The sequence below is a fragment of the Carettochelys insculpta genome, chromosome 5, assembly GCF_033958435.1.
Source record: "Carettochelys insculpta isolate YL-2023 chromosome 5, ASM3395843v1, whole genome shotgun sequence".
Lineage (NCBI taxonomy): Eukaryota > Metazoa > Chordata > Testudines > Carettochelyidae > Carettochelys > Carettochelys insculpta.
This window is the reverse complement of record NC_134141.1, coordinates 48926636-48998724: the sequence shown is the minus strand read 5'-3', so window position 1 is coordinate 48998724 and position 72089 is coordinate 48926636. Positions and strand designations below refer to the sequence as shown.

General features: G+C 44.6%; 1 protein-coding gene across 1 annotated transcript; it reads right to left on the bottom strand.

Annotated features, from left to right (window-relative positions):
- Positions 1–14551: 14551 nt before the first annotated feature.
- Positions 14552–61513, bottom strand: SPTLC1 (serine palmitoyltransferase long chain base subunit 1). The gene is made up of 15 exons (XM_074994154.1): positions 61399–61513; positions 58315–58422; positions 55177–55271; positions 49309–49402; positions 47410–47482; positions 44982–45114; positions 39773–39902; positions 34178–34267; positions 33387–33494; positions 31276–31371; positions 30874–30970; positions 30035–30089; positions 20604–20721; positions 17615–17688; positions 14552–15928 (listed from the first exon to the last, which is right to left on the bottom strand). The coding sequence occupies exons 1-15, from the start codon at positions 61456–61458 to the stop codon at positions 15835–15837; spliced, it is 1425 nt and encodes a 474-aa protein (XP_074850255.1). The 5' UTR covers positions 61459–61513; the 3' UTR covers positions 14552–15834.
- Positions 61514–72089: the final 10576 nt, after the last annotated feature.

Below are 72089 nucleotides of genomic sequence, written 5' to 3'. Positions count from 1 at the left end.
AGAACCTGTGGCTGTGTCCCTTCTATTGGGGAAGCCCTACCAAGGAGGTCAAGGCCAGGAGGCGGTGGGAGCCTGAACTGCTTCCTTGCTTTTTGTGGCACGCACAGGTCCAGCAGGTGGAGGGTGGCTCGATTGTTCTTGAGTCTGTGCTGCCTCACATTCGTCTGCACAGAAAAGAGTCTGCTCTCATCAAACAGGTCTTGGCTGGCGGACTGCATCTCCTGGGACAGCCCCACAGTCTCAAGCCAGGAACTGTGCCTCATTACACAACTGAAGCCAGAACCCTGGCTGCCAAATTATCTGCATGCCAGCCTATTTGGAGGGAGCTCCTGTCTGCTGCTGTACCCTCCTTTGTGATGGGGGTGAACTCTGGGCTAAATCCTGGGGTACAGAGTGTTTGACCCTCCTGAGGGAGTCCCACAGATCAAAGATATATATCCTCAATGGTTCTGGAACAGAGGGTAGAAGATAGGCATCCCCAATAAAGCTTGGTGCTCCACTACCCTAAAGGCAGGCTGTTCAATAAGATCTCTTCCCCAAAACATCCAGCCTCTTGGCATCTTTACTCTTAGGAATAGAAGTCACTTCCCCATGTCTGTCTCTCTTGTTGGCTGTAGATATGGCCAACATCCTTGAGGGCGGATGGGTATATAGCTATTCAAACATTTTAGCAGGGACAAAATATAGAAGCCAGGGTTTACCAGACGTTAATTATTTTTAGAATCCCATTGTGCATAGGTAATGCGATCATTAGCACACATTTCAAATAAAGTTCCAATTGTTGCATCATTTCTTTCAACTCCAGCACGAGTTTTCAGCCAACCCTTGGACCAGGGCTTGGTGCTCCTTAAACTCATCAAGTGGGCTGGCATGATGGGGGTCCCACTTCTGCCTTGTTTGACAATGAGGATGAGGATTGGACCACAAGGAAGGGCCTGGGATGTCGTCCTTAGTGGGGGAAGATTCTTCTGGGCATCCACACCTCTACCCCAGAGTGCAATTCTGCTACACAGAGTTTGACCACATTGGCTGCTTCTCTGAGGCAGAATCAGAGTGGTGGTGCAAGAACGGCATTGGGATATCTGACATGTCCCATGCATTCTGATATGGCCACGGCACTGGCCATTGGCCTTGCTGTCAGGTGGCACACTGGGGAAGCAGAGGTAGTTTCAGGCTCCCACAAGGGCTGTTGTTGTCAAGACAAGGGACTGAAGTCCCATTCAATCCAAACAAGTCCCTTTCCAGTGAGGAGGATACGCCTATCAATGCTTGCGTCTGGTAGCTTCTCAAATTTTTCCAAAGATTGGTGCTGAAAGCAGCGATTTCAGAACCATGCCCCTAGTCAAGGGGAATGATGCACTGATGGAGACCTACACTGAAGAGTCAGTTGGCAGGCAGACACATATCTCCCTATAGATGAGCTGTGTGGTACTGTGCTGATGGTGGTCACGAAAACAATGTCAGTATCCTGGGTTGTTTAAAGGGAGACCTAAGCTGTAGAGTGGGGAATGTCAGCTGTGGAGACAAGGAACATTTCCCCAGAGAGCAGTTGAAGGCCATCAGTCCCCAGAGAAATGACAATATCACAGCTGACTAACCCTTATAGGGAGCCTTAGCATGACTCAACACTATGAGTGAGGGTGGGCAATAAGCAGCCCATGAACTGAACACAGTTTGCCAGGGATAGCACCTAGCAGGTTGCCAGATGCTAATCCCAGCAAATTCTGTCCAGACCATGGGTTGCTTGTTGCCCAGCCCTGCTGTGAGTGGTACTAGCAGCACCAGGAAAGCTCTCTGAGCTCTGGCTCCTCAGAGAGCCATAGGTCCTATCAAATGTCAGGGTCCCCTACTGCTCCCAGGAGTTGAAGGCAAATCTCTAGGGAAGCCAGCCAGTGAGATGCCCACCTTGTGGCTCCAGAATAGATGCTTTGCCCAATGCCCTTTGATCTTTCTTGTGTGGTGTCAGGGAATCTCACTTTTTCACCTACTTCTTGGGCACCAGCAAAGTGGAATGGTGGTGGGTGATGGCAGTGCACAGTGCACTGAGGCAAAGGTGCTGGGCATGGAGTCAAAAAAGGAAGGCTCCAATGCCGAGTGAAATGCAGCCTCCATGAGGAGGGCACTGAGACAAATGCTGCACTTCGTGTGAGTTCTGGGATGAAAATTCTTGCAAAGACCACACTTATCCTTCATGTGGGACTCCCCCAATTATTTTAGACAGCTGCTATGGGAGCTGTTAATGGGCAGAGGTCTAGTGTAGGCAGAACAAGTGTTAAAATTCAGAAACAGAATCCTGGACTTTAGTTTACTAACTAATGCTATTTAACACCTACTGCAAGCAAACTACATACAAGCTAAAAACGATGAGCATGAACATTAGAGAGATAACAGCTATCCAAGACAAGGGGAAGGCACTTCCCCTGTTATGGGAAGAAAGAAGAAAATGAGAGGACATAGGGAGGAGGCGCCACTGCCAACCCTACAGATACTGCTAAAGCAAAAATCTGCAATGGTACATGCACCTAGAATTGAATTGAGATAAGAAAGCACTCAAAGATGTCCCATCATTACTGCACAAAGTGAGTAACTCCTCCTTTCCCTCACACATAGGAGGGGAACCCTCTTCACTTTTTGCTTCCCATTCTGGGGATAAGCACTCTAACTTCTGGACCATTGGGGGCTCCTATACCATCACCATCTTTCACGAGTGCTATGCCTACTCAGAGCATGCCTATGGACTGAGGCTATGTCTACACTAGCGTGGAAGATCAACCAGTTCAGGGTTGATCTTATGGAGTTCGATTTTGTGCATCTGGTAGGGACACACAATATTGACCTCTCACTGTACTCCTTGTGAGACACAAGGAGTATGGGAGATCAATGGGAGATTTTCTCCTGACCTTCTTCAGTAAGAATGGCCAAGTATGCCAAGACAGATACATTGGTTCTAGCTATGCAATTGCCATAGCTAGAATTGTGTATCTGCAGTCAACTTACTTTGCCGAGTATGGACAGCCTGAGACAGGTGGGGAAATGCCTAGCTGCTTAATCCCACATGAGCTAACATGACCATAGGTGGATTTGTATATGCCCATTACATTCGAAGTAGGTGCCTATGGGATTAGATGGCAGCTGAGCCGTGATTCTGTGAATGCCAGTGGCACCTAAGTCCTGGACTTAGATGCATAAAGGGGGAGTTAGGCACCTAAAGTTCGCTTTGTGAATCTAGCCCATATTGCTTTTTAATAAACAAATAAAACTAAAATGCAGCAGGCCAGACCTGCCTACATTGGCACAGGAACATCTCTCGGTGCCCGCTAGGCCTGCTGTACCGCAGGGATAGAGAGGGCTGACTGGGGAGAGGGTGGGGCCAAGGAGTTGGGGAAACCCCTCCCAGTGTCCCAGGTGCAGGGCCCTGGGAAATGCCCTGAGACTGCTTTTGGTAGGCCTTGCCCTTTCCCCACTCCACCCCCCACCCTGATTCTGGGGCAGGAATGACCTGGGACAGGGGGCAGACAGCAGCGGTGGCTGCTGGAAGTAGTCTGTCTCCTGGCCTCCCTCCTGTCCCCCCCACACTAACCACATGGTATAATGCTGTGACCTCCTGGCCGGTTACGCCTCACTTCTCTGTGGGTGGCTGGAGGCTCCCAGCTGCCCACAGAGAAGTGGGGCTCAGTAGGATGCCACATGGTGAGTGCTAGAGAGGGGCAGCAAGCTGTGGGGAGGTGACAGCCTGCTGCTGCCACAACCACCACTTCTCCCACTCCCCATGCCCTGTCCCAGATAACAACCTCCATCCCTAGGACGGATGGCGCATTCACTGCAGGGATCCCAAAAGTGCAGAGCCTGTGGCAGCTGCCTCACCTCAACCTACGGATGGGAAGGCTCTTCACAGAGAAAAACTTACTTGAAAGAGAAGTTGCTTTGTAGCCTCTCTGTTGTTAACAGTCAATACCAAAGACCTCAGTTAGTGTTAGCTGTAACAATTCTCCTTTACATCAGGTAAACACAGGTTAACTATTTCCTTTCTAAGGACTATCAGTATTGCCTGATTATCTCAAAAACAGTAATGTTAGGTTTCCAGGGGAGGAGAAAAATTTTAAATAGCATGTAGAAGTTAACAAAATGGGCCAGACTATAATGCACTTTAAAAAGAGGGGGAAATAACCCATGATTAAGTCCAGGTGTATTCCTGGACTTAGAATTTGTGGTGGAAATCCATCACTTACTACCAAAGGATGCTTCAGCATCTGAGCTTTAATTACAGTTTTAAAAAATGTTCCTACCCCTCTAATTGTAGGGAAAAACCCTTCCAAAGGCATAAATCAATACATAGTAACCTCTGAGTGTGAAGATAACCTGATATAAAAGGTGTGAGATGTGAAATGAGGAATTGACTCTGATACCGAATATTTCAACATTGGTCCGCATTATACCTACATGCTAATGTTTACTCTGAGCGCCCAAACCATTTCCTATGCTGCTTTGGGTGTCAAATGCCTCACTTGTGCTCCACCTACTCTCTAATACTTAACTTCACCCGAGACCAAGTTAACAATTCAGTAAGGCACACTGAAAACTGAGAACCTAGTGGCAGGATAAAATTAAAGAACACTAGGTGCTTATTTATTTGCACATTTAACTCAGGAATGTGTTCCCAGAATGGTACAGAATTTAGGTGCAGCTTGTTACACAGTAGAAGAGCCTTTTATTCTGGTCTTCTGCCAGAGGGATTTGGGATGTAGGATGCTCATGTGACTTGGAGGATGTCTAAGAGCTGGTTTCTACTCCAAGCATTTTCTATGCAAATCTGGATGGGCAGAATTGGTCTGTGCCTCAGCTACAATCTTGAAAGTGGGGATGATACCCCCTTTCCTCACAGTCAGGCCCATTGAGCGTTTCAGTCTTTAAGGTCTGGCCAACACTAGGAGAATAAGTTGAATTTAAGGGTCTACAGTAGATTTTATAAACTATCCATCTACACCCCAGCACTCAATAGGTCTATTTTAAAAGGGCTCTAACACCAACTTTTGCACTGATGACTTCCTCCCAGAGCAACGTGAGAAGTTGAATTAGCAATGTCAAACTACACAAATGGAGATGGCAGCATTATTAAAATCACTTTTATTAGTCTTCAAAACTGTCCCATAACACCCCTCGAGGTGTCCTTTCTGGTCATCACTCCACCTCCGCTGCTCTCTAGAGCTACGTCTACACGTGAATGCTACATCGAAATAAGCTATTTTGATGAATAGCGTCTACACGTCCTCCAGGGCTGGTGCCGTCAACGTTGAACGGCAACGTTGGGCAGCACCACATCGAAGTAGGCGCTGCAGGGGAGTGTCTACATGCCAAAGCAGCACACATCGAAATAAGGGTGCCAGGAACAGCTGCAGACAGGGTCACAGGGCGCACTAGCACTTCCGGGGAAACAGCTAGCCGCAATCTTAAAGGGCCCCTCCCAGACACAGCCTGCACAGCACGCGGTCTGCAGAGCCATAGGCATGCACACCTCGGTGAAGCAGTTATGGACCCCCAGCAGCAGCAGCAGCCGCCAGAGGTCGACCCAGCCGCCCTTGCAGGAGCAGTGCTCGCCCTGCTCAATGCCATGCAGAAGGCAGCTGATCACCTTTTATTCGTGGAAGAGGAGCTGCCCCCAGGGGAGGAGGAAGCAACCCCAGACCCTGCTGTCCCCTGCCCTCCCCCCCGCCCCCCGCCGCACACGCCACCGGCTGTGGAGCTACCCCACCAGCACCGACTGGTGGGAGTGGCTGGTGCTCGGCGAGTGGGACGACGACTGCTGGCTCCAGAACTTTCGTATGAGCCAGCAGACATTCCTGGAGCTCTGCCAGTGGCTCACCCCCGCACTGAGGCACCAGGACACCACCATGCGGCGTGCCCTCAGTGTGGAGAAACGGGTCAGCATCGCTGTCTGGAAGCTGGCCACTCCAGACAGCTACCGATCTGTGGGGCAGCAGTTTGGCGTTGGCAAGGCCACCGTCGGGGCTGTCCTCATGGAGGTAAGAGGACCCACGGGGAGGGGGAGGCAGCCCTGGGGGGGGAGAGGAGCCCTGGGTGGGGAGGGCCAGACACCCCCTGCACACCCCTCATTGGTGCTCTCTCATGTCCTTCCCCTGCAGGTCGTCCGCGTCATCAATGCCCTGCTCCTCCACAGGCTCGTGCGGCTTGGGGACCCGGATGCCGCCATCGCGAGGTTTGCCACCCTGGGCTTCCCAAATTGCTTCGGGGCTCTGGATGGGACCCATATCCCCATCCGAGCTCCGGAGCACAACGGAGGACGCTTCCTCAACAGGAAGGGCTACCATTCGGTGGTCCTCCAGGCCTTGGTGGACAGCCGGGGCCACTTCCTGGACATTTATGTTGGCTGGCCTGGCAGCACCCACGACGACCGGGTATTCAGGAATTCGGGCCTGTGCCGCCAGCTGGAGGCGGGGACCTACATCCCCCAGCGGGAGATCCCTGTGGGGGACACCACGATGCCCCTCTGTGTCGTCGCAGACGTGGCGTACCCCCTCCAGCCTTGGCTCATGCACCCTTACGCGGGCCATCTCACAGCCAGCCAGAAGCGCTTCAACACACGCCTGAACCATGCGCGCCAGGTGGTTGAGTGCACCTTAGGCCGCCTCAAAGGGCGCTGGAGGTGTTTCCTCACCCGCCTTGATACGGGCCCCACCAACATCCCCCAGATTGTGGGCGCGTGCAGCGCACTCCACAACCTGGTGGAGAGCAAGGGGGAGGCATTCTTTCAGGGCTGGGCTGTGGAGGTTGGCAGGGCTGACGTGCAGCCACCCGCTGCCCCCAGTCGCTAGGTGAACCCCGAGGGGACCCGGGTCCGGGAGGCCCTGCGGGCCCATTTTGACCAGGCTTCGGGGTGAACGCTGGCAGGCCCCCCACTGCACCCCCCCATCCTCCACAACACTCCCTGCCCCTATGCCCACACCGCAGAGCACCCAAGAGCACACCCCCGCCCCTTTTCTTGCTAATAAAAATAGACCTGTTGTTCTTGAAACCACAAAACGGTGAATTCTCTTATTATTACTACAAATATATATATATTATATGATAAATAGTGGAACACAAGGAAGGGGAGAACTATTTACATGGGGGGCAGGTATCATAAAATAACAGGGGTCTAATACAAACTATATACAAAATAATGGGGATATGTACATAGGGGGAGGGGAGGGGGCCACGTCCTGGGCCCCGCACCCCCTACTGTCCAGCGCTTGGGGTTGGCGGGTGCGACCCTCGCCTCGGCCTCAGCCCTGGCCAAGGCTGGCTGGGGGCCAGGCGAACCGGCAGATACGGCCGGCGGGCATCAGCAGGCCCCAGGTCCCCCTTGGCAGCAGACGGCAGTGGGACGGCGGGTGGAGCGGGCAGGGCAGGCCAGGTAGTCTGCTATGCACTCAAAAGTGCGTATAAAGGCCCCCCATGCCTCCTGGCGCCAGGCCAGCGCCCGCTCCTGCAGTTGCAGGCGCCGCTTGTCCACCCACAGGCGCTGCTCCGATATGTCCAGCTGTCGCCGGAGGGTCGCCAGCAGCTGGAGGTCCGTCGCCATCTGGTGGTGGTGCTGGGTCCGCTGTCGGCCCCACCCTGGGGCCGGTCGGTGCTCCGCTGAGGGGCTGGCCTGCAGCGATGGCCCCAGTGGGCTCTCTGGGACCACTGACACCTCGCCAGTGCTCTCTGAGGGTGCAGCTGCAGAACACAGTGGGGGAAGAAGAGCGGAGACAGCCGTTAGTGTGGCCCCGAGCTGTGGCTCTTGTCCCCCCACCCCTCTGCTGCTGGTTCCCCATCCCCGTCCCCGGGAGATGCTGCTGCTGCTGATGGGTGTCCCACCCCCTCCCCCACTGGGGGACCCTAGGTTCCACTCCACCTATCCCCAGGGATGGGGCATGGCACTGTCCTGCTGGGGGGCAGGGGCTGATGCACTCTTCTGAAGGACATGCCACTGCTGTCCTTGGGGCCATGGTCATCTGGGCATGTGGAGGGCAGACTCCGCCACCGGGGCCTGCTGAGGCTCGTCGGCCAAGGTGTCAAGAGTGGCCGGCGGGGAGGTGGTGTGCTGGGGGCCCAGGATTTCCCTGAGCTCCCTGTAAAAGGGGCAAGTGGCGGGGGCGGCCCCAGATCGGCTGGCCTCATCCCGGGCCTGGGCGTAACCCTGGCGCAGCAACTTTACCTGACTCCTGATGTGGTCAGGAGTGCGGGCAGGGTGACCCCAGGTGGCCAGGCCCTCGGCCAGCCGAGTGAATGCATCCGTGTTCCGCCTCTTGCTCCCCATTACCTGGAGCACCTCCTCCTCACTCCAGAGCCCCAGCAGGTCCCAGATCTCGGCCTCCGTCCAGGAGGGGCCCTGCTGCCTCTTCCAGGGCTGGCTGCCAGGCTGGGAGCCCTGGCTCCCCTTGGGTGGGGTGCCCTGGGGGCGCTTGGGGGGCTGGCGGGCGGCCATCGCAGCGGGGGGGGGGGCGTGTCTTTCGGCTGCAGGGAGGCGTGCAGGCTGGCCGCATGTTATTGCTGCCGCCTGCACACTCTCTCAGCTTCCTGCACAGGAAGGCAGGGGGCGGGGAGCTTTAAGGGGCTGCTGCACATGGCGACCATAGAGCTCAGGGGCTGGAGAGAGTGTCTCTCAACCCCTCAGCTGATGGCCGTCATGGCGGACCCTGCTATTTCGATGTTGCGGGACGCGGATCGTCATGGCCGTCATGGCGGACCCTGCTGTTTCGATGTTGCGGGACGCAGATCGGCTACACGTGCCCTACATTGAAGTAGGGCGCTATTCCCATCTCTTGATGGGGATAGCAACTTCGTCTCGCCGCCTTATGATGTCAACTTCAAAATAGCGCTCGCCACATGTAGACGTGGCAGGTGCTATTTCGAAGTTGGCGCAGCTACTTCGAAGTAGCCGGCATGTGTAGACGCAGCTTAGGTGAGTTGAAAGTATGTGACAGGAAGTGATGGTCATCAGCCCGGGAATTTTTATTAGATTTCCTTTCTGGCCAGAATGGCGAGTAGACATGTGGATCACATCTCTGTAGCACACCTAGCACAGCTTGTAGCCATGACTTCCCAGGATCACACAAGGGCCCCAGGATGGAGCCATTAGGAGATCTTGGACCTCATTTGAGTGTGGAGGGGAGAAGTTAATTTTCCAACAGCTCAAAGCCAGCAAAAGGAATGCTGATAGTTATGCTAAAATGTCTCAAGGCACAATTGAGAAAGGGTGCATCAGGAATGCTCAGCTGAGGCAGAGCTACCAGAAATGCAAGCAAGCCAACAGTCAGTCTGGGATATCTCCCCAGAAATGCCAATATTACGATGAGCTTCACGCTATTCTAGCGGCAGACACAACCTCTTCCCCCAGAAGACGGATAGATACCTCCATGCACAGTGTTCCTTGGGACGATGATGAACAGTGTCCTGATGGGGAACGGTTGGTCGACAATGGGGTCTATTCCAGCGTAGAAGTAGACTCAAAGCCAGGAACTGTTTGTCGAGCTGGAGCCCATCTTCTTAACTCACAAGGTGGCTTTGGAGACAAACCCAGATCCTGGAGAGGGCACTTCTGGTAAGCATGCTTTTTTCTACTGATAATTGTTTGGTGCAATCATGGGGTGGAGTGTCTATGCCCCTTTCCCTTAGAACAGCTTGTTAATATGTCCGGGGGTGGAGCACTGACCCTGTTTGGACATATCAGGGAAGGTCTTAGACAGGCACTTTTGGATTCTCCTCATGAGATTTTTGGGGAGACCTGACTTGTTCCTGCTTCCACGGTAAGACACCTTACCGCACCAAGCCAGCAGTAAGTTACCTGGAAGAATGGTCCCACAGAGCATACTTGCAAATATTCCAACATGGCACCTGGACAGAATAAGCAATCTTTCATTATTCCTTTTTTGTCAGTGTGATGAAGCTGATGTCTCGTTTGGCCACATAGAATGCATTGGAAGTTTTGAGAGTCACTAATGATTTTTTGCCTGTGACCTAACTACTGCAGGATAGAACACATGCATCTCCTGGAGTAGCCACTTTAAAATCTAAGCACTGCTTTAAGCAGCAACTGCCCCAGGCAAGCACCCTCCCAAGCTGGCAGGGAATAGCACATGCAGCACCCGCTGCCACCGGCCATCACCGCAGGGCCAATGGTGATTGGATCCTACCATGGTTCACATGCGTGCCCCCCGTGACTTTTAATGATTTTTTAAACTCCTGGAGCAGCTGCTTTAAAATCCAGGTGCTGTTTTAAGCAGCACACTCTCCAGACAACGCCTATTGCCTCCCAGGCCGGCATGCTTAAAAAATGCCACAATGCAGCCAGCCACTCCTCCAAGGGCCAGTATTCTTGGGACACACCCCACCCATTGCTTTAAGAAATCCCCCCCCACCCCATGAATCAAGGATAGCTTACCATACTGTTGAGGGTAAACCTCTGCCGCAGAAGAGTTTAAGTTGTTCCGCTTGGAATCATGCATTCATGCATTCTTCAGTCTTAAGAGTAACCAGAGTGACCTTAGAACTGCAATATGTTCTTCCATACAGACAGACAGACATTCTTTCTTTCTGCCACTATTGTCATTGTTCTGAGTAAAGATAAAAATGTTGCTATTTCTAATGACATTAATATTTCTAAATTTATTTTATCAGCAAACAACCCTGCTAAAAACAAAGGGGGCCCACTCCAGCAGATAAGAGTCTGCATCAAATGTGGAAGAAGAAAAAGACCCAGAATGAACTGTTGGAAAATTATTTTCATGTCGTCACAAAGAAGAAAACAGAGCTCTGTGACTGGAGGAAAAAACGGACTCTCAAGACTGAATACATGACTCAGTTATGTCCTTTATGGGCAAGCAGACGGAATTAATTCTGTGATAGAGAAATCACAAATTGGCGACCTCTGCATTAATTGAAGCTGTGCTTGATAAAAAGTCAACGAACCAGACACCCACTCCCCCTCCTCATGCCCCATTGCATGCCACCATCCTTACACATAACCTTCCCCTTTTAGAGGGGCAGCATTCCCAGGCCACTCCAGGCACCACCGCTACATGCCACCCTTACCTCCCCTGGACAGAGCACTGCATCCCCCAGCTATCATCATTTTAGACTACCCTCAACCCAGTCAGCCCACTCCTGTGCTCCTGGCTCTGCATCCCCTGTTCAATCAATGCCCCACCCCCATATCTCATCCCTCTACATATTTGGCACCCTCCTTCTTCAGGAACCCAGAACAAGGGTCGGGGGGTGGGGAGACCATGGCGAGCCTCGCTTTGTAGCCCCACAAAAACAACACCCACCAGAAGGCTAACCTTTGACAAATTAACAGGACCTTATTATCTCCCTGCCCCCATACCCTTCACTCTTCCATTAGTGCCCCCTAAATAAAAACATTTAGTGGAAAAAAGTTTTGTTTATTGGTCGACATGCTTGGGGTTGGGTCAGTGGTGATGTTTGTCTCGTGGCTGATGACAGGGAGAGGGGTTCATAAAGGGCGAGGAAACAACATGGTTGGGGCGGGGGCGAGGATGCCAGTTAACACCCTTCAAGATCATTCACAAAATTGGTTTTCAAGGCATCCCTGATTTTCAGGGCCTCTTTCTGGGCTTTCCTGTTTTCCTTTGGGATCAATAACTGATAATTTCTTGCCAGGATCTCTGCCTCAACTCCCCAAAACAGGCATGAAACTCATCTCCATCCCTTGCCTCACCAATGTTATGAAGAATACAACAGTCCCAATGACAAAGGTAGCATATTCTTCACTGAGGACTAAGCAGGTCAGAAGGTACGTGAACATGGCTTTTAAAACAGCCAAAAGCACATTCTACCACCACCATTTTGCACCTACTCAGCCTATAGTTAAAGAGCTCCTTGCTGGAGTCCAGGAAGCCTGTGTAGGGCTTCATGAGCCAAGAGAACAAGGCATAAGCAGGGTCACTTCAAAATCCCTATCACCATTTCCATTCCCTCAATGTTAATTTTCTGGTCTGGGAAGAAAGTACCCCTCTGGAGCCTGTAAACAGACCAGAATTCCTAAAATTCAGTGAAATGACCTTTGTGATGCACCAACACTTGCATCACCATAGAAAAGGACCCTTTGTGGTTAGTGTACTGAGGCCTGGTGGTCCCATGCCAGGATGGGGATGTGCGTTCTGTCTATGGTCCCACCACAGTTAGAGAATCCCATGGCACCAATTCCGTCCACTATGTCCTGCACATTCCCAGAGTCACTGTCTTCTGCAGGAGAAGGATACTCATTGCCTTGGCTACCTATATGGCAACAGCCCCATCCCGCCATAGATTTACCCACTCCAAAATTGATTTCTCACTGACTGACACCTGCCTGGTTTTGTAAACTTCCAAAGAGAAACTGCCACATGCTTCTTGACTGTTAAATCAGCTCTCATTTGGGTAGCACTGCACTTCAAGGTTGCAGAGCACAGTTCACAAAGTTCCCTCAAAGTGGCCTTACACATGTGGAATTTTCACAGCCACTGCTGGTTGTCCCATGACTGCAAAACAATGCGACCCCACTAGCCTGTGCGGGTTTTGTGGCTCCAGAACCTGCGCTCCATGCTGTACAGTGACTCCAGTGCTGCCAGAAACTCCACAGTTCTTCTCTCCAGAGATTCATGTCAGTCATGCTACATGGGCATTATGTTCGGAAGATACTGCATCACAGACTGGGAACTCAGCTCAAAACACTGCAAACTTTGAAGCCTATTAGGATCCACGTTAGCGTCTGTAATGGCGGTGGGCAGTCCAGACTAAAACTGCATGAAAACACCACTTTTTTACATCTGGAAAGAGGAGATGAGGAAAATGCATTCAAGGATGATGACGACATCAGAAACCTGGAACCACTGCAGTGACTTTTGTTTCCCCTATAAGACACTGACATAAAATCCCAAAAATGGAACAGGGCTGCAGGAGCTGTGGGATAGATGCCCACAAAGCAATGCTACTGCAGTTGGATTCAGGGAACCATGGGGGACACACTTAAGTGACTTTCAAAGCTGGTCAGGAAACAACCTCGACTTCATAAAATCCAGTGTTTTTAAAAAGACAAAGAGACTAACAAATTCAACTTCATTCCTAAGTGTAGACACACCCTTGGTGTTTGTCCAGTGCTTACCACAATGGGGTCTGCAGTAAGTTTCAGATTCTTATGTGCTACTATAATGCAAATACCAAAGTCATCCCTTCACATTTCAGCGAGGGCCTCTGGCTACTACTCTGATTGCCAGTGGTGAATAATGTCAGTCACAAAGATGTGCCAAACCATACAGCACTGTGCTAAAATGCTTTTTTAAAAATGGATTTCTCTTGTCAAATTCAACATAGAGTACTCACCCTCTTCTGGGCCAATGATTTTCTTTGAAAAGGTTGCAGAGATGTATGTTAATCTAGCTACATACGTGCAGAAACATTCTCCAGCAGTGTGACTGCACAAAAGAAGATAAAGCACATGCACTAAGAGGGAGCAAGTAAGGGATAGTGAAGTTATAAGTTTGCTTCCCACTGGATGGACATTTCTGTTATATAATGGAAGCACATAACCTGAATGATGCAGTGATACCTTAAAGAAAGCTTACTTGTGAGAAGAGGGGCAGGGAAATGATTGTGATAATAAGAGCTAAAAGCAGGAGTCCTGGCTTGTATACGTATGTTAATGCTAGCTCAAATATAAATAGCAGTGTAGCCACAGAAGCATCGGTAGCAGCAACACTTCCTAGGCATGTCCGTGACAAGCCTGTCTGAAAGGTGAGGGTACCAACTTGGCATAGCTAAGCTATGCCACTGCTCACATCACCTTTGCTCCAACAGCTACACAGGTATTTATACTTGTGCTAGGTCAACAAGAACTAGCATATGCATGCATGAGCAAGGGAATCATAGCCTGAGCTCACAGTATAGACAGTGATCATCTCAAACTCAAATTTAACACCTGCACACAAATTGCTCCTATGGCCACACCAAATGACAAATGAACTGCATAAGCACAAATTCTCTAATCAGTTATACCCGGCTTATCTGCCACTCTCCCATACTAAGTCTGTCTGGCATTAAAAAAAATAGGATGCAGGACTCGTATCAAAGATTTAGGGGTCAAATGCTGTAGAGTAACGGACAAACAGCATGTTTGGATTAATGTTGTTGAGGTCTTTAATACAGTGCTTGCACCCTGTGAGAGTTTATTGTTGGGAGTGCACAGTGTTCTAAGAGCATGCTCCACTTACATTCTTAAAAGTGTATTATACTGATACAGAAAGGAGATGTCATCACATTTTGCTGTAATCAAAGGCGTGTAGTCAAAGGTGAGAATTTGACCTTGTTCTGAATCAGGATTTTGGCAACAACTGCTGATAAAATATACTGTGAACAACTGCAGAAGTTGGTTTCTGAATGACTAAAATATTCCAAGCAGAACATGCACCAGAGTTGTGTGCTGGTTATCTGAGTACAAATATCTTGATGGACTTAGAAAAGCAGCACACAGACCACCTCAATAAGTACTGAGTAATTTAACTGATACATGAAATTTTGAATCAAATATGTTTAGCTTTATTTAAACAAAAGTTATTTTCCAAATATAGCACTGTTAAGTCTTTGTAGCAGCAACCAAAAAAAGATATTATAAAACAACCCAGATTACACAACAGGCAGATACAAAGGAAGTATTTTCAAACACAATTAGCCTTTATAAGAAGTCCTGCAGTACACAGTAATGGCTCATATGTTGTAAAAGGTTACAATAAATTATGTCACCCTCTCTTAGTTGCTGTTTTCCAAGTGATTGGCAATATGTTTGAACCCTCATCTGTGTATACGGCAAACCTGCACGGGACCTTAAGGTACAGATTCTCAAAACTCATAAGAGAATTTAAGTAGATAAATTCAGTTAATGGGACTTGTACACCTAAAATTGAGATATCGTGCTTCAGAACTTTCATGTTGTTATTGGTACCTTGTGGGCATGGAGTGGTCACAATGTTGGTTACTTTTTTCCAGCTTGCCATTAAAAATCTCTTCTAGAGCTCTCCATATTCCTCTTTAGCTTACTGACAGCACACAGGGAAAAGGCCAGTAAATTGTAGTGCGAAAAAACTACATCCATAAGAATCGAACCAACATAGACTTAACAGATCAAATGCATTACTCAAACAGTATTTGATGTGAATCTCTCTTTTTGGAAAATGGACTTTTATATAGGTGCAACAATTAAGAACTGGTTTCAAGGAATAGTAAACTAAAGAAAGTTTAAGTATATAAATATAGGATGTACTTTATTTTAATAAAATACTGCAGTACTCAGTATAGTTCAAAACAAGAATTCCTTAATACATTAACTATATAGCTTTTAAATATATTAGAAATATCTTGAAAGAGGTGATATTTTAAGCAAAATTAAATTTCCTTTATTGAGATTATATTAAAAATTCCTGCACTCTCATAATACTCCAATCTTTTAAGGAAAATGGACTGTTCAAGTTTTCAGGGGACTGAGAAAAGTTTAAGGCCTGTATGAAAAGGGGGGGAATCAATATAAAATACTGCTGTGCAATGAGATCCAATTTAAAAACAGTACTATAAGTAGTGTTTGTACTTTTTACATATGGTGTATTCTATTTAGTAATTTTAAAGTTCATCATTCTTCCCCTCACCAGATCTACATGATTCTGGAATGACCCTGTTAATCAAGCTTTCAATTGCACCAGTGGATGAACCATAAATAGCTGGACTCTTTGGAGTGGAAGCCAGGACACCATACAATGAAAAAACATTTTTTCATAATGTCAGGATAGAAGTATCCAAATAAGCAGTTTAATTCAGTATAGACTGTGCAGCTTCCCTGATAATCGATGCAGCTTTTTCTAATTCCTCTTCTGTTTGTTCCACTGTTACCACTACTCGAATACTGGAAAAAAGAAAACCAGAAGAGTAAGCTCTTGTAATGTATTAGTTTTAATGTAGATCAGACTTACTGGGTGAAAAACTTGGTTCAGAACAATTTAACAAGCATAATAAATGTAAAATTTCACTACTTAATATTTAAATTAATTTTAAATCTCATTTTATTGTGAGAATTTCAGAATATGCCACCACCTTAACACAATATAAATGCCTGCATAAAAACTAGCAGCAATTAGTTACCCGATTATGTGGGTGCAGAAAGGCTGTTTCTTTCATTACTAGGTCCATACTGGTTTGAAGTTGAGATGGGGATGGAAGAGCATGTCTCCTGCATTGCTTTATTTTTAGCACTTATATACCCTGCACGTTTATGCACTCTCTTAACTAATAATTTCCATTGTCATATTTGTTGTATTTCATGCTATATATATATATCACACTTTTAGATTAAAAGCCTTCTAAATGGTTCCATCAATACTGATTACCTGCAGATTATGCATAAAAACAGGGTCATTTTGCCCATTCTCCTTATTCAGATGTTTTCTATTTTTGCTCAACTTATCTGTTTTGCTGTCTGGAACGCTTGTAGGTGATGTTTGGGATATAAGGTATTCTTCTCAAACAACTTGTTTAACTTGTAGCAAGCATCTGTTTTTAAACATTTAGTTAAATCACAATTGGCCAATTTAGAAAATTTGGTTTAAGGAACAAGATTTATGTTAAACTAAGCAATTATATCTTCCATTCTTAGTAAATGCTACAGATTATTAAAGCTTGCCAAGGGTTTTGGTTCATTTAATAGTCTTAGTTTAACAGGCTCTACATCCTAATAATCTAACCTTAATTGATACTCACTTTACATGACAAATTTAAGGTGACCAGATGTTCTGATTTTATAGGAACAGTCCCAGTATTTAAACTTTTTCCTATGGGGTGACAGTATACACACGTCCAACCCTATTTTTTAAACATGCTTTCTGCTCACCCTAAACTCAAATGACTCTCACTCAATATTTTGATTCTCCAGCAGACTGAAGGAATGGCTCTCTCACTCAAAGACAATGTTTGGGCCATTAACTCGGTCACAAATGATGAGCAAGGCACGTGACCACAATGGTTCTGTGGCAAAGCAAACAGTCATACTATATCTTTCCAAATAGGCACTGAGCACACAATCTTATTCCCATATTTAGAAGTACTTTCAGGTTCAATGGGCCTCTTACTAAAACATGCTTGATAAGCAGCCAGGTAGTAGTGAAAACAATACAATGCTAATATTGAAGATTTAGTTTATTTTGACACAATGGTTACTTTTGCAAGACAATGCAATATGTCATACTATCCATTTAAAGTGTTTGGTAAGCAGCATATTTCCATTTCCTCACCTGTCAACCACCTCCTCACCCCACTGCTGGCTTCTGTGCTCTCCCCAGGGACTGCCAGCCTCCTGTCCAGGCTCACCTCATGTGCACCCTGGCCCTCCATCTGCAGGACCAGCTCCCTGCTCAGGCTCCCTGAAGGCCCCCCATGGCTCTCTGGTCCAGCAACATCTGGGGTGTTGCCAGATCACAGAGGTTCAGTCTGTATTAAAAAGGTCTAAAGCAGATAGCTTGTTTTTATAGAGGTCAAGAGGTTTTCCCTCATGCAGCAAGAGGGATAAAAACCCAGAGATTTCTTAATTTCTACTCACCTAGGTGGTGGAAGACATTTCTCTTCCTTCTCCAGATAACGGGCCTGAGTTAATGCAATACCTCTGTCCATACACTGCAGACCATATAAACAAGCAGTTATGTAACTGTTATGCTACTGTTACAATCTATGAGACTAGATCATTAAATGTCTGGATGACAAACATGGCAGAATCTTATACTACACAGAGAGTGAAGTATACATCAAAACCAATATCAAGTCCAGTATCAAAAGAGAATTACTAGCATTACCGTAATTAGTTATTAAAAAACACCTTGACACATAAGGCATCTTTTAAAAATTTAAAATGTTAGGACTTAATTTGAGGTTTTTAAAAATGTAGGTGGTTGCATTACCCTAGAAGAACAGAGATAACAGGACAGATTTGACATTTCCTTCCGCAGCTTGTAACCAGCTTTTGGGAGAAGGAGGCTGGAAATGGCTGGAAATGGAGTAAGAGGACTGCTCTCCTAGGTGTTTCATAAGTTAAGTCAGTAAGAGTTCTTGAAGACGACTAGGGATAGGCGTCTTTAATTTCACATCTATCTGTAAGTTCAGAAAAAATAGTTACACTCATCCCTCGCTATATGAGCGCAACTGGCTCCCAAATTTCTGCTTATAAGCAAAAACTCATAAAAGTGACACTAAATTCCCACTAAAACACATGTAAAAGTCTCTGATTTGTTGCAAGTGCTTGTAACTTGACATAAACCAGTTGAGTTTAGGTACTTTTCTGATGTATTTGAATAGTCTGGCACCAGAAATAGGATGTAGTATATGTATGTGGAGCAGGGATTCCCAACCTAAGGGTTGGGACCCAAACATGGGTCACCATTAGATTTGTTAACGGTCACCAGCTGGGCACTTCGAAGCTGCATGTGGCTGTTAAAGAAGCCATTTGCAGTTTAACACCATTGCCCCAGGCAAATATGTAGAGATAGTGATTACCTTATGCCTACGTGCTGAAAGCTTAACACTTGAGTTAATTGATTTTAATGACTGTTACTTGCTGGAGGCAGGAGGGCTGGGGGAGCCACCCAGCCTAGTAGCCCCAGTGAACAGGCTGCAGGAGGAGGAGTGTCTAAGGCTGGGGCTGTTTAGGACTGTGGTGGGGCAGGGGGGAGGATTGAAGGCTGGGGGCAGTTTGGCACTGCTGGACGGGGAGAATGCGAGTCTCCCAGCTTCCCAGCCAGGGACACTGTGGCTTGCTCATATTAGTGGGAGAAGTTCACTCATTTAGTGAACACAGGTGGGTATACATGTCCCTCATTTTAGCAAGTACTCATAAGTAGAAGTACTCTTTAAATGAGGGATGGGTGAAATAGGATTACATCAGGTATTTACAGAATAGTGATATTTAGAATAAAAAAAGGAAAAAAGGAGTCCAGCTAAGTCATTGTCCAACTTTTCTATGGATGGTTCACAAATTGTTGGCCTTAATATACACTGGCCACATAACAGTATCTAGTCACCCTGTCTGTAGAAGTCATTGCTGCTGCAAGTCAGTACAGTTACTATGGCTAGATTTAAAAGTAACTTACTTAACATAGCTATGCTGTGCGGGCAGAGAATAAGGTAATGGCAATCTTTAAGGAAGAAAATGTTATTGAAGGTTACATACTATGAGCATTATCTTATCTTTTACTCAGAAGAGTCCCATGTAAAAGATATTCAACTTGTACAAAAACTCAACAGTGCAAGCAGTTAATGGGCATGGAGAGAATGATTTAATATGAATGCTGACATTTAAAATATTTCTTACAACTCAAGAGCACCTTCTTCAAAGAGTTGCATTCTTCAAATTTACATGAGTTAGATGAACTCAAGTACAAAACCAGTACTGTCATGCCCCCACACTGAAAGATACACAGGATGCATCATTTAACATACTCATGCATTTCTCACATACGATATCTTGAGAATTAGTGTATAGCAATGGTTCTTCACTTGCAGCCCCATAGCATGTAGCTGTGGCCTATGTGATATTCTTAGGGCCATACAAGTAGTATACATACACATAAGCAGGCCTACAATGGAAAACAGGTTGAAAACCACTGGTGTACACTGATGATGGAAAGTGCTTGAAATGCTAAATGCTACAGCCTGCAAAAAATGCTCATGTACTTTAATGTAAAAACAAACATGTTATGAAAAAACCAAACACGTTATGAATCAATACAGCAGCTGAAGCTCAAGTGTTTGCATACAGCAAGAGACGTTTGCTCATGAAGAATAAATTAAGTTTCTATAAAACTCAAAAGTTCTCTCTAATCCCTTTGTATATATCGCGGTGGACAATAATTTTCAACAAGGAAGCCACTTCAAGAATTTGTTAAGTGGGAAAGTCCACACTCTTCTACGATGTAAATGAATGTTGTGTGTGGTCTGGGATAGAGGTTTGGTGCAGAAGAAGGCTCAAGTATAGGGGGTCTGGGAGAGGACATGAGTGCTAGAAAGGATTCTGACCGGAGGGAGGGCTTTAGGAGGAAGTGCAGGGTTTGGGAGAGAATTACTAGGGGCATGGGTGTAGGAGGGAAATACAGAGGTTTTGGGTTGTCATCTGTGATAGGGAGATGGGATGCCAGATGCAGGCTCTGGCTGGGAGGAGTTTACCCCAGCTGGCTCTCAGCCAGAAGACCAGCAGGACTCTTGGGTAGGCTCCCTGCCTGTTGCACATCCGTATGCTGCTTGGGCCCCACGTGTTGGTACTGCATGTCCCTTGGGTGGGGATAAGGGGTCTCTGAGTTGCTTGTGTCCACAAGCACGTGGAAAAGGCAGCTCTCGTGGGCTGGTTTCTGTCCAATCAGAGCTGCAATGATTTCAAAAAGTGAATACAGGCCCCTGCTGTTTCTTATTCAATTGCAATTTCCCAAACAAGAAACTCCAGGTCGTACAATAATTAAACCAACTACCATGCCATGGCTTTGCACAGACTAATTGCTTTAATAATTAAAAGTTGGATATGCTTTAATTGCAAAAGGGACACTTACATAATCTACAATTCTCTTGAGTAACTTCATATCATTCGCACGAGATCCACTGGTCTCTTCCAATCGAAGGTGTAATGCTGGAGAAAATGACTCTCCCACAACTATCAGACCAGAGATCCTGAAACAATTCAAATAGGTTCTGTATACATCTGATCAGAATAACAAAGCAAAGCAGACTGACATCGAGAAGATGCTATTTAAAAGCTTGCTCATTTTTGGGTGTTACTTCAGAAAAACACTTTCTAAATTGCTTTGTATTGGAAGTATTTGTTACAAAACACATTTCAACACAAATGAAGCTTTATAACCTTTGAACTTCTGTATACCAGCAACCACAATACAAAGTTTAAAAACTATGTAGCCATGAAATACTCATGGGAACATCTAAATTAGTGACCAAATCAAACAACCCTCTTCATATGGTTTCCATCACAAAGAATCTGAGCAAATTAAAGTATCTATTTTAACTGAATTTTATTGTTTTGTACAATTCCTACCCTGTACATCCTTCATTTGCCTGCCTCCAATTTCCCCCCACCATCTCTAATTTAACCTTAGTTTGTTCTGCTCCAACAGAGTATTTACAAAACAATGGGGAATCAACTGTCTGCCACAGACAATGTTAATTTTTAAATATGGTATTATGACAATTTTAAACATAGTATTATGACAATGTTCTTCCTTAAGAGCTTAAAACATGGGCTTAAAACCTAACACAATCTATTCCTTAATTTGTAAGACTGTGATCCTTTCAAATCTTTAAAACGCAAACCTTGTGGCAAGATGTGTAAGTGCAATGCATTCTATCAATAAAAACATGGACACCCTATATCATAGTTTAGAATTACTAGCACGAGGCAGGGGAACTCAACTTCTCACATGCAGGACGTCTACATTCATATAAAAAAAGGTGATCACTATTGAGACAGGATGAAAAAAGCCAATCTTCTGCTTCCAAGTATTAACAGTATATCACACTAACGCACTATGCTGCCAGCGTCAGCCTTAACTTAGATTTCCCAATTTTGTATACAAGCTGACCAATCAATGTGTTGTAAATACAAAGGCTTTGTGTTTTAATTCCCACATTAGTTCCACGCAAAAAGGAAGCAAAAAATTAGGCTCTCCTCAGAAAACACAAGGGCCTCATCTACACAAGCAGGTACATTCAAAAATGACACCGAAAGAAGCCCATCTTTTGAAATTCCCCACAGAGCACCTACACACAAACTCAGATCTTTCCAAATTAACTTGGAAAGAACGGGGCCGTTCCATGAATGTCGGGTCTCTGTTCCCATGGTGGGAAGAGCGCTCCCTTTTGAAAGGCAGCAAGCACAGACACTCCGCAGTCAGCTCTTTCAAAAGATGGAGTCCTCATGGTGCCGCTCACAACACAAGCAGAGCTCTATGGCTCCTGCGTCCACCCACATTTAAAGAAACAGGCTCCCACAAACTCCCAGGCAGGAAGCTGAGAGCCCACACTGCTCTCCAGCCTTCTGCCTGCCGCAACACCCGACAGCCCACTGCATTCCCTGGCCAGTGAGGGAGACCCCCCGCTCTCCCTGGGGGCTCCCCAAGGAGAGAGGGTAGCCCTCCCAGGAGGCGAGCCAGGCTCCAAAGCGCCAGTCCCCCTCCTGGATGGAGGCCGAACTCTGGGACCTCCTCTCCCTATGGGAGGATGAGGAGGTCCTCCACCAAATGGCTGTCCAGATGATTGGGGGCAGCACCCACCAGCTGCCCCTACTATAAAGAACTTGACCACCTCCTTGGGCCCAAGGAAGCAGAACTCCCAGCTGTCATCCTTGACACCACAGAGCCCAAGACGAAGATGGGGCCAGGGATGGAGGGTGAGCACCACCCAGGACCCGCAGCCAGCACCAGGCGCCTGGCAGATGGCACAGACACTGGAGACCACCAGTGATGACGAGGGCTCAAGTCAGGGAGGTGTTGTCGTCGACTTCCCGTCTGGGTTGTTCAGCTGTGCCTCACAAGAGTTTTTGGAGGGACTCTCAGGTAGGTGTCATGCATGCCAGCTGCCCCGGGGCCCAGTCCCCAGGGAGCTTGGTCCTGCCCAGGGTGGCCACAGCCTACCCACGTGGCTGCTGGTCCCCATCTATGTGGAACCTGAACAGACACACTCCACGGGCTGCATGGTCGTGGAGGGACAGGGGGCAGCCCGTGCCACCCATGCAGGGAACCCCGTGATCCAACCCCCGCAGGGCCCCCGAAACAGGGAGGGGAGTGGAGGGGCGGGGACGCAAGGCCATACCATGGGACTAATGGCCCATTCTTCTGTCCCCTTCTGTCTCCACAGCTCCAGGGGTCGGCAGCCAGAGGAGACCCATCCACAGGCGAAGGAGCCCAAGCACGGAGGGCAAAGGGGAGTGGCCCGGACCCTGACTGGGGACAACATGGGACTGCTGATGGGCCATCTGCCAGTGCCACCAGGGCAGAGACGAGGCAGTGGGTGACCCTGCCCACACTGCAGCCCTGCACGACCTCATGGGCTTGCGATGGAGCGACAGGCCTGGGACAGGGTGGCGGCCAGCCTGGACACCCTGACCCAGGCCGTGATCACCCACCTGGCGCCGTCTGCTGCCCCCCCATGAGCCACTCCCACACCCACCCCTCCCACTCCTGCCCCACCCCACCCCACCCATCACCCAGCCCCCCAAGCCCTCACCACATCCCTCCCCCCACGAGCCCAAACTCACTACACTGGTCCCAACTCACCTCCCACCAGCCCACCTCCTCCAGCTGGTCTGAATGCTCCTGGCCAGGGCCAGCCATGCAAGGGCAGTTTCCCCAACACTCTGCTCCTCCTGTACTACCCTGGTTAGGCTGCAGAGGATGCAGCCCAGCTGTGCCCCTACCTCCCTGTGCTCCCAGCCCCAGCCTAGCCCCACCCCGCCCCAACGGGGCCCCTAGACATGGGGGGGTAGGGGTAGGTGAAGGGGATCCCGTCCCTCAACCTTCATCAAAGAGTAGGGGCCCCCATCCCAACATCCTGCTCTCCTAGGGCATTGGTGTCTGCTCACCCTGGCCTGTACCACCCCTGTAAAAAGCTCCCCCAGCCCCCCCGAGTTCCTGGTTCCCCCAAAACCTCCAGGTCATGGTTCCCCTCTATACATAGCTCCCAAGGTTATGAAGAGGCACAGACTGCTATGAATAAACCTTTTACTGAACATGTTATGTTTAACCCTGTGTACATGGGGATGGTGGGGAAAGCGTATGCTTGTGGGCAGGGGGGGCGTCAATGTGGCTCCTGGGTGAAGGGCCTCCCCCACCTGCACCCGATCCTGCTAGGCCTGGTGGTACGGGGTGGTAGGCAGCTGCTCATACCTGCACCCTGCCTCGGTAGCCCACCCTTGCATAAACAGCTCTTGCTTAGCCTCCACCAGGTTGTGGAGGGTGCAGTGCACCCCAACCACCGCCAGCCTGGTGAGGAGGCACCAGAAGCGCCTCTACAGGTGGCCAAATGCCTGCCCTACAGTGATCTGGGCCTGGTTGAGCCACTCATTAAAAACATCCTGGGTAGGCTGGGCGTGACCCACGTATGGCCTCATAAGCCAGGCTTGCAAAGGGCAGGCCGCATCCACCACAATGCAGGGTTGCATTGTGGTGTCCCTGATGAAGAGCTTCCGCAGGGGATGTAGGTTCCCTTGGCCATCCAGTGGACGAGCCTCAAGTTCCGAAAGCCCAACTCATTGAACCCCTGTGGTAGGAGTGTGATCCAGGCATTGCTTACCTTGTTCAGGATGGCCCCGATGGTGGCCCTGGTAGCCGACAGATGGGTGACTGGCGTCATGCAGGTGTTGTGGTGCTGGAGGGCTGGGGCAAGCCAGTGGCACAGCTCCAGGAATGTCCCCTTGGTCATACTGAAGTTCTGCAGCCACTGGTCGTTGCCCCAGTCCTCCAGCACCACCTGGTCCCACCAGTTGCTGCTTGTGGGGAAGCCCCACAAGTGGCAGATGGCTCGTGCCCTGAGGATGGCCTCCAGGAGGGTGGCCACCAAGGCCTTTTGAAGCAGCAAGTCGGTTCTTTGGTCCCCATTTGCCCATGTGGACGTGGCTTTTCTAAAGGCTGTCTTTTGACGTTTATTTTCTAAAGCCATCCTTTAGAAAGAGTGCTGTAGTGTAGACATGGCCAAGATGGCAAATCCACTGGAGTGCCACAGATACAAAAAGTAATGGAAAGATGTTTTAGGTCCAAAATGTGCCTTATTTTCACGAAGGTCTATTGATTCAGAGCCCCATTTTGAAAGGGAAATTAAATGAAAGGTTGGTTGTGCTTTTCTTGCAAGCTTTAGTTGAGTGAAATAACATTTGAGAGTTCCCAGCCTGCACAAAATACTATCGTTCCATTCCCCCACTCCCCAGCCTACCTCTCCTCTTCACTTTTCCAGTGAAGCACATACATTATGTTAACTTGCGTAAAAGTATTTTCTACCTCTCACTGCGGGTCACCTATGTTTTAATTAAAATAAAAATTCATACTACAATAGACCCCCCCGATTTGCGCAGAGGTTGCATTCTTGGCAACCTCGTTGTAAGTTGAATTTTCTTTGCATCAACAGGTGTGTTGTGAACAAGACACGAAAAGTCATTCTTCCGCTCTACTCTGTGCTGGTTAGGCCTCAGCTGGAGTATTGTGTCCAGTTCTGGGCACCGCACTTCAAGAAAGATGTGGAGAAATTAGAGAGGGTCCGGAAAAGAGTGACAAGAATGATTAAAGGTCTAGAGAATGTGACCTATGAAGAAAGGCTGAAAGAATTGGGCTTGTTCAGTTGGGAAAAGAGAAGATTGAGGGGAGACATGATGGCGGTTTTCAGGTATCTAACAGGGTGTCATAAGGAGGAGGGAGAAAACTTGTTCTTCTTGGCCTCTGAGGATAGAGCAAGAGGCAATGGGCTTAAACTGCAGCAAGGGAGGTTTAGGTTAGACATTAGGAAAAAGTTCCTAACTGTCAGGGTGGTCAAACAGTGGAATAAATTGCCAAGGGAGGTTGTGGAATCTCCATCACTGGAGCTATTTAAGAACAGGTTAGAGGATGGTTTAGACAGTACTTGGTCCTGACATTGGGGCAGGGGGCTGGACTCGATGGCCTCTCAAGGTCCCTTCCCGTCCTAGTATTCTATGATTCTATGATTCATCTTGGGAACGAGGAAACTGGCCAGTGCAGCAGTGTTGGTCAGTTTCCAGTCTCCTGTGAGCATCAGGGAGCTGGGAGCCAGACTCCAGCTTCTGCTGCTCACAGGAGACAAGAAACTGACCACTGCTTGTATAGTTTCCTGGCTCCCACAGTGAGGTAGGGAGCCAGGAAACTAACCAGCAATGTGCTGGTCAGTTTCCTGGCTCCTCCCTGGTTCCCAGCTCCCCACCACTCTGGGAGCCAGGTATGGCTTCTCCCTGGCTTCCTGCAGCTGGAGAAAGCCAGGGAGAAGCAGTGCCACTGCAGCTACCCATGCAGCAGTGTGGCTGTCTGCCCACCCAGCTCCCATGAGCTAGGGGAGCTGGGTGGGCAGACAGGCACCAAGTGACTTTGCGTTGTGCTTAATTCACATTAACGCATGTTAAGCGCAACTCAAAATTGTGCATTTCAGGGGTTTATTGTATTTAAAGACAATATTGCACTGGTATTTCGTCCAATGTCTCATCTGTTACCTCACGGAAAGGTAAAGAACTTTGGGCCAGAAATTAATGGAATAATTTCCTTACTGGGTTTAGGAAGAATTACATCCTCCATACTCATTTAATGGTTTGGTTATGCTCTGAAGCATGAGGCCTCATTAGTTACATCCTTATTTTATCATCTAAGGTTAAATGTAGATTTTCTCATTATCTTTAGGAATATCTAAACATATTCTGAGTTCTATTAAGCACTCGTTCTCAGTAGTATCTTGTCACACTGAATGGTCACCCGAAATGCCTACTTTTCTATGTTTATAGATCTATATCTATCTATTGCATTGGCGTGTGCACGCACACACACACACTCTTTTATATATCCTACTTTCTTGGGGGTGGGGAATGGCTACACAGCAGCCTTATTCCAAAACAAACCATTCCAGAATAGCTTATTTCAACTCAATGCAGGCATACACAGGCAAATACAGCTGATCTGCATGGGTTTGCACATCACATGCCTCATTTGCATAATGGCAGCCATTCCCTGTCCCAGACGTGCTGTTTTAGGAAAACCAACAAGCAGTTCATTCGAAAGGAAACCTCGCTTTTGAAAACATCCTTCTTCCTCATATTTTTCAGTAAGAAGGTTTCTTTCAAAAACAGAGTTTTTCCCCCTAAAACAGCACTTCTGGAACAGCCAGTGGCTGCCATTATGCAAATGAGGCACACAATACATAAATCAGAACCTCATTTGCATTTCCAATTGGCAGTATTTGCATTCCCCTTCTGACAGGGGAATGTAGCACAGACAGTGAAAAATGCATTTCAAAATAACATTTATGTATTTCAAACAGTGCCTACACACATGGAGTCTATTTTGAACAAGTGTCATTGGACGTATTATGGCTCATTTCAAAAGAGACTATTCCCTGTATTAACAGTCCCAATTTTGAAATTGGTAAACCTCATTGCATGAGGAATAGTACCTATTTTGAAATATGTCAACCGCTATTTCTAAATTATTTCAAAATAGCAGTTGCTTTGTATACATACCAGGATAGTTATTTTGAAATAAGGACTGCTATTTTGAAATTATTATGCTGTGTAGACTTACCCTTGCATTACTTGTGCAGTCATTGCACAATTTCTAAAGTGATTAAAGTGATTATTAATTTTAAATCCAGAAATATGGAAGAGTAGTTCAAAGTATTCCTTCTACAGTCCCTTTACATTTGTCAGGGGATTTTATTATGGAGTTGCCCATAACTAGCTTAAGTCTTTTGGTCCTCTCTGGGACTGCCAAACTTAAATTATTGTCCTGTACAAGTTTTGCTATTAGACATTTAATCAAGTGCTAATCAGAATAAGAACGTAAGAAAGGACATACTGGTTCAGACAAATGACCCGCCTAGCCCTGTATCTGGCCTTCCATAAATGGCATGTGACAGACCTTTCAGATGGACTGAATAAAACAAGAATCACTTCAAATTTCCATTATCTGTCATCCAGATCCAACTTCTAGCAGTTAGTTACACCCAGAGCATGGGATTGAGTCCTTGACGAGGCTACGTCTAGATTGCCAGGAACAGCTGGCAAAAGGTATGCAAATTGCACAACATATTTGCGTATCTTTTGTTGACAGTGCTGTCGGGAAATGCTTTTTACAGTATTTGGCCTGTCCACGTGGGGCCAAATGTTGGAAACTCCCCTCCCCCACCCCTCTGTTGAGGCATCCCTTCTTCCTCATGGAACAAGGTATACAGGGATGTTGACTGAACATTCCAGACCATCAAATCTCTGCTGACAGATACGCAGCCTGGACACATGTTCTGTCGACAGAAGCCTGCAACCTAAACAGCATAAGAGCAGCACTTTTCTCCCCTAGAAAATAAGGTGCAGCCCCAAACCACCCTCAAGCTTAACCTCCTCGCAGCCCCAAATTGCCCCTCCTGCCCCCAGGCTTAACCCCCCACAGCCCTAAACTGCCCCCAGCCTTAACCCCCCCACCCACCAGTCCTGAACTGCACCCCTGCCCTATGGCCTAACCCCCTCACAGCCCCAAACCACACGGCCTGCCCCAGGACCTAACCCTCCACAGTCCCCAACCATCCCCAAGCTCAACCCCTTGTAACCATAAGCCACACACCCGCCAACCCAGGATTCACTTACTTAGCCAGGAGTTCCATGTGCTGCTGGCCATCATCTCTTCTTCACTGCAGCTGCACGGCTCTCCCCAGCCCTCCGACTCCCTCCACTCACAGCGCAGCAGGGGCAGCTCCCAGCACCCTGCCATGTTGAAAGAGTAGAACTCTAATTGGTTTAATGGCTGCATCCCCCCCTCCTTGCCATTAAACCAATTAAATCGAGTCCTACACTTTCAGCATGGCAGGCAGGGAGCTGGAGGAGTGAGTGGCCACAGCAATGGGAGCCACATGTGGCTCAGAGCCACCCAGCTGGCTTCCAAAATGGTGGTGCCAGGAAAAAAGTGCCTCAACTCCATTCCAGTGCATTCCACTAGAAATAAAGCCTTGCCTAAGAGAAACAGTCCCAATCATTTAAAACTTTTCATATGGAAACTGTTCTACTCCCCTAATCGCATTTGTTGCCATACTCTGTACCTTTGAGATTGGGCAACTGGAATTGCACATGGTATCTAAGGTGTGGATGATTTATATAGGGATTGAACTGGTGGATTTATTTGCCAAAGGATGTTGTGAAGACCAAGACTATAACAGGGTTCAGAGAAGATCTAGTTCAATTCATGGAGGTTAGGTCCATCAGTTGCTGTTAGCCAGGATGAGCAGGGATTGTGTCCCTAGCATTTCTTTGTCAGCACTTGGGAATGAATGAATGACACGGAATTGATCACTTGATGATAACCTGTTCTCTTCATTCCTTCCTGATGTCTGGCATTAGCCTCTGTTGGAAGACAGGATACTGGGCTACAGATGAACCTTTGACTCTGACCCAGTATGGCTGTTCTTTTAAAATGCGATTTTGTTACTGACAGTCCATCTATGTTACAGTAAAAACTTCCAGTAGGTTCAGAAAGAACCCATCTGTAGTCCACTGTTCTTTTACCTACATGCCAAATTCCTAAAAGAGAAAAAGTTTTATGGACCCTACAGTTATACCTAAAAACATAAAGCTATAGAACAGTAGCACATCTGTTACAGCCACTTTTCCTCAGTTAAAGGTTTCAATAATTTTTAGTGCCATTTCCTATTAGTTTTAAGAAAATTTAAGCATATTAAGCAATTAGGCAGCGAGACCTCAAACTCTTATTGGCAAAGAATGAACAACTCAAGGAGACTAGACTGTTCTGGATTACTTACATCATCTTACAACAAAAGTCTTAAGGAACTGACCATTTCTTCATCAGACCCCTTAGAAAAACACCTCTTCCTAGATTAACAGGCTAACCACTAAAGGCTGTCAGAAAGAATACAGATACAGCAAATACTGTTGTGAAATAGAAAGTAGAAAGATGGAATTGCTTGACTCTTGATGAAAATCAGTTTTCATTAAATCTTCATTATAAAATTCAGTCAGGTATTGCAATAACTTAAGAGACCTTAATCTGATATGGAAATTTAATTGGAATGATAGCAGCAGGTATGTATTTACCTGAAAGTTAATCAATTGCCTATAATACATGAAGTATTGAATCTAGAACACATTATTATCAAAAAACTGTTACCAGAATATTTATATTAAAACCATGTCATTACAGAATATATTATATTCATGATATTTTGTGAATTCTTAGCAAGTTGATACTAATCAAAAAATCAAATAGTTTACCTTTGTAAAGCCTTGTGAATCCGTTTGCATTTCTCTCGTAAAACTTGAAAAATGTCTATGCAAAAAGAAAAAGCGCATCAGTCTCTTGCTCTGTATTTCTGTAAGTCCCAAAATAAATATTTAAAATATTTATAAGTTTAGTAAACAAAATAACAATAAAAACAAAAACTGTGTGCCTTTTCATATCTCCTAACAATGATCCTTATCCCTAAGGAATACCATTTCCATCATCAAATGACAGGACAAATGACAAGAGCTGAGAAATGTGTTCCTGCCCCACAGTCTACTATTCCAGTGAAGTATTTTCTGTTTAAAAACACTTTGTGTTAGCCAGTTAAAAGACAACATGAAGCATCAAGAAACTATAGCTGCAACCTTTGGTAGCTAAATACCCCGTCTCCCCTTAACTTACCTTGAAAATAACTTAATACATTCTGGTCAAACAGGAGGAACAAAATGAGTAGGCCAAGTGTTTGAACTATAACAGATTTTTAATGAGGTGTTCAGTGGTTCCCTTGTCTGGGTCTTTCCATCTCCACTTCTCTTTTTCACCTTGTGTGAAAAAAGGAAGGGAGGAGGGGAAAGATGTATTAGGAGAAGAGGGAGTGGGAGGAAAAGCCAAAGAGAGAATGAGAGAAAAGGAGATAATGAATGCAAGATGCAGAAAGAGAGCAGAGAGAATGAAAGGGTAAAGTGAGGAAGCACTAGACTAAGAGGGTGAGGAATGGAAGTGAGGGAAATTATTTCCACAAACATTAATCTTGAGCTCATTCAGTTTTCCCTCTGAGCAGAGCTAATCTGTCATATTACAAACTATTCAATTTTTCAGAATAAAATACCTGGATTCTCCTCCATGATATTGAGGGCTTCAATAGCAGCAGCAGCCAGTAGGGGAGGCAGAGAGGCTGAAAAGCAGTAACCCTGACCTGACAATCTCTAAAGAAAATGAAAAAAAAAAAATCAAAGCTGAAAATATTTTAACAGTTTTTCTTGTTTACAACACCATAGAAAAATCTTCGAAGTCCTTGGTTTTAATTAAGGAAAAATTGTCACTCAATGGATAACTTTCCAGTTTGACAAAAGTAGTCAGTGGTTGAAGTCCTCCATACAATCTTATTGAAATAATACTCGTCTAAACTGCTATATAAATATTTTGTATCAAGATGCAGCTTGTAAATAGAAGTCAGTCATTCCTTTGAAATAGCAGGCTGAATCAATTTGAAAATTAATACATGGCATACCTGATGGTCAACAACAAAAGATCTTCCACAGCAAAATCCTCCAATAGATGCCAAGGAATTCTCCATGTTCGCACTAATCAGATCTATATCATCAATCTGCCATTCAGTTAAACATGAAACATTACAAGAGAGGAATGTGGTAGATGGAGATGCAGTGATATTTGATCAACTCAAGATAATTTATGATACATCAATTATTATGAAAATGAACATGGTTACTAAGGCAAAATAGAGCAGGCAAAATACACATATACACCTCCCCAAAAACTTCACATTAAAATGGAGACAGCTCAGTCACAACTGAGTTAAAGTGACACAAACAAGGAGCTTTAAAACTGTGTTTATAAGGATCCATATATATTTCACGTAAATCTTTTCATGTATTGCAATATATGTAGCATGTACAAGCAAATGATGCATGTGTAGGCCCCAATCCAGTAAAGTTCTTTTGTATGCATACACAATCTATTTTAGGCAAGTCAGTTGTCCCAATGAAAGTCAATGGGCCTGAATGTGATTTAAGTACATGCTCAACTGGAATAAGCTTTGGACCCTAGAAATACCTAACTGTTCCATAACTCACTGGTTTCAATAAAGTTGCCTTTTTGTGAGGTGTGCAATGCAGCACCTAGAAAGTGCGGGAAATAAAGGCTGGAGAAGTGAAGATGAGATGGGAGCACAGAAGGCAATACTGGCAGAGGAAGGAAAGAACAGTAGAGAAGAAAGGATGCTGAGCTCAGACAGAATGCAGGAGAACTTAATATTATTGATGTTCAGAAGGTTGTGAAAGTCGCTTCTGCTGAAAAAGCACCGCCTCTCACGTACACGTCTCCTTCCTCAGTCTATGGCTAAGGAGACGAAGGCCCCCTTGTGGCCGCACTATACAGGTCATGCCAAACCAGTGTTCCCAAGCATAAGAAACCTGATGAATTTGCAAGCATCAGGCAACCCCACCACAATGAGGAGAGCTATGGTAGAATGTATGACTCCTTATTGCCAAACATCTTGTGTCCCACTGAAGGACAGGGGGAGGACTGGGGGGGCACAGCATATGGAGAGGGACTTGTGATCTTCCCAACCAGAATATTCTTGTGTTGATGTAAAACTGAGTTTGTGGTAGTATAGGTACAGGAAATACAAAAGTGCCTTGGCCTAATTTATAAATAGAATGACTTAGTTTATCTTGGAAAAAACGGCAAATATTTTTGGAATTCAAACACAGCAAACTGTGAAACAGAATTACGCTTTCAGTAACAAGCAGACTCCAACCTTAACCGAGGAGACATTCGATTTTAGCTTTAAGATGCCCCCTTTCTAGTTCAGATCTTTGAATTCTGACATGTGCTGTGCCAGAGTATACACTAACACACATAGATAATGGCATTTAAATTATGATACAAATATCCATGAGAAGTTACAATATGTTGTGCACATCTATAGCATGGTAATACTTAATACTCATGTACTAGAGTATTCCTTCATGTAAGCAGGATTTATTTTTTAAATGTGTTTTCCACTGAACATTTTGTTTCGGAACAAAAATATTCTACCACATTTAAAATTAAGTAATCTCTGATCACACATGCAGGTTAATATTACTACGTTAACTGAAGACTCTGCCCAAACATGTGGTAGCAGAGTAAACCTCAAGTACACTGTCCCAGTAAGACAAAAGATAGCAGATCACCTTCTCTCAATTTCTCTATCCTTCCCCTTCGCTCCCCATTCTAAACAAGAGTTAAAACGTATTTACTAAAGCTTTTCTAAAAGCAGTTCACTCTTCAGAGAATTCTGCAAAATTCAAATCCAGAGTGAACAGTAGTGGCAGATTACAGAAGAGGTCTTATAAAGGGTAACAGTGCCAACACCACTAATCCTCAAAGCTGCTATTTAAAAAATAAGTGTCAGTATCTTCTATTAAACAAAAAAGTTCAGTATAATAATTGGATAGACAGATAGACTTACAATTCCTACCATACAAAGATGAATACTTTTAAAGATTTGTAGTACTGCTATTGCCGAAAACATACCCAGGAAAACAAGCACCAGACCTTGCCCAAGAAGAAAGAGTGTACGTGCATACACACACACACACAAAGCCTGGCACTTACATTTATTCCAAAGTGTTCTGTAACACCTCGTCCATGTTCTCCGAGGACCCCAAAGGAAAGACTTTCCTCCAAAAAAATCCTCACTTTATATTTATACTTCAATTTTATCTGCAATGACACAGAGCAGTCATTACTGACATTTCTTTGCCAAGTAATTACAAGCCACGTGTACAAAAGATGAACAGTTCCATTAAAGATCTTATAGAGCAGTTCACCAACATAAAACTGTCAATCCCACTCAGCTATTTTGTGTATTTTAGATCTAGATCATGTATGAGATCTAGCTTGTATTTTCTTTTTAACAAGTTAAAATACTTTAAAATATTATGCAAAAATATTCATAGCACTCTCTCTTTTATCACCAGAAACAGATGTGTACACAATTTAATTAGGTTATGCTCCCTGGAGACAAGCATACTGATTTCAATATTTCTAGCCTCAATTTTTAAACTAAAAACACTTTAGTGTAAACTTAGTAAGTAGGTATGGTCTACAAAAACATTTGATTGCTTATAACTCGGATACTTATTACAGAACTGCAAAATTTTGAACCAGCAAAACTCTAAACCTGCTAGTTGGAACTGACATCTGTGCAGTATTCATAATCCACTTTGTAGCTAACAGAAAGTGATATAATATTCCATTATGCTTTAGAAATATGATCATGAATGAAGAGAAAGCAACAGGTTACACACAAAGCATTGCTTCTGGCATTTCCTCACTTTCAAGGACTCAACCATGTAATATTAATGTGTGTACATAAAGCACATAACAAAACTCAAACCACTTACCAATTCTGGAAGAGGACACACATCTCCAGTATTCATATATAACCCTTCCACCAGAATAAACCTTCGAGTTACACAGGCCTTGCGAGGATTCTTCAGAGAAAAATGTATGTTTCAGTACACGTAAATAGTTTGACCAAAACAAAAAACCAAAAACCACAAACTTCTATTAAGATAATTTGATTAAGAAAAAACCTTTTATATCCCAGCTAGAAGTTAGTATTTTGGCTCTTATAACCATATTAAATGTCTTTTAATTGGCTATGTAGCTTCAATTTTTTTTAAGTTGCCGTCTCGTATGATAGTTAAGATTCTATGTTACTGTTTAAACAAATCAGGGATTGAATACTATCCAGCTAAAACGCACACCTATGTTAAGGGAATAAAATTCAGCAGTGTGTACTTTGAGAGGGCTCTATCGCAGAGAGTAGAAATGCTCCCTTAGCTGTCAGCAGCGTTCAGGGCATACTTCCTCTTTGTTACAACTATGTAAGTGGAAACAGTGTAGTTTAAAGACTTTATGGCTTTTCAACGTAGCATTACTGCAGCCAGTTTCAACTCAGAATCCTATTACAAGGGCCCTTTTGCTACATCCCTCATTTTTTTATAGGATACAAGGCCAGAAGGGACTTCTATGATCATCTAGTCTGACCTCCTGCATAACACAGGTGCTAGGATGTCTCTTCATCATTGGCAATTTGTAAATCAAGAATGACTCCATTACAATGCTCAGTAGATTGCTACAATGGTATATGTATGCTCACTGTTACTAACATGCACCTTACATCAAGACAGGATTTGTATACTTTTTTCTGACGACTGAAGAACCCTCCTATTGAAATTCTGTTCCCTGTATAGTTACTTATTGGCTGATCAAGTTACCCTTTAAATTTCCTCTTTGATAAGCTAAACGGGTCAAACTGCTCAAGTCTTGTCTATAAGGCATGTTTTCCAATTCTTCAAATAATTTTCCTGGCCCTTTTCTGAATCCTTTACAAGTTATCACATCCTCCTGGAATTGCATAAATCAAAACTGGATAGCATTCCAGCTGTGGTCATACCCATGCTAAGAGTCAGCCTATATATCCTCTATTCCAGTGGTTCCCAATCTTTTCAGAAACAGCACAGTTCAATGAGAAACAATTTCACAGCACACCCACTTTTTTCAGCTCAATCGATTGCTCATAAACACCTGATTTACTTACATTTACTATGGTTACAGTCTTAAGAGAGGTTTGCAACATAGCTAACTATAGAACAAGCTAAACAAGAATCAAATGCATGACTGTTTCATTCTTCGTGGTTTCTCGATAACAAGTAGGTCTTCATGTCACTCTCCTATTTGTGAGTTTGTTGATGGTTGATCAACCCAATGCTGGAGCCACAGATCTTATCACAGAAGAGGCAGGTATTAATAGCTGTTGGAGGGACGCAGGACAGTTTTTGACACTCTTCTTCTCCTCGTCTGCACTGCAGCAGGACCCCTCAAAATTGCACCACCCCCTCATGGATTACCATTCTCTACTGGACACAGTCTTGGGCAAGGTTCTCCCAAGTGCTGATGCTGATGCTGCACTTTTTCATGTGGGCCTTCAAGCATGTCCTTTATCGCTTCTGCTAGCCCCCAACACCCCTCTGTCTCTCCTCTAATTGGGAGGACAGAATCTGTTTTGTGAGGTGCTGCTCAGACATCCAAACCACACGATCAGTCCAATAAAGTTGTTGCTGAATGATAATGACTTCAATGCTGGCCATGTTTGACTCTTCCAGGACACTACTGGTCGTGTCCCTATTCTCCCCAGAGATAGTTAGGATTCTCCTGAGGCAGCATTGATATTGTTCAAGTGCCTTCAAACGACATTTGTATGTTGTCCAGGATTCACATGCATATAGTAGTGTTGAAACAACCACTGCACAGTGTACAAGGAGCTTCGTCTTGGGGCAGATGCTCTGGTTCTCAAAGACCCTTTGTCTCAGGCGGGCAAAAGCAGAGCTTGTACAGGTCAGATGATGCTGGATTTCTGTATCAATGTTAACTTTAGTGGAAAGATGACTTCCAAGGCACGAGAAGTGCTCCACATTTTCCAGCAGCTCTCCACTGACTTCAATAGAAGGTGCATGATGCTGTTCAGTTAGTGAAGGCTGCTGGAGCACCTTGGTCTTTTTGATGTTCAGTGTGAGGCAGAGAGTCAGATATGCTTCAGCAAAGGCACTTAAGATGGTCCAAAGGGCTGTGGCAGAAAGAGCAAGCTATCATATTGTGAGCCACATACTGAAGCTCCATGATTGAGACTGTGGAAGTCCTGCTTCTAGCTTTCAGTCTCCTGAGATTGAAAAGCTTCCCATTCATTCTATAGACAATCTTTACACCATCGAGAAACTTGCCATCAAATGAGACAAAGCGTCATGACAATGAAGATGCAGAACAGCGATGGGGCAAAGATGCAACCTTGCTCGACTCCTGTTTTGACCTCAAAGGGGTCGCTTTGGGATCTGTTGTTGCTCAATACTGTAGCAGTCATGCTGTCGTGAAGCAGCCTTAAAGTGCTAATACGTGTTTTGGGGCAGCCAGTTGTTGAGAGAATGTTCCACAGGGCGCTACAATAGACGGAGTCAAATGTTTAGGTCAGGTCGATGAAATTCATAAGGATTGGTTGTGTTCACAACATTTTTCTTGCAGTTGCTGGGCAGAGAAGATCATATCCGCTGTTCCTTGGGATGATCGGAAGCCACACTGGGATTCTGGGAGAATTTCTTCTGAGGGTGGCAGGAGTTGGTTTGCAAGAATTCAAGCTAAGGTCTTCCCTGCCTTTGCCAGGAGGAAGGTGCCATGATAATTTCCACATTCCAACTTCTAGCTCATCTTGAAAAGACTGACTATTAGTGTCTCTCTGAAATCTGGTGGCATCTACTCCCTAACCCCAGATCTTGAGAATCAGAAAGTGGAGCTGTTTGTGGAGCTCTGGCCCACCTTCTTTGAAGACTTTGGTGAGGATTCCATCTAGTCCGGTTGCCTTGTTGCACTTCATTGCTTTAAGAGCAGCTTGGACCTCACTCAAAGTAGGAAGTGTTGCAAGATGATATTTAAGTAGTTCCGAGAGATTTGGTCAAGGGATTCTAGAACCATGGTAGAGAGGTGGTTCAAGAGCTCATTATAGTGTTCCCTCCAGTGAGAAGTAATGGCTTCATTGTCTTTCAAGAGTTGGGTACCATCCTTTGATCTCAGGGGATTGATTCCAGGGTTTCTCAGTCCATAAATGGCTTTGGTATCACTGAAGAAAATCTCTTGTATCATTGATGCCTGTGAGATGCTGGATGTGATGCCTTCTCAGTCCACTACTGGTTTCTCTAAGTACTTGTTTAACCTTGCACTTCTGCCTTGGCACGTACTTCTCTCTTCATCGTGAAATTCATGATGCTTTACCAGGCCCTAAAGTCTTTCCTTTTTGCCTCAATCAAGGATTCAATTTCCCCATCCTTCTCAAATCAGTCCTGATGCTTCCTGGTTTGGTAACCAATGGTTTCCCCACAAGCTCCAACGATAGCATTTGTCAATTGACATCAGTGTTCTTCCACATCTTCGGTGTGTATTGTCAGCAGCTTCCTTTTGAGTGCCATCTGGAAGTCACGTTGTCTGATGGGGTCCTTCAAGCCTTGTACATTGATCTTTTGTCAGATCAGCTTCCTCTGACTTCTCCACTTGGTGACAACACAAATTGCCATTGTGGACTGAATAAGACAATGATCAGTCCAGCAGTCATCAGCACTAGTCATTGCACATGAGGACATCATGTTGACCCTGGGTGCACACGATGTCAGTCTATGAGGTGCCAAGGATGTTGCCATGAGGTCTTAAATTTGTATTTCAGGCGGAACAGGGTGTTCATGATGACAAGCTCATGATCCGCACATTCTGTAAGGAGGACAACTCCACTGGAGTTGCTTTTGCCGACTCCTTTCCCAATGGTAGTCTGCCAGGGATCCACACCTCGTCCAACCCTGGCACTGAAATCCCCCAAGAGAATCATCTTTTCTTTGGGTATGTCTTTCAGGACTGTGTCCAGTTGGGTGTAGAACTTCTCCTTCACATCATTACACATTTTCAAAATCTGCTAAATACCATGCTACATATGTTGACTAAATGAGTAACCCCTGAATCCAGGCTCCCCTCCCTGTCAGCTGGTTGAAGCCAGGATGCAGCATTTAGCTGCCTCCCAGTGCGAACTGGGTACTGCGAGATCAGCATTTGCCCTTATGGTGACTCTGTGAAGAGCCACAGCAAGGGGAAACTGACAAAATTTTACTGCATGCTTAGTTCTCATGGCATACAGGTTGAAAACCCCAGCTCTATTCTCCTACTCATGATCTCTCCATTTATACAGCCTAGGATTGCATTAGCTCTAAGTCACAGAATCACACAGGAAACTAACGTTCAGCTGAATATCCACAAGGAGTCTCTGTCTCTTTCATTGTCTCGGCGTCTCAGCGTGGAGTCGCTCATCCCGTAAGCACAGACTGCATTCTTTCTTCATGGATACAGGACATTATATTTGATTGTGTTGAAATGCACTGTTTGCCTGGCTCCAGCTTCCCAAGCAATCCATGTTGCTTTTTTATCATTTATGTGTCCTCTTCATTATTTACTACTCTCCCAATCTAGGTATCATCTGCAAACTTTGTTATATATGCTTCCAGACTATGGATTTGAAAAAGTTACAAACATAGGACCAAGAACGGACCTTTGTGGTTTCTGGAGATATCTGCTTAATGGATTTCCCATTTACAGTTGCATGCTGAGAACTATGAACCATTTTTTAAACATGGTGTATGCCCCATGTTAATTCTGCATTGCTCTATTTTCTTAATTAAAAAGCCACACAGATCAAGTCAAATGCCTTACAGAAGCTTTACAATATTACATGAGATTCTCCTCTTTTTTTTTTTTCCCCCTAAAATGCTTTTTATATCTAAATACTGCTGGAGCCAAATATGATGATGAAATCTCGCTTCTTGTATAGTCCTGGTCCATAATTATTTATTTATAAAGTTAGGGTTGGTTCAGCAGTTTGGGTGCTGAGTTGCTTATAGCTATCTACAAACTGAGATAGATAATTAGTGCCATCCCTAAGATGGTGAGCAATTACACAGTTTTCGAAATAAAGTGTATGGATACAAAAACCTGTTTAAATCACAAGCCCTTAGGTGATGTCTACACAACAAACTTGAAATAGGCTATTTCAGTATTTAGCACTGTTGAAACAGTGCCAAATGTTGAAATAATGCACTATTTTGAAACATCCTTACTCCTCCTACAATGAGGACTACAGGGATGCTGAAACAGTGCTCCCATTATTTCGGAAAATTTTCACAATAGCGGGCACATGTCAGACACAGTAGACATGGCCTTAGTGATGACCTCCATCACCTACTCTTGCCAACGCAATCATGGCAAAGAACATAAACAGACAAATCCCTTTTCAACTATGTAAACAAAATTAAGGTTTCAGCAGTGATTTATACAAAACAAACAGCAATGGCGAATACTGAACTCAAATATGCAACCTACTCAAGGAAAAAAAGACTATAGACAAATGTTACCTTTTGATCTTCAATTTCTTGCTCTTTCAAAAGTCGTTCAAGGTCAGCCATATCATTATGCTTAAATAACTTAATGTTACTCCGAGATGCCTGTAATCCTTTCTGAATAGCAAAGCAGGCAGCTTCATCTCTGTAAACACAGAATACTTGATTTGTTAATCACTTTTAAAGAACAGCATAGGAGGTCTGTTTTGCTTTTAAAAACTGTCCTGTGTACTTTATAGGTTATTACATGGAATTTTTATTAATTTAAAATTGGTTACTAAACCCTCCTACCCTCTGTGGTGACATCTTTACACTGTAGCCAGAAACGTATACTTTGGAGGGCATCTCTAAAGAGCCAAAGCACAGAAGCCATACTAATATTTTCTTGTTTCCAAATAAGGTTGACTTTTTCCATACAAAACCATAAATAGATGTACAGTAGTGCCTTGATTTACACGAGGGTTGCGTTCCCATGCACCCTCACATACCTCGAATTTCACGTAAGTCAGGGTGGTCAGCTTTTCCCCTGGCAGAATGCACATTCTACAGCTGGGGAAGCAGCAGGAGCACCTGGAACTCCTTTTGAAAGTTAAGTCCTGGGGTTGTGGGGGCAGCTGGAGAGGGTTAAGCTGGCAGTGGGTTGGGGCCATGGCGGGGGGGTGGGGGAGGGTCAAGCTTGGGGTGGGTTAGGGCTGAGGGATGGCAGGGTGGTGGAGTTGAGCAGGAGCCATGTGTAGGGAAGGCAGTTGCACTGGCATGCAGGGGCTGAACCAGAGCCATGAAGCAGGTGGTCTGAACTGGGCCAGGGGTTGAGCAAGAGCCACATGTAGGGGTAGTGAGCCAGAGCCATCCTTGGGAGATGAGCTGGGCTGTGGTGGGTTTGAACTGGGTTGGGAGGGGGGCGGGAAGGGGAGAGAGAGGGTCTGAGCCAGAGCTGCATGCAAAACTGGGGGTTGAGCCAGAGCTGTGCGTGGGCAGGGCTGGGGAGCAAGATTTTGAGCTGTGCTTAACTCACATTAAAGCAGTGCCTCTCCCTTGCCAGTGCCTCTCCCTTCCTAACAGCCGTGAAAAATACACAGCCTCACTCTCACTGCAAAAGTGTACCTATACATATAGGCTACGTCTAAGATATGAGAAATCTTCGAAACAGCCATGCTAATGGCCATTTCGAAGAATACTAATGAGCTGCTCAAATGCATATTCAGCACCTCATTAGCATGCTGCTGGCCGTGGTACTTCAAAATTGCCACTTTTTGCTCCCGCGCGGCTCATCCATATGGAGGTCCTTTCTGATAGGACCCCACCAACTTTGAAATCCACGTATTCGTATCAGCAGGTAGGAATAAGGGGATTTCAAAGTTGGCGGGGTCCTTTCAAAAAGGATCCCCTGTCTAGACAAGCTGGGGGCGGGGGAGCGAAAAATGGCAGTTTTGAAGTGCCGCAGCCAGCAGCATGCTAAGAGGTGCTGAATATGCATTTCAGAGCCTCATTAGTATTCTTCGAAATGGCCATTAGCATGGCTTTTTTTAAGATTTCTCATAGTGTAGACTGCTTTTTTTCTTTTCATGCAGCACTTTAAAGACTAACAAAATAATTTATTAGGTAATGAGCTTTTTGACCCACTTCTGTCCCAAGAAAGCTCATCATTTAATAAATTATTCTGCTAGTCTTTAGAGTGCAACATGACTGCTTTTTTTGTTTTGTTATGCTGCAGCCCAACACAGCTACCTCTCTGTGACTATACAGTACAGCTACAGCCTTAATGAAAAAGAACTAAAAATATAAGTTCATAGGCATTAAATATGTATGAATTCAGAACATCAAGCTTGAAAATATCCTGGCCACTCAAATACAGGAAAATTTAATTAGCTTTAATTTAAAATGTGAATACATAAACTGCAGGTTTTGTTACAACATCAAGGGAAACACATTAGGGAATGCAGCTTTACCAATGAGTGTGCTGCTATTTTTTTTTTAACATGGATACAAATGGTTGCAGAAAATAACCTAACTACAGTCTATTTTCTCATAAAAATGGTCTGCTTTTCTTTTTGAGTTACATCTAAGCATTTTCTGTTTATCCAGCACAACCTTTCTATTGTACCTTTCTGGGTGCAGAAGAATTTTGCATGATAGGAGAGGCAAGATTTACTAACTCCCAAAAGAAAGCATTTTCTCTTTATTACTTTGAAGTGTTTTGATTTTTTAAGAGACATTTGACACCAATTTTGTCAACTCCTCTTGATACTATTGCAATATGTACTTGTCAGATTGTCATCACCTCATTTTAATTGACAGTAAGGTAATCCGACTGTAACCATAAACTGTCAGCATATTTAATACAATAGTTTGCAAAGATTTCCATTAACTAGTTAAATTTACCCATAGCAAGAATATATGTGAAATCACCAATAAGCCTGTAGGCTCCCAGGCAGAGGGACAGCCAGTGGAGCTCCATGTGCTGCCCCTGCTCATAAGGGTGGTGGCTGCAGTGAGGTCAGGGGCTCTGGGGTGCCCTCCCACCCCAACCCCCCAGAAGCTAGAGGGACATGCTGATGCTTCCCAGGAGCCCCAAAGATCCCCCTGAAGCCCTTTCTACACCCCAGTCTCCTGCCCCAACTTGGAGCCTCCTCTTACACTCTGAACCACTTGGCCCCACCTGCCCAACCAACAGCCTTCTTCTAACCCAAACCCCTCCTCCTCAGCCTCACCCTCTCTCACACCCCAACTCCCTGATCCAGGCCAGGGAAAATAAGCAAATGAGAGATGGTGAAGAGACAGCTGGGGGCTCACTTTTCTGAAATTAGAAAGGTGCCAGCCCAAACTAAAAATTATTTCTTCTAAAGATGGGTAAGTTTTAGGTGGAAATTAACACAGGAATTTAGGCATGGAATTGATTACTTTTTAAAAGTGTTAACTGTGTTTTAGAGTGGAACTACATTTTCAAACTTAAAGTTGGTTTTGTTTCTTAAAAAGAATAACTATTACTGATTACTTGAAGTAATCCTATTTGTCTGTACAACACACCCCAGAATGGTGATCTGCAATAATTTTGTAAGTTTCTATCAGAAATTAAGTTTGTGATACAACCTCTTAAACTTTCCTAATTACAAATAAAACAAAAAAGGTGACTGCCATAATGCAACATAGGTAAATGCAGCTTGAAATGTCACAAGGTAACCAAAAGAAACATTCAAGTCTCTTCAGGATGACTCAGAAAGCTTGACCTTAAGCTGCGCCATTCTATCTTAATACCATGTGACACGGGCATAGTTGTTTCAGAGATTAACATTAGTCACATTTAGGTATGCAGAGGACCTGAACATCTCAGTATAAGGTAACTCATGGCCCTACTACAGTGATGGACAACCATGAATGAGTGGCTTCATTTCACCACACTGGACTGCAGCAGCCCACATCCCACTGGAGTCCACCTGTGGCTCTGTGGTCTCCCTGTGTGCCCTCCTCCCCGACAAACCGATTGCACCCCAGACCACTGGAGCCTCACCCTGCTCTGCTTCCTATGCCTCCCCCTCAGCAATTTCAGATGAGGTGCAAATTGCCTGATTTGAACTATGCCCCCACTCATCACCCTTATTCCCAAGATCTAGAATGCTGCAAACTGCTGATTTGTGGTATTCCAGCTCTGGGAGGGAGGGAGGAAGAGAGGGACAGAGCACAAATCGAGCAATCAACCAAGGATTAAACAGAGACTGGGAATGGCTCGCAGCTTACAAAGGCAGCTTCTCTGCTCTGGGTATTAAGATCTCCCCATTAGACTCTGACAATGGCTCATATCCCCCTGTCTGATTTAACTTATTTTTTCCTCTTTTGATACCTATTATTGACAATGGGTCATTTCCACCTTGCTGATAGCCCTCGTCAGCTCTGGCCCTCCTTTTTTCTGGGACCCCATTCTTTAAATGCCCCTCTGAAACCACCAGCCTCCACTCATGCATCTGATGAAGTGGGTCTTTGCCCACGAAAGCTTATGCTCCAAAATATGTTAGTCTATAAGGTGCCACAAGACTTCTTGTTGTTCTCAAAGCAACAGACTAACATGGCTACCCTTCTGATACAAGCAATTTGTGGCTCCAGAGGGAGCCACAGGACATGAGGGGCTTCAGTGAGCAAGAGGAGTGTGGGGGAGGAAGGCAGCTGGGTGGACTGTGGAACACAGGTGGAGCCCAAGTAGGCCCCATGTGACCTGCAGACTGCTCACCACTGCCCTACTCTCTCAGAGCATGCACCTAGGAATCTCACTTTTCACAGACAAATTCAGGATTTTGACACAAGTGATTATCTGGGCTGGCCTTTCTCCCTGATATTGCCAGAAGGAAGAAAACAGCGCATTGCAGGCAATGCAGAAATGGCTGTCCATCTCAAAATTAGCTTCCAACATCACTATACAATAGCTGATAAAGAAAAATTAACCATTACACCCTTGCTATCCCTTGCGCACAAAGGAACTCGGTTCTCTCTTCTTGGGTAACAAATCACTCCCAAAGAAATTTTTTGGGGCAACTGCAACAAATGAAAGCTTGAACATTTGGTCTGAAGAACAAGACATAGGCGTTTCAGTCCCATTGATAAGCCTATATGTTAAAATACCGATATATAAACAAGACTAAATTGCTCTAGAAAATGGTTCTACTTTAATAAAGTCAGACTAAAAAAATTCCATTTTAATTCAGCTTTTCAAAATCCTAATCAAGCTTAAAATGATTTATATGAGGTCTATTTCTTGTAGGCATTCAATTTTAGCAAATATGTCCCAATTTTCCTCTCTGTTCTTGTCAGCTGCACATTACAAAGCCACCTGAATTGGCTCTGCCAGAGTTGGTTATGCCACATTTAAGATCATCCCAGCATAGCACAGAGTCAATTTCAGACTTCCCATCCCCACTACCATCTAGTTTGTTCACCAGTAGGCAAGGCAAGCTGAAGTGAATTTCAAGATGTTCTACTTTAAGTCAGGGAACTGTCTAAAACACAGCCATCACAAACAGCCATCTTTCTACTCCTCCTAAACCGCACTGTACAGTTCTCAGGAACAGCTGAGCATTAAATGTACAAGTATGTGGAGATGCAGTTATTTGACTAGTGAATACCAGACTTTGAAACACAAAATCAAGGAGTTCTTCCAGTTTTGAGTAACATTTCCTTCCCCAAACTCAAACATAAATTTTACTCTGGGATCGCTGAAATGGTAAGGCTTACTTACACAAACACTATGTCCCCTCTCTTTGAATATGCTGGTATAGCACTGGCAATTGTGGCAAATCCATATGAGTATATAATAGATTCCTCTGTCCTCATAAATTTTGCTAGTCGATCTTCCAACTCCAAGTGTACATCTGCAAAAATTCAAAATTCCTGAGTTAAATTGATCTGCTTTTGTTGCAAAATGGCTTAGCAGTTTATACTCAAAAATGTAACAAAGCCACCTACTGAAAGAGGAATTGCTAAGGAACAGTATAATTGTTTATCTGCAGTAACATTTTAACAATAAATTAATCACTAAACAAAGCTGATGACTCCATCCTTGAGGGCTCTGATTGGTGTTTGTCAGAACTAAACATCTGAAGTTCTAATAGATGTCAAACCATAACACTGACATATTGTAAAGAATTCCACATATGTAGAACTAGTATGTTTGTGCACTCAGAACAGCAATGTGAATTTCCTTACACTAGGATTGTAAACACCATGGGTGCAAGGATGCCTTTCTGTACTGTGTGACTAGTGTAATGAGTCCATAACTGGGGTTCCAAGGTGCTACTGCAGAGCAAACAGTACCAAGCAATGTAACTTCCAGCAAGCTACTAAATCCTGCCCGGCTTAATTTTTGTCCATCCTAGCTTACCGGGGGGTGGGGGGACGGGGGGGACGGGATGACAACCCAATATAATTGCCTAACAGAGCACTGAAGGTCATGCCGCATTGTTTTGTTTTCACACGAGCTGAGAAGTGAAGAGGTAAGCCATTCAGCAGTCTACAGACATCCTATTGCTTCAAGATCAGTGTGTGTTACAGTATTAATGTTAAAGATGCTGGTTTTCCTATTTAAGAGAAGAAAAACAAAAATTGCACCAAGACTGTGGCTTTGACCAGTGATCTCCACACCATTCCCCAGAAGCGTACATTTACTCAATTTATATGTTCATATTATTCTTTGCATAGAATAGATCCTACCACTTATCCGCAGGACCTGGTTCAATTTTATCCACTTTTCAGTATTTTAGGAGCCGAAAGCCTCAGTTTAGGGTCCCAATTTGCCTAGAATATTACTGGTACAAAGCATTGGCTTTCAGTTTCAAAATTACATTTTTAACCTCAACACCTTTGCTATTTCTGGCACTTCCAACCTACACTGACCAACATCTTCCAAATGGAGACAGCTGGAGTACCTCCCCAAGAATGTACAGAGAGAATACAGGTTGTGGTATTTGAAAACACACTCAGAATGTAAACAACCTTGTTCTAACAGATACCTCATGGGTTTAAAATTGATAAAACATTTCATGATTGCCTGACCACTAAATCAGGTTGCTAAGACTAAATGAAATATATAAGGACAGCCTTCTGGAAAAATCTAATGTATGGTTGGCACCAAGTGAGCGCTCTACAACCATTTGGGTTAAAAACAAGGAGACCATGACTCCTAAGGAGTGCTGTAAACACTCACAAAAAGATAAGCCAAAAAAATTTAAGCCTGTAACTATCTTCTCCTATCCATCTCATTCCAGCAAAACAGTTTTAATGTTTCTTGCAGAGGATATTTTATTCTCAATAAAATATTATACAAATAAGACACCAAAATTCATCATTAGACTTTTAAAATATACAGAAGTCAGACTGCCCTCTTGTGGTAAATTCCACAGCACTGTAAGCAAGGGAAATTCTAAAACATAAGAAAGCTTCTGCAAAAAGAAAAGTACACTTATCAATTTACTCGGCAAGTAATTTCTACGTAACCTTACTGTTAGCAATTGCATATATCAGAAGGCAGTTTCACCTAGTATATAGGACAAGGACTAAATCACATGTCCTAGATCTATCACCCTCTGATCTAGGAGAAGTCTAATTAAATACTATACCTATGAGTTAAGGTAAATACAAGCTAAACTGTATGTGTGTCATTAAATAACGCATGCATTTTATAATCAACGTTAATTAAATGAACCTGGGTAGTCAGCAGTAGTAACAAAAATAGCTAATTTTATTAAATATTGTAACGCAGATATGTCTCAGTCTTGATTGGTTTGTGTCTACTTCCTATTTTAGACTCCAACTCATTATCATTTCATTGTACTTATCTAGACTCTAGTTTATCCACATTCTATGGTGCCCTGATGTCAACAGATCAAATTCAGTATAAAGATGTAGCTAATGGATCTTGGTTAGATGGATTATAAGAGGAGCACCTTCTGTTTAAGCATTTAATTTTAGCAGCGATGGGCACCACAGATCATTAGCAACCATACCAAATGGTCTGTTGTGGACCAGCCGTTCCCTGCACTGAGAAATCAAGACTGTGCACAGAGAGTATGTATTTTGGAAATATTTGCCCTCCCCAATATGAAAACCTTTAAAATAACATGAATTAAAAGCATGTTAACAACAAATAACAGAAACAAAGTTCTACTTACCAAAAGTGCCATAAAACCCTCTGGGGCCACAAGTGCCAACTCCGTACTTTGATAAAGATGCCTGGGCTGCATTCTTTAATGAAATCAAACAAGAAATAATATTCTACTTATTTCTACATTAACATACTCTGCACAATTCACATAGTCAGTTTTACATAATTGTCAATATTGCTATTCTTGTCCCATGTAATTTATATAGCCATAAAATCAAAAGCTAAATGCCAAGGAGAAGTATTTTAATCAGGCATTTTACCTTAGTTTACCGTACAATTACACTAAATTGATGGAAAGAGTACTTTGTAGGTACTAACATAACTTTACAAATTGACCAATGGTATATGTACTCTTACCTATTGAAATATTAGCTCATATTGGGACTGTCTAAATGAATGGAACTTTATATTCCACCACCTCAGAAGAGTATTATTTCCTTTGTTCTTTATTTCTTCACAGAAAGAAACTAAGGGTAGGCCTACACAGTCTTTATTATGAAATAACTATCCTAGCATCTACACAACACAACTACTATTTCAGGATAATTTTGAATCAGGTAAATCTCATTTTATAATGAATAGCACCTATTTCGACATAGCTCATATAAAAACAAAGATAATCAAGAAAGGGGAAAAAGCTCATTTAATCCAAACTTTAGAAGAACTTCCATATAGAGAGTTGCCCTTCTAAAAGCTAATGCCTCAAAATTGAACACAGTTATGCACAGTATTGTGTCTCAGTAAAGTAAGACAAAATACATGGAACAGTCATGGTAAAAAACCATGGAGTGGTCACATCAGGGCTGACTCCTAAGCCCAAGCTCTGCCACTGGGGCTCAAGCCAGAACATCATCTGAGGCTGAAGCCACAGAAGTCACAGACCTCTATCACCAAATCATACCCTTACATATCAGTGCCTTTTTGGTAAGAAAATGAATCCCTCCCAACCCTCCTCCCCCGTGCACTTCTTAAAATAAAGGAGACCCCAAGTTATGCAGGGGTTGCCTTCTGCATAACTCAAATTTTGTGCAAGTCAGGGGAGATCTCAGAGTGGCAGGGAGCAGGAACTAAGTGGCATCCTTGCCCCATGCAGCTTCTCCCTGGCTCCGCCAGATGGGGAGAAGCCATGTCATGGTAGGCAGACAGAGGCAGTGGTGCAGTTTCTCCCAGCAGCTCTCTGCCCACTGGGCTCCTCCAGCTGATGGAGCCTGGCAAACGATGCACCTTCTCCCCAGGTGGGGGAAGCAGGGGTCGCCTGGTGGGCAGCAGCCACTGCAGTGGGACTTCTCCCCTGCTTCCCCCAGCTGAGGGGCTGGAGCACCCTCAATCTGCATCTAACTCATGTTCATGCGAGTTCAGTGCAAATCAAAATCACGCATACCGGGGGATTACTGTACACACTAACTAAAACAATGCAAATACTGTCATATTTAAAATGTTGATTAAAGTTTCACCAATTAATGTCACACCTCCAAAATACACTGGAAGTTACCACAGCACAACACAACTTACTTGCAATCCATTTATTTTATCTTATTACAGGACTGCAGATGTGGAGACACCTCACGTAAGAGCACCTAGTATGTGCACATGGCTTTGAACATGTCTATGTGGAAGTGCTAAATGTTTTAATTTTGATAACTCCTATGAAGTAGGTATATAAAGAGCCTATCGTTAAAAATAAAGAAATGTAAGCAGCGATGAAGTGACTTGCTTAAAGTCTGATAAGTTATCCACAGAGCCAGGCATAAGAGATGGCGTGAATGCACTTGGTTGAAGGTTCTGCTAAGTGTTTGTGATGGTCACATATTTTTGAAGTCATATGCAAGATCAATGTAAAATGCAATAGCAATTTTTAAAATATCCCTTTGTATATGACTTATGTGCAATCACCGATTCCACTTACCTTCACTCGTTCATTATCCAAAAGTCCAAGAAAGTTAAATGATGCAAAATTTATGAGTTCCTTGCCATTTACTATGATTTTATGACTTGGTGGGCTAAAATAGACATGTATAAAAACAGTTATAAAGTTACATATTTGTCATTTTCGTAAGTAGTCAAACAAGTACATTGATTTTGTTTTAAAACATAATAAGCTATTAACTAAAACATGTTTCAAGTTTTTTTTCCCACTAAGCTTTCAAAGTCATAATTTTACTCTGAATCTAAAGCCATATCCCTATCTCTACTACCACTTATATTGGCAAAACTTATGTTGCTAAGGGGCATGAAAAACCCCTGAGTCCTGAGCAACGTAAGTTTTGTTAGCATAAGTGGTGGTGAACACAGCACATCAGCTTCTTATACTAACATAGTTACCACTGCTTCTTAGGGGAGAGTTCACTCTCATTGATATAAGTAAACCCACAAGAGATCTTTCAGTGGGACAGCTGCATCAGTACAGTTTTGCTGCTAATAAACCCCCAAAGGCCAACAGAGCCTGAACAGATACATGAACCACACTATCTTGAAAAATTCCAATTTGGATAATTACATTCTGCCCACCTATGGTCCCCTGTCCCTTAAACTAAACACAGTATTCTCTGAAGTTCTGAGCTGTTTAGGACTGATGCTTTCCATTTAAACAACTGGATATATTTAAGTAACGTATAAGACTTCGTATGATTTTGCACTTGTGATCCTTTAGAATAAGACATACTAGGTAAGCAAAAGAAAAGTAGGATTAAGAGTTACCAAAGGGGGAGGAAAACAAGACAAACAACAGTTTCATCATCTAGCAAGTTCACCCTTGCAAACATGTGGGGAAAAAAAATTATGCAACTAAAAAGGCAGTAAATTTATGCAGACACTCAATACAAGATGCTTTAGAATACTTGAGAAATCTGACATGCTTTATTTCATTCTATTTAAGAACTTTAGAGAAGTTACACAAACAGTTTTTGACAGGAGCCAGCCAGCCAGCCAAAGAACCAGGATTTGGAAATAAACATCAAGCAATGAAGATACCCAAAAAAGTTTTATGAAGCCAAAATTGTGACCAGAGCAAATATAATTCAGAAAATTTTAGATCAAGCAGTCTATAAATAGGAGTTAATGAAAACTTTTAAACTACTAGCATTTTACCAAACACGTTTACTGAAGCAATTAAAAACACCCTCACAATATAACGGTTTGCATTAGAACTAGTAAACTCAATTGGACTTGCTTTTCCTAAATTAAGACATCAGAACAAAAACAAGTATCTAGCCTATGGATTAATCAGACACATGATTTCTGTATTTTATAATCATAATTAAACTGCTAAAAGACATGACTAACTCAACATTAAAGTTTCAAATAATTTATCAGAAATTGTTTTCTCACTTTATGTACATGCAGTACAATATGACCCTGTAAGATATCAACATACAATACTGTTTCTCCAAGCTTAACCAACCAAACCAGCTCAAATATCCTCAGGCACTTCCTTCAAAACTGTTTTCTGAATCATATATAATTCAAACAATTAATACATTTTGCATGAGTAATTTTTGAAAGTTTTAAGTTGGACAAATAACAAACATGTTGAATTTATTACAAATAGTAAAAAACATTTCAGCTTACTGCACACAAGTGGTTTCTAAGTTTTAAAAAAATTGATTCAGTTTCTTCAACCTTACTAATTTTGAAGATCAAAATAATGTAGAGTGTTACTTAAATAATTGTGAAAAAATGTTAAGCTAACTTGTACTGTGTTCATTGGGAATGTACCTAAAGTCCTGACCATTTATACCTTCCCTATAAGTAACCAGACAGGTTTGTAGGCCTGTTGAAGTCAAAAGAGTTCTCATGTACATACGTTTTTCCAACATCAGTATCATTCCACAGTTACAGGCTTAACGAAATGGTCCATCCATTTGCAGATGTGATTTTTAAAAGTTATTAGCTTTGGTAAATCAGAACTACTTCCCCATTACTACTCCTCAGACCCACCAAGGTCACAGTATTCACGGAGCACTTGCCATGGACCATCTCCAAACTGTAAAACTTTCCCTGCCACCTCCCCCGCTCTCACTGATAGATTTAGTTGAAGTTTGTAAAGAAACATTATCCTTGGGCAAAGACCAAACATGGAAAACTTCAGTCCAAAACCTGATTGCACTGGAAAGTTGTAAGCATATGGAACCAATTACCGTATTCTGTAAACTACTATGCAACCTCAGCTGTACCAGATGGTACAGGACAGTTTCACAAAAACGGTAGAGATACGGAGCAGCTTTAAAGCATTTTTAAAGCTCTACAGTATCACCTCCGCTATGGGAACACAAGTTACCAAAAAAATTGAATAGCCCACATTCTTACTTTATATAAAAGCAAAGAATTCCAAGTGAAGTTCAGAGAACTTACTTGTTTATTGATTGGAAAATGTCTCCTACGTTCCTAACACTCCAAATGTGTGCTTAGGGCTTTCACAGATATTTACAGGTGATGCATGCACAGACAAAGGCAAATACTAAAATTAAATCTTCAAACATAAAATGTTAGCATAGAACAAGTACCAACTTTGATGTTTACACCTAGAATGTGTGTGGACTTTTTTGTTTCAGGGATATACTTCATTTTTTGCATGTTTCCCCCAACATTTTATTATTTTTCCTTGAACACTGAAGGTTCACATTTACTGGATGAGAATTCAGTATGATCCTGTCCAAATAAGCGGTCTTGCAGACAGAAAAGTTTTCCTACAAAAGCATCGTCTATTTCACGATTAATTTAAATCAGACACACTGAGTTGATTTTACATTTTAAGAAAAATTAAGCTTGAAATGGGTTGTGACGAAAATGTCCTGCTTCGCTTTTTTCGGTGGCAATAACAACATCAGCTGCTGGATATCTTAAGTACAGGCTGAACCTCTCTAATCTGGAACTCTCATCCAGCAACATCTGTAATCCATCATGATTTTAGTTAGCTGGAGAGCACTTATGATGGGTGTGGCTAAATCTCCCATGACCCCATGAAGTTTTACAGACACCAGTCCTGACTCTTGGTGTTCTGTGCTGTCGGTTAGCCGTAATTTACCCCTATATGTCTTGCAAGAGCCCAGTGAACCATGGAAATACTGGTAATTTGCTAGAAAATACTGACTTCCTGTCGTCCAGCAAATCCTCTTGTCCAGCACTTGTCCCTCTCTTGCAGACAAGGGTGCCAGACAAGAGAGGTTCAACCTGTAACCTTATCAGTTCAGGTCGAACAGGAATTTATGTAAATGAACTGAATATGGCTTTAACATGAGGCATAGAATGGTCTTACATACTAGGGTGGGGGTATGTTCCCTCTGTAGATTTGAATAAAATCAAGAAGTTTTCATTCTCCTTTTAGCAGACAATATTTCAGACCTCGTAAGACGGTGTTGGCTACATATGCTTCAAATCCACAAGCTATATTAAATATTGCAATAAAAAGTCCCCAGCCACATAACATTAAAGTTTAGAGATGCATTACACTTTTGTGGAAGACTAACATAAAAAAAAAAAAATCACAGAAGAAAGGCTGTCAACAGGATACCTAAAACACCAACTTAGCAGGGAACAAGATGGCTCTTGAACTGCCAATAGAATATGGAAATTACTTGTATGTGAATTCTGGGATGTGAACGAGGCTGACAGCTGAAGTTACAATCCAAAGGCGTATGGGAAGGTAGCTAGGTGGAGGCCTCATGTGTTACCTGGAAGGTGACAGAATTCTCCCTCCTCATTCTGTTAAGTGTGGCAGCCACACTATCCTAACTTGTTACCCCAACAGATTCCCTGACCTAAAGGGTTTGAATAGTTTACATTAACCATTTTGAAACTCAGGTGAAAGATTTCCAAACACTAAATATTTTCCTACACTTCATACCCACCAAGACATTGATTGTTTTCCCACATTCTTCCTCAATTTCTTTAAAAGCTGCTATGGACAGGGAAAAGTCACCTGAAGAATCCACATCACAGAAGCCACAATTAAACTTGGCCCCCACTTTCTTTAAGAAGAGCTATTTTCTTTTTGACAGGGCAGTGGCACATTGCCAGGCCAGCATATGAAAGTATTCACTGTACACACTTGTTTCACGACTGGAAGATTTTAAAATGACTATTGTTAACCTGAACATTTTAATATATACAATTTAATATTAAACACTAACATAAAAGTTAAGGAAAAAAAATGTATCATTCCACCAGCACTGTGATGTGCAATCTAGAAGTGTATTTATGTCTGACAGCATCTGTGAAGCAAGATATACAGGCAATGTTGTGCATCAGTCTTACTCACATTCCCTGTGTACAGCAGGATGTCAAATGCAAAATGGCATGCACTAATACTTCTCTAGGCCATATTGGTGTAATCCCCTTACAAACTAAGGCTATGTCTACACTGCAAGACAAATTTGAATTTATAAATAGCAATTTTGTAATGCTGAATTTTATAAATTTGAATTCGATTATCCTCACCTCCCCACGTGCTCCTCACAAAGTCGACTTATTGCTGCCATGCTCAAATGAAAAACATCAACTGTGGCAGCAGTGCATTGTGGGAACAGTTCCCACAGTTCCCTGACCCCTGTAGCATTCTGGCTATGTTCACTGGCATGTGACATCTTCCCACATTGCATTGCCCTCATTCCACTCCCATGGTAAGCAAACGTCCATTTTTCCAGACCAAAGGAAGAAAAAGTAGGGCATCAACAAAAATGGCAAAGTTCACAGAAATCTCTTCCTCCTGTAACGAATGAACTGCATTTTATAAAATCAGCAAGTGTGTCTTCTCAACTACCTTTCCATTTGACTGTCCCACCCCATCCCTTGATTGCATCTGATACCTCAAAATAACACAGTGAAGACAGTCATGTGGCAATATCAAGCTAACTGCCCTGAATTCAAATTTATCTCATAGTGTAGACATAGCCTTAGACAAACTTGAAAGACATAGTCAAGACTATGCGGCTACATCTACGCTAAAGTTTTGTCGACAAAATCCACAGAGGATCCACTACAAATGTATTCTATTGACAGAGAATCAACAGAACACAGCACTTTTGTTGACAGCACTCTGCCACCCCCCCAAGAGGCAGAATGCCCTTCTTGACAGAATGCAAGTGTGTACACTCTGGGGGTGAAGGCCCTCTGTTGACAGGGCTTCCGGGCTCTGCTTCTGGTTGGCCATTCTGCCACGAGATTGTCTGGGCAGCCCAGTTGCTCTGTCGACAGAGCAAATTGCTTTTTCAATCTACTTTGCTGTTTGGCTGCAATCAGACAGCAGTTTTGTTGAAAGATATCTACCAACAGTGACTTCTGTTGACAGATCACTGTAGTGTAGTCATAGTCTTTGACTCCACTTTTGGGAGCCCAGCTTGAGATACCTTAAAGTAATCTAAGATGAAGTACCAAGTGCCCATCCTCTCAAAAATAAATTCCCTCCAGTAGGAAACAAAAATCACTAGCAGCTTTTGGAGATTTACGCCTGTATCTCTGAAGCAAACGAAGCAAGTTATTGCAAAGAGAAAAGGATCCCAAATATGATACCAAGCCCAGTTACCTTTACTACAAATGATTTTAAAAAAAGAGAAATCAGTTACAATAACATAGATCATCTCCTCAGAAGTTAATTCTGTCTCAAAAGATACAATAAATTTTGATGGGGGGCTGTACCATCAGTGACAAATCCAGTCCTGTAATCCCAACATGCAACTCACTCACAAAGATACTCCAGGAACATTTAAATCCTCATGTTTAAAAACAGGGAAACTTAAATGATTTATATTGATGTTGAACATTTTTGTGCTAAATTTACCCAGAAACAATGTTGTAGTTGAGAGCTGGATGATCTTTTGATACAGGAGGAACAAGAGGTTCTGGTTGCCACTCTTCAATCAATTCTTCCTTTTCCTGAAAAGGATCACAAGTCAGAATACGCCACATTGTATCTTTCAAATATGATTTCCATTATAGCAAATTATATGACAAGCATATGGGTATGGTTCTAGCCAAAAGAACTATATCAACACGTCACCCTTCTGAGTCAATGTTGATCTATTACCCTGGTATACTATACAGAGGGTCTTTGCACTGCTTACGATGACTTTAAAATGAGAGATCCTGACCAGATTTGGTCTTTAAAGAGCTCATGGTATGTTTTGCAAAAGGAAAAGTGTTGACTTAGTATCCTCATCAAGACTTTTCCTAAGGCAAATTCTGCTTATCAACTAGCAAAATCACTCTAATTTAATATTGGCTGCAGCATTCCTCACTTCCTATCCTCAACCATTCTACTACTGCAGCAGAAGCTTGATTATCTGGCATCTCTGCTGACCCTCCCCTCAGATGACCCTGGTGGACAGGCCACACCATGGCTGCGAGGCTGCCCAACTGCATGGGAAGCTGGCCCTGCGTGCCCATTAACAGAATGTGTCAGTTAGCCAAGTGCCAGAAAGCACAGCTTTTACTGTATTCAAAACAGCTGTTGCATTAGAGTGCAAAGTGAAGTGACATAACAGAAGCAACAATGGCTAATCAATTTATTACAATCTGCACATTGGGCAGCATGTCACACTAATCCTCACACCGTATGTAAGCTATGCAACTCTCCCTGTCCATTTTTCAGATGGGGTAACAGAGGTTAAGTCAGAGAGATAGCTGTGTTAGTCTGTATTCTATCAAAACAAAACAAAAAATAGGCTTCTGTTAGTCTTGAAAGAGTGACATGACTGCGTTTTTCTTTTGAGAGGTTAAGTCAGTTGCCCAAGGAACACAGTGAATCAGTGTCAGAGTCAGCACTAGACTTCAGTTCTTTAGTTCCATCCAGTCTTTTGTTTTTTAATCCCTGAACCACACTGCAAGTAAGTAGAGCTATGATATCAGCATTAACTGTTAAAAGGTAAACGCTCCTTTAACTTACTTTGAAAAAGACCATCTACATTTTTAGATATGACAACCAACAATCTTCATTCTTTAGTTTTATAATGTAAGAAACTCATTTGCAATGAATGAGTACCACACACGGTGCATGGGAAATTAACTATGGTTACATTTACACTAGGATTGATATTGCTAATGTAACCAATTATTGTTCATAGTACTTGTGTAGAAAAGACTACAGAGGACTTCTGGCATTTTAAGCACCATGCTGTCTAGCACAGCTACGTCAGCAGCCACTAGGGCTAGGTGTTCTAATATATATTTCCCTTTAAAATGTTGAAAAACGTTTCTTAAAGTTACCCAGGACAGAATTTGTATCAAAATATAAAATGTTTCAGAAGAGATTCTTAAAAACTTATTTTGAGAAAACATTTGTTCTTTTACATAGTCATTTTATTTCCTTCCAGATATGGGACCACTGAGCATAGTTCCAATTAAAAAAAAAATACATGAATGTATGCAAGAGCATTAAGTGTAAATATTTGTTTCATATTTAGAAATAGCAGCAAAGCATATATTCTACCATGGATTGTTGCTACTAAGATTAAAACCTTGTGTGCTGCAGTCAGGATTGTAATTACAAAACATGCAATAGATTTCGTAGGGGATTCCATCAAATATTCAGCCAGTTTTAATGCTGCTAGCCCAGCAAGTTCAGGATGATATATCCTTTTTTTTTTTTTAATTTAACTAAATATTGTAGCTTTAATACTGGTCTCTGTTCTCTAGCAGACTGTGTAGCACTTTCCAGCATCCATATTCACCATTATTGCATAAGCAGACCTGGGAGATGAAGCCTGAAGAATACGGCAGTTTCACATTGGGGGATGGAAGGTGAATATTTAAAATTGTGAAATACAAAAATTGGTTAAAAAAACCTCAGGAACCCGTGACCCTCAATATGACCCTCTTGGTTGTTAATCATCTAGCATAAACAAATTCACAGAGTCCTCTCAGTCCCTTACTGATGACTGGATACAGTACAGAGGAAATCAAGGGGGAGTGTTGACCCTTATCACTAGTTTTTAAGACTATAGCAGAGTACCAGTTGAAATAGAGATGGAGAACCAGAAAAAAGAAAAAAAAAACAATTACTAATATTTAACTCTGATACTTACACATACTTAACTCATGTACCTGTAACAAGCAATTCCATAGCACCTTAAAGACTAGCAAATATATTAGGTTATGAGCTTTCATGGGTTAAACCCATTTCTTCAGATGACTGAAGTAGACACTTAAGAGTAGACAGAGTCTACTAAGTGTCTACTCTAATCAGCTGAATAAGAGGATCTTATGCACAAAAGTTCATGACCAAATAAATGTGTTGGTCTTTAAGGTGCTACAGCACTGCTTGTTATTTGTGAAGCTACAGGTAACCTCATGTACATGTATAGTCCATCTGGAGTCAAACGGACTTCTAGTATTTAGAGTTAAACAAGAATACAACTGTTTGCAGGAATTAATGTGAAAGTTAACAAATTTTATCCCTACAGATGTATGAAGTTCTCATTTCTCTCCTGAGCTTGCTAGTATGTGAAGTATTTGATACCACTATTTCATGCTGACATCCTATTTCCAAAGTAATACTACAGGCTTTCCAAGGAAGCATAACTTTCTCTACTTTTTTTTTTATTTTATTAAACCTACCTGAAGTAGTCATTGCTAAAACAAACCTGTTCATAAAGTACAGCTTATGCCAATTTCATCTCTAGACTTTTAAAAATTAACCCAATTCCTTCAAATTCCTGATTTGCATCTTGCCAAAAATTGTTTTCCTCTAATTGGTGTGATATTATTCATAAGCAATCATTTTTCCTGCTCAAAACAAAACCGCATAGTGAATGATCTTACTCCATTTTGGTGTTACTAGAAATATGGCCTTGCAAGAGTTTCTATTTGTGAGATGACCAAACCATTTTCCAAGTGTCAGAACAGAAAAAATATGTTGACTATCGTGAACTGTTGCGGTATGGAAAAAAATCGGCACATTGGGAAGAATGTTACGTCATACCTTAGGTGTGAGGTCAGATCGTTCTTGAAGTTTATAGGTTTTAGAGAAAAGAAGTCTGATTATCCACAGTATTAAAATTCCTTCCAAAATCAGATGGTAAGCGGGTGCCTAGAAATTCAAAAAAAGTCCATAAAAGATTTACTTTTAATTAGCTGTTACTTTTCCTTTCCATTATTTATATTTATGAAAGAAATAAAGTTGCTTTGCATCAACAAGAACTTTTCATGTATAGTTCCTTTCATAAAACTTTATTTTTTTTTAAATGAAAGTTCCTTGGTTTGCAGACCCTGTCTACTAAGAGATAAAGTAAAATGGGACAGCCTTCTGCTCTGTGTGTTAGTGGAAGACAATAGTAAGCTACTCTCAAAATTGATATATTGGCAGTTTTGGCTCTTCACTTCCAGCAAGACTGACGTTGCCTCAGACAGTCTTCTAGAGTTCTATTTAGTGGGTCCCTACGGGACTCACTAAATCTAACTCACCGGGTGCCTGCAGCAAGTGCCCTGCTGTTTATTGGGGATAAAGGAAGATGACAGGAATGAACGCTCCTATAGACCACCTGTAGTGGAGATGGCAGGGAAGCCCAAGTTAAGGTGCATCGACTCCAGTTACATAATTAACATAGCTGAAGTTGTGCACCTTAATTCAACCTTCCACTTTAGTGTAGGCTTGCTCCTAGAAAGATGCACGAGAGGATTAGCAAGTACATTGCAGGTTAGCCTAACTTGCACTGGCACACCTGGGGATACAGAGTTTGTAGGTACTGATTCAGTGTCAATTCTACCTGCATTTAATTCATACGCCTATTTAACAAGTGATACTGACTCACTGCTAGGCAGACTCCACGTGATTAAACACATGAATTAATAGAACCTGTAGAGAAGCTAAACTCTGCCCAGGTAAAGAACAAGGTCACTATAGATATAAACCTTATCCTAACAGAGAGGAAGCCTTGCTAGTCCATACACTATCAAAACAAAAAGCAGTCAAGTAGCACTTTAAAGACTAGCAAAATAGTTTATTAGGTGAGCTTTCGTGGTACAGACCCACTTCTTCCGACCATAGCCAGACCAGTCTGAAGAAGTGGGTCTGTACCACGAAAGCTCACCTAATAAACTATTTTGCTAGTCTTAAAACCTAATTCTGAAACATATCAGTTCTTGACAGCTCTTTTAGACCACGGATTTAAGCCGGAGGTGGGCAATAAAAAAGCAGCCTCCCACCCAGATTAGTCCCTGACAGGCTGCTACCACTATATTTACCTGTTCCTTCACAGATATTGGGCAATTCCAGCACTCATTGGCTGTAGATTCATTCATTGCCAGTGGGAGCAGGGGGAAGCAGCATGGGTCAGGACACCAACTCCCAGCCACTCCCATTGCCACAAAGGGTGACCTGCAGGCAACAACTGCTGCAACTGCCGGACACCTGTGGAGGCGCAGATAAATATAGTTCCTGAAGGGTCCCCACGTCTCTCTCTGGTGGATCAGATCTGGCATGTGGGTTGCTATGTGCCCACTCCCCCACCTACTGCAAGCTATGTTTAACTGATATTGTGAAGGCCAAGACTATGAGAAGATTCATAAATGAAGTAGATAAATTCATGAAGGATAGGTCCACCAATGGTATTAACCAAGATGGACAGGAATGGTGCACTTAGGCTGTTTGCCAGATGCTGGCAATGGGCAACAGGGTATGGACGGACCATTTGATGATTACCTGTTCTGTCCATTCCCTCTGAAGCACATGGAACTGACCAGTGTCAGAAGACAGAAGTCTTTTCCAGGTGAACCTGTAGTCTGATTTTGTATAGGGTGTTCTTCTGTTCTACTCTATTTTAACAAGAGTCTACTACACAATTTGGAAGTCTTTTTTTCCCCAGAACCTGATACAGACAGGCCTTCTTCTATCCACTCCTCTCAGCCTCACAGTTATACTCCTATTTCCAAAACCAGTTTAGTATATTGAAACTTAGTATTTTGTCAGCATAGGACCTAACAGAAAAGGAGGAAGCAGAATACAAAGGCACTGAAAAAGAAGTAATCATCAATACAAATATTTTTAATACACACTGTAAAGGTGGCAATAAGGATATCTGCCACACGTTACTCATGTGATCACAGAGGCTAGCATTTGAAGAACGCTTTTCACTTAACCAGCATCAAAATTAAGGTACAAATTTGCTTGTGGTAACACCATGTTAGTAGTAGAGTCAAAACCCTGATTTACAGCTCTGTACTTTACCTGCCACGCTCCTTTTCAGTTCTACCAGTGGTAATAGCTAGGTCCCAACCAAATCCACAGACATAAAAAACATCAGATCTTGAAATACAGTCTCCCACCATGTAATCTAATCTTTTGTGCTTTTGCACCATACACAAGGGAGACAAGAATTTCTCAAATTGAGGGCCCTCCTGACTCAAAAGGGAGTTGCCGGGTGTGTGCATGTTTCACAGTATTGCCACCTTTACTTCTGCTTAGGGGCCCACACCAGACTTGAGTGGCTTCTAGCCTACACTTGCTCCACAGATGACTAACAACTCAGTATTACAGCCTCTATATGGGGGAACGACATCCCAACCCTCTACACCCTCCCTGAGCACCGCAGCAGCCAATGGGAGCAGGGGAGGGAACAGTTCCTGAAGGCAGAGACCCCCCCCAGTCTCCCACCTAAAAACCACTGCCACATGGGGTGACTTACATACAGCTCTACACTCCAACCCCACCCTCCTTCACCCCCTCTTGTACCCAAAATCCCTCCCAGAGCTTTCACCCTCACCGCTCCTCCATTTCCACTACGGCCCACACCCCTCCCCAGCCAAACTCCCCCGCAGCCCTCGGCAGGTGGGGGGAAGAGGGATGGTACTGGGCACCAGCAAGAGTCCTACAGAGCCGCGCAGCCTGATGCTTGGCCCCGCGCCGAGACCACCAGTGATACACGTTCCCCAACCCAATTCCTCTCCCACCGCCCGCGCCCCACGATTCAGAGCAGCGCCGCAGCCCGCCACCCCGCCGGCCCAGGGGGAGTCACGCGGCGGGGTCGCCACCCGCCGCCCCTCTCTTGCCGGCCAGGCACCGCATTACCTCATAAAACGCCTGCACCATCTCCACCAACACCCACTGCTGTCCCATCGCCGCCGCCATCGCCTCCCGCCGCCGCTTCCGGGTTCGCGGCGCGCACAGACGTCAGCCGACGGAGTCAGGAGAAAGGGAGACGCTGCTGTGTGAGTAGCCCGTAGCCGCGCCCCGCTGCGGCCCCGCGTGGTCTACGGCGGAGGCGCGCCACGCGGGGTGGTTCGCGGGCGGCTGTGGCCCGGCAGCTCCCGCCTGAGTCGGACAGAGCGCGCGTTAGCAGCGATGCGGGCGGATGGCCTCGCCCTGGGCAGGGTTTGGATGACAAATAGACGGGCACGAGTCACTGTCCACATTTGCTAACCTGCACGAGCTGGTGATCCAGGCTCACAGCCCAGCCCGTGGCAGAGGGTCTGAGCGGTGGGAAGTTCCGCCGCGTGGGGTAAAGCGGTCTAAGGAAATAACGCACCTCTCGTGTGAACGGTGACCATAGCGCGGGCGGCTTGGCCGGCTGCTGGGTTTGCTTAGTACATTGTTTTAAATATTACAAATCCTACTTAAACACCTTAACTTAAGACAACTGAGTTGTACAATAACTCTAAAAACAAGACGTCCTGTGGCACCTTCTAGACTAACAGATATTTTGGAGCATAAGCTTTGGTGGGCAAAGACCCGCTTCATCAGATGCAACAGGACAGTTTTGTTTAACACAGATTGACCACTTACTCTGCTCCAGTGGTGACTTACCCCTGCCGGGAGTGGGTAGTGAGGCCCTGTCTATGACTGCACAGAACACAGGCACCGAATTGCAACTACTGCTGCAGATCAATGAGAGGAAAATGTGCAGAGGAAACACTGAGAGCAGAGATAAGGAAAATTATTAAGCCCTGAAAGAAGAAAACACGACTTGGTATCTTTCCTGACCTCAGAACTGGAGCAAAGAGATAGCCATGCTTAAGTAAAACTCTGGGATGAAAATATAACAGCAATGCTATTCTGAAAATAAAATGCAAAAGAAATGTATTTGTTTTGGCACACTGACACTGTTAAAACTGCTGAACACCACCAAGCAACAACATCAATAGTTACTTCTAGAATCACAGCAGAAGGGCTCTAACATCATTCAACTTCTTACCTAGGTATCTGAGATGCCAATTTACAAGCCTGAACACTTATTTGTTTCCTTTTTCTGCTGCTGTTGAACTTCTAGAAAATAGTCTCTGGGATTAGTTTGTTCATTGCCACAGATATCTTTTACTGAAAACATATTGGACTTGGTCATTGCATGAGTGACTGTATCGTAGAAATATGCTGTGTGGGCAATTATGAAACTTCCTAGAAAAGTTATGTGAAATTATACGACTGGCCTTGAGAAAATTTATTTGACACGAAGGCTAGAAGTACAGTATGTTATTGTGTAGGCTTTTTCCATTTCTGTTTTTCTATACCAGTTTTGATAAATATGCCAGATGTTTCTAAACAAGCACCTACAAATCAAAGTTGCTTGCTGTCTCCCATCCCGCTTCTCATGGCCCTCCTCAAAGTTCAATTTCTCTTTACTCCAACTTAATCAGTTCTAAGGAGCAAAATGATTTAATCGTACTTTAAGATCTCAATGATGTGTATTATACTATGTATTCTTTAATGCTATATTTGCTATTATATTGGTAGTCCATTTCTGAAGATGATGGTATTGTCACAATTTTCATATATATAGCTATGCATATGACTTGACAATCCAAATCCTGATGCACAGAATGGGGTGTGCCGAGGGCACACAAAGTCTGTATCTATGAAGTTTGATAATGCAGCTCTGTGGTGCCTTTCACATGGAGCCTGAGGTAACTTTGTCAGCCTTGTTCAAACCTGTCACATGCTGATCTAATCAGAGCCCCCAATGAGCCCTGTTCTGAGCCATTTGCACATGTTCCATGGGATTGATGCCAGTCCATCGGAGACTGCTTGTGAAGCTACCCCAGCGGTGCAGCCTGGGACTGTGTGCCCTCATAAATTCTCCCCAGTCTGGGCTGTCTGTCACAATGCCTTGCTAGTGACAAACAGCAAGCCCTTCTGGCCGTTGTGATCACTCAGCACACCCACCCATGGAGCCCTGTACCCAGCAGCTAGGTTGAATGAATGCTCCCAGAGCCCCTCATGAAATCCCTGGGTGAGGTACCAGCTACATTTCCCGGCCCCCAGCTCCTGGTACTGTCCCTTAGGAGTATACTGTCTAATTTATTATTTGTTTTACCACTTCATCAGTGGGAATTGGATATTCACCAGCCTTGGTAAAATCCCTGAGCAAATTTACAAAATGCTTTAGGCACACTCACTGATAAAGATACCAGTAAAAGAAGTTTATTGACCTCAAAAGATATATTTTAAGTGACTATAGCCGCGTCTACACTAGCCGGCTATTTCGAAATAGCCGTGCCAACTTCGAAATAGCGCCCGCCGCGTCTACACGTGCCAAGCGCTATTTCGAAGTTGAAATCGACGTAAGGCGGTGAGACATCAAAGTCACTATCCTCATCAGCTCCTGAACTCTATGGTCGCCGCATGCAGCAGCCCCTTAAAGCTCCCCGCCCCCTGAGTTCCTGTGCAGGAAGCTGAGTGTGCGTGCAGGCAGCAGCACAGCCACATGCACAGCCTGCATGTCCTCCCAGAGCCCCAACCCACCACCCTGCACCCATGGCATCCAGCCAGCCCCCCAAGTGCCCACAGCGCACCCCCTGCAAGGGGACCCAGGGCTCCCAGTCTGCCAGCCAGCGGGGGAAGAGGCAGTGGGGCTCCTCCTGGACGGAGGCCGAGATCCAGGACCTGCTGGGGCTCTGGGGTGAGGAGGAGGTGCTCCAGGTAATGGGGAGCAAGAGGCGGAATGCGGATGTGTTCGCTCGGCTGGCCAAGGGCCTGGCTGCCTGGGGTCACCCTGCCCGCACTCCTGACCACATCAGGAGTAAGGTAAAGGAGCTGTGGCAGGGTTACGCCCGGGCCTGGGCCACCACCCCTGCCGCATGCCCCTTTTACAGGGAGTTCAGGCCCATCCTGGGCCCCCCAGTACACCTCCTCCCCCCCAGCCACACTTGACACCTCGGGCGACGAGCGCCAGCAGGCCCCGGAGATGGAGTCCGCCCCAGAGGCCAGCCCTGCACCCCAGGGACCCCTCCAGGAGCCCACCCCTGGGACACTGGAGGAGGAGGAGGAGTCCTCCAGCGACGGGGGGTGGGGCTCCAAATCGCCCTCCCCTTCCGCAGCTCCAGCAGGGCGTCCGCCTGATGGGTGTCCCCCGACCGTGGGAGTGGACCGTCAGGTATGTACCCCCCGGGGTTAAGGGGCAGGGACAAGAGACATGACCAGGGCCCTCCACACACCCAGATGACCATGGCCCCGAGGACAGCAGTGGCATGTGCCTCAGAAGAGTTCATCAGCCCCTGCCGCCCAGCAGGACAGCGCCATGCCCCATCCCTGGGGATGTGGGGAGCAGAACCTAGGGTCCCCTGGGTACGGGGGGGGGCGTTGGACACCCATCATCATCATCAGCATCTCTAGGGGACGGGGATGGAGAACCAGCAGCAGAGGGGTGGGGGGACAAGGGCCACGGGTCAGGGCCCAGACTAATGGCTGTCTCCACTCTTCTTCCCCCCTCTGTTCCGCAGCTGCACCTTCGGAGGGTTCGGAGAGCACTGGCGCAGCATCAATGGTCCCAGACAGCCCACCGGGGCCATCCCACCAGGCCAGCCCCTCGGCGGAGCACAGACCAGCCCCAGGATGAGCCCGAAAGTGGCAGAGCCATCCGTGGGCATCCACAGACCCCCAGCTGCTCGCCACCCTCTGGCGTCAGCTGGAGGTGTCCGAGCGGTGACTGCAGGTGGAGGAGCAGTGGCTCGACCTCCAGGAGTGAGCGCTGGCCTGGCGCCAGGAGGCTTGGGGGGGCCTTCATGCGCACTTTCCAGGACATCGCACGGCACTTGGCCCCTCCTGCCGCTCTGCCCACCGCTCCGCCTGCCGTTCCTCCACCATATGCCGTCCTGGGGCCTGCCACCAAGGGGGACCATGGGCCTCCGGACTCCGCCCGGCCCTATCTGCCGGTTCTCCCAGCCCCCACCCAGCCGTGACAGGGCCTCCGGCCGAGACGTGGGTCGCGCCCCCCCACACCAGGCGCAGGACAATAGGGGGTGTGTGGCTGAGGACGTTGCCCCCCAAGGTCCCTTCCTCTTTGGACATATTCCCCCCATCTTTGTAAATAGCTTTTGTTCTATCCCCATAGTTTTTGTACCTGCCCCCCCATGTACATAGTTCCCCCCTTCTTCTGTTAATAATTAATAAAGGTTGCACGGTTTTGTTTTAAAAAAAAATCCATTTATTGCACAGAAGTGTATGGGGGGGGTGCTCTTGGGTTCTCTGTGGTGTGGGCATGGGGGCAGGGAGTGTTGTGGAGGATGGGGGGGGTGCAGTGGGTGGCTCACCCGCAGCTGGCCCTGCCAGCGTTCACCCCGCAGCCTGGTCAAAATGGGCCTGCAGGGCCTCCCGGACCCGGATCCCCTCAGGGTCGACCTGGCGACTGGGGCCAGCAGGTGGCTGGAAGTCAGCCCTGCCAGCCTCCACAGCCCAGCCCTGGAAGAAGGCCTCTTCCTTGCTCTCCACCAGGTTGTGGAGTGCGTTGCACGCCCCCACAACCTGGGGGATGCTGGTGAGGCCTGCATCCAGGCGGGTGAGGAGACACCTCCAGCGCCCTTTGAGGTGGCCAAAAGTGTGCTCGACCACCTGGCGCGCATGGTTCAAGTGCGTGTTGAACCGCTTCTGGCTGGCTGTGACATGGCCCGTGTAGGGGTGCATGAGCCAGGACCAGAGGGGGTACGCCGCGTCTGCGACAAGGCAGAGGGGCATGGTGGTGTCCCCCACAGGGATCTCCCACTGGGGGATGTAGGTCCCCGTCTCCAGCCAGCGGCACAGGCCTGAATTTCTGAACACCCGGGCGTCGTGGGTGCTGCCAGGCCAGCCAACATAAATGTCCAAGAGGCGGCCCCAGCTGTCCACCAAGGCCTGGAGGACCACGGAATGGTATCCCTTCCTATTCAGGAAGCGTCCTCCGCTGTGCTCTGGGGCATGGATGGGGATATGGGTCCCATCCAGAGCCCCAAAGCAATTTGGGAAGCCCAGGCTGGCAAACCCTGCGATGGCAGCATCCGGGTCCCCAAGCCGCACGAGCCTGTGGAGGAGCAGGGCATTGATTGCACGGACGACTTGCAGGGGAAGGACATGAGAGAGCACCGGTGAGGGGTGTGCAGGGTGTGTCTGCCCCCCCCCGGGCACCCCCCCTCCCCCCAGGGCTCCCCCCCCCCGCCCCGGGTCCTCTTACCTCCATGAGGACAGCCCCGATGGTGGCCTTGCCCATGCCGAACTGCTGCCCTACAGATCAGTAGCTGTCTGGAGTGGCCAGCTTCCAGACAGCGATGCCGACCCATTTCTCTACAGTGAGGGCACGTCACATGGGGGTGCCGTAAGGCAGGGGTGAGCCACTGGCAGAGCTCCAGGAATGTCTGCCGGCTCATTCGGAAGTTCTGGAGCCAGCGGTCATTGTCCCACTCGCCGAGCCCCAGCCGCTCCCACCAGTCTGTGCTCGTGGGGTATCTCCACAGCCAGCAACGTGTGCGGCGGCAGGGGGGGCTGGGGGGGCAGCAAGGTCTGGGGCTGCTTCCTCGTCCCCTGGGGGCAGCTCATCTTCCTCAAATAAAAGATGGTCAGCTGCTTCCTGCATGGCACTGAGCAGGGCAGCCACTGGTCCTCCAGGGGCGGGCGTGTGGGCCTCTGGCTACTGCTGCTGCTGCTGCTGGTGGTCCATTGTGCTTCATGGGGTGTGCGTGCTTGTGGCTCTGCAGACCGCGTGCTGTTCAGGCTGTGTGTGTCTGGGAGGGGCCCTTTAAGGGAGCAGCTTGCTGTTGTCCCGGAAGTGCTAGTCCGCCCTGTGACCCTGTCTGCAGCTGTTCCTGGCACCCTTATTTTGATTTGGGCCACTTTTGTGTGTAGACGCTCCCCTGCAGCACCTATTTTGATGTAGTGCTGTCCAACGTCGACGGCACCAGCCCTGGAGGATGTGTGGACGCTATTCGTCGAAATAGCTTATTTCGATTTCGCTACATCAAAATAAGCTATGTCGATGTAGCATACACGTGTAGATGTAGCTTATAACTGATAAGCAAAAGGCAAAGTAATTATGAGAGAAGAAACTATAATCACACAGTCTAAATTCTCAACCCGTTAGACTGAGCAACAACTACATTAAGCAGTTTTTCTCACCCCAGTGGATATTCCAGTCCTTAATATACAGATTTTTCTCTTAAAGCTGGGCCAGTTTCCTAGGAAGGAGTCTTCAGTCCTCTTGTCAGTATCCTTGTTGTTTGCAATATAGCTAGGGACAGGAAAAGGCCAAGCATGGAGCTCTAGTGGCTTCTTTTATACCATCAAAAACCCAGATGCTTGGATAATGCAAATCCAGGCATGCCTGGTGGGAATTGCTGAGTCCCCAGGCAAGGTTGAGCAATTCTCTAGTGTGGCCATATGCAAGTGAGTCATCAAATTGCAACTCTCTTGCCAGACAATGGCTATTGATGGTGGGTTTGTTGGTTACTCTCTTTGCTGTTTTCTGTCGAGAACTAACATCTGGCTAATTCCCCAGTGTACAGCACATTTTAGTGATAACCATATAACATAATCTTCTAACTTCATCTGCAGAAAAGATATATGTATTGAGCTAGAGCAATGGATTTCAGCAGTTCACAAGCTCTTCCCTTATACTGTACATGGCATGCTTTATAGGAAAGATCACAATTATATACAAAATGGAGGATATTGAGGGTTATGGAGCACTCCCTCAAAATACAAATTGTAACACTTCGCTTCAGACTATCTTTGAAGTGCTTGTGAAGAGGACCTGTCTTTTATTTGCCCTAACTCAGCTCCACTTACAACAATGTCGGAGAGAGCGGTCTTCCACTGGTGTCACACCAAGTCCACCTAAATTATGCTCTAACATTTCCTCAATGCTGGTTGTGTTTGCTCTCTCAAGGACCTTAGTATGGGTCACTCTGTCCTGCCATGAACATTATTAAGCAGAGGGTGCACACTTAAAATTGCTGAAGCTGTTAAATGTGACGTCATTGATCCAGTCCTGGTGTACCCTTTTCTTCAGCCCAAGTGCTGACTTAGCTGTGTCAATAATGACATATTAAAACCGGTTCAATTTTTCTGATGGGTTGGCAGCGGCTGACAGACATGAATAAAGCTTGTCATCTAGTGACTGCTGAAACTGCATCTGATAGTTGATGTGCTTGTGTTTTGCTATGTTGAAGGCTGTTTTATTACATTTGGGAAGCTTGTGCTGTGAAGTAACTAAATGCAGATTCAGCACTGCTCTTACCAATCTGTGGTTGTCCACATCCATGCTTTGATAATTCTGGCATCATGGATGTCTACTTGACAGATGATAACACAGTCATTCAGATGTCATTGTTTGGTGCATTCATGTTGTCTTATATTTATCATTTTGCCTAACAAATGTGTTAGTGATGAGCAGACTGCGTTCTGCACATTTACCCAAGAGGAAGAGTCCATTGCTATCTTTCCCACTCTATGTCATCCTATCACACTTCACCAGCCACTGCTGTCTCTACCAGCTCTAGCATTAAAGTCTCCCAGCAAGATGAGTTTGTATATGCAATCTGTTAGAAGTTTCCCAGAAGAAGTGGCAGAAACCACATCAGGTATGACTATTGGAACTAAGCTAGACAAAGCATTAAAACAGCAAGGAACAATCCTGCACTGGTAGGGAAAAGGACTTGGATGATCAGATTCGGATCCTGTAAATTGTATGACTAAGTTCAACTGGGAATTTGGAATTCAGCCAATAGGTGGTTTATGCATGACGCCAACCTTATCCTTACTCAATTAAGAACTCAGCCTCAAGCCAAGCAGACATGCCCCAATGCATAGTAAAAATGTAAGGCTCTTCTGGGGGAGGAACATGCAGGCCTCAAGAAAAAGAGTACTGGAATCTCTAGTTCTGCAGCTCTTGCCTGTTGATACTAGGAAGATGACTGTTCACATCATTAAGTAGACAGACTGATACATTGCTACATTTTATAGTAACAAATAAAGAATTGAGCCTATCCTCTGATAAAGCCATTTTGAGCTATTTCAATAGCACAAAGCAACCTTAAAGAAAGGCATCACAATCAGTCACTATTTTTTTCATAACTCTATACTTCCTCTATCAGTTCTTCTGGCATTGGAGTAGTGTTGGGACAGGAGGCATAGTAACCACAATATACTGCATTCTAGCAATCCCTGACCAGTGTAGTGGCTTCTTAAAGATAGTCACAAGTACTCATGAATTAAAGGAACCTCAATCCTGTTCTAATGTGTAATGCGGACTGAACTGACCCCCAGCTGCTTGTTGTGTTCAGAGCATGCAATCATAGAATCATAGAACACTAGGACTGGAAGGGACCTCGAGAGGCCATGGAGTCCAGCCCCCTGCCCCAATGGCAGGAGCAAGTACTATCTAAACCATCCCTGATAGATGTCTGTCTAACCTATTCTTAAATATCTCCAGCGATGGAGATTCCATAACCTCCTTTGGCAATTTATTCCACTGTTTGACCACCCTGACAGTTAGGAACTTTTTCCTAATGTCCAACCTAAACCTCCCTTGCTGCAGTTCAAGCCCATTGCCTCTTATTCTATCCTCAGAGGCCAAGAAGAACAAGTTTTCTCCTTCCTCCTTATGACTCCCTTTTAGATACCTGAAAACCACTATCATGTCTCCCCTCAATCTTCTCTTCCAAACTAAACAAGCCCAATTCTTTCAACCTTTTTTCATAGGTCACATTCTCTAGACCTTTAATCATTCTTGTTGCTCTTTTCTGGACCCTCTCTAGTTTCTCCACATCTTTTTTGAACTGCGGTGCCCAGAACTGGACACAATACTCCAGCTGAGGCCTAACCAGCGCAGAGTAGAGCGGAAGAATGATTTCTTGTGTCTTGTTCACAACACACCTGTTAATGCATCCCAGAATCATGTTTGCTTTTTTTGCAACAGCATCACACTGTTGACTCTCATTTAGCTTGTGGTCCACTATAATTCCTAGATCCCTTTCTGCTGTAGTCATTCCTAGACAGTCTCTCCCCATTCTGTATGTGTGAAACTGATTGTTCCTTCCTAAGTGGAGCACTTTGCATTTGTCCTTATTAAACTTCATCCTGTTTACCTCAGACCATTTCTCCAATTTATGTACACCTACCTTAGTCCCCTTTTAAGATCATGCACTAACAAGAGTTTAGCTTGGCCCAAAGTTTTGGAACTAAGTGCTTATTTACAAGATCATATATTTTAACAGATGTAGTATACACTATATTTAGTTTATATTTCTGCTTGGATATAGGGGGTATTTTACATGCCCTATTCTTCTGAGCATTAAAAATAATACATCACTTTTTAATCCTGGTAATTATTAATCTGTAGTTGCAATATTATCAGGAAACATAATTGAAGAAAGATTCATCTTGAAACCTATAAATTGCTAATCTCTTGATTAAATATAGGAGTATCAAAGAGACAGTTAGGCTCAGTAATTTATTTGGAAAGCCCTCTGAACTGTGGGTCTTTGGCTTCTATATAAATCAATCCTTGGGTGTTTCAAACTGAGTATATAAAACTTGAAGCTTAAAAGTTAGTGACCAGTTCTGAAAATTTGGCCATAGTTTGTTCAGAAGGAATTCTGTGGTAAGTCAAGCTTTTCTCATGCTGAGCCATCTTACAGCTGATTTAAATAGGAAATGAGACTCTACAAATCTTTCTGTCTTCTTTGATTGTGACTGGAAGCAACATGGATAAAATATTCTGCATGGTAGGAGGTAAGAGGAAAGGTCTGAAAAATGTTTTCCTTTTTGTTTATTTGCTTAGATGTCTAACTTTAGTATATACAGAAAATTTAGTTTTCCAAAAGTATCATCAATAATGCTCACCAAAGGTATAGTAAATTCAAATACTTCAGAAAAAAAAATCATGCTCAGCTGGATTTATATCTCCATCATCGCTGGTCTTTTTTGTTTTCTCTGAAGAGATGAGACTTGGAAGGAGCTGATCATCTAGCTTGGATCTTTGACAAATCCCCTTTCTCCTTTTGATGTTTTCACTGCTTTAACACAAGCTGTCAATGAAAACTTAGGCAAAATCTGTTTTATAAATGCCTCTGCTAAATCACATAACACAAGGAAGTTCAAATGGAAGGAATTAGTTAACTAATTTCTACCAGCTGTTGGAACTTTCTAAAGCTTGCAATAAGGGTTTTATTATGGCTGTGTCTACACTACAAAATAACTTCAGAGTTGCTAACTTTGAAATAGAGCATCTACACAAACAAGCATCCCTCCCTGTACTTCAAAGGAAAGCGTCTGCACAGCAGCAGCCCCTACTTCAAAGTAAGAGGTCACATGGCCAACTGTTCCCTGAAAGGGCCCCTCCCAACACCTGAACCCTGCACATGCTCAAGTCTGCCAGGCTGCACACAGCAGGGCAGACCGTGTGCTTCAGCGCAGACCTGGCCAGACGCTCTCCTGGACATTTGTGTGGGGTGGCCAGGCAGGGCCCATGATATCCAGGTGTTCTGGAATTCGTGGCTGGGATGCCGGATGCAGGAGGGCAT

What these genes read in the sequence shown, in the direction of transcription:
- SPTLC1 (XM_074994154.1), bottom strand. Translation starts at nt 61,458, where the DNA reads ATGGCGGCGGCGATGGGACAGCAGTGGGTGTTGGTGGAGATGGTGCAG. An exon ending in TGGATAATGAACGAGTGAAG is followed by an intron (nt 47,483 to 49,308) that starts GTAAGTGGAATC and finishes ATTTCATTAAAG; the next exon opens with AATGCAGCCCAGGCATCTTT. An exon ending in CTTTTGTTGTTGACCATCAG is followed by an intron (nt 30,971 to 31,275) that starts GTATGCCATGTA and finishes CATTTTCTTTAG; the next exon opens with AGATTGTCAGGTCAGGGTTA.